Raw genomic sequence first — 62,679 nt, forward strand, 5'->3', positions numbered from 1 at the left:
TATGTAACAGTGTCCTAACCACGTGGTCGGCCCTGAAATCATACACACAAGCAGCACTATACAAAATCAGCAGCGTGATTTATGTATTTATGCATTTATATGTAACAGTGACAAAGAAAAACAGCCATGGGTATGAGAGGGAGGCAGGGGTGTGGTGGGGAGGCATGGGAAGGGTCGGAGGGAAAGAGAGAAAGGGGAGATGATGTAATTATGTCTTACTTTTTAAAAATAAAAATTAATTTTTTAAAGAAGGAAAATTTTGGAAGTTCTGCCTTAATTTCAACCTGAAATTCATTTAAGGATTTTTTTTTTTTTTTTTTGGTGAAACTCAAGTCAACAGCTCAAACAGTAATGATAGACTAGGACACAGCACTTACATGCTAAGGAACATGATACACTAAGTCACAGCACTTACATGCTAAGGAACATGATACACTAGGACACAGCACTTACATGCTAAGGGACATGATACACTAAGACACAGCACTTACATGCTAAGGGACATGATACACTAAGACACAGCACTTACATGCTAAGGGACATGATACACTAAGACACAGCACTTACATGCTAAGGAACATGATACACTAAGACACAGCACTTACATGCTAAGGAACATGATACACTAAGACACAGCACTTACATGCTAAGGGACATGATAAACTAGGACACAGCACTTACATGCTAAGGAACATGATACACTAAGACACAGCACTTACATGCTAAGGGACATGACACACTAGGACACAGCACTTACATGCTAAGGAATACAGGCAGAAAAAAACTTGGCTTTGTCTTCTGTGACTAAGCCAGAGCAGGAAGCCTTGCATGCACAATAGAAACGCTGTCATCTGTAACACGCCTTAATCTCATGTCTGAGCTGAAGCTCGTTGTTCACTGATGTTACATGGTGTGAGGGCATGTGGAATGAATTCCCTATCTGCTGTGTTCCAGAACCAAGGCTATGATGAAACCAGCTACGTGCTGTAATTCCTCAGATTCATTACATGTTTGGTTCTAAACTAATGTTTTAGTCCTTGCACACTCAAAGACTGTTTATTACTGCAAAAATTTTAAAGACCCTTGCATCCACTTTAGAGGGCTGTGGCTTAGCATATGTGAGGTGCTGGTTTCAATCCTAACCCTGCCTCACACTCCTCCTGGTGTGACCTCCCCACCGTGACTATTGGCCAAAAGAAACCTTCCCTTCCTTCCTTCTTCGCGTTGTCGTTGGGATGTATTTTGTCACGCAAACATGAACAGTACATCATGCAGATGTGCTAGCTCTGGGGTGGAGAAGAGCACCTGGAGCTGTGGTCAAAAATCAGCATTCAGGGACCCTCCTCAGCGCTAAGGTCCGTCTTCTCCGGCCCAGAGTGAATCTGTGAATAATTGAATAGCTGAATGTCTTAGTTAAGGTTTCTATTGCCGTGAAGAGACACCACAACCACAGTGACTCTTACAAAGAAAACATTTAATTGAGAGGCTGGCCTTCAGTTTCAGAGGTTCAGTCCACTATGATCATGACAGGGAGCATGGAGGCTGACGGTGCTGGAGCCGACTGACTGGGTGGTATCCTGAGCATAGGGAACCTCAAAGCCCGCCCCCGCTGTGACACATTTCCTCCCACAAGGTCACGCCTCCTAATAATGTCACTCCCTTTGAGGATCATTTTCTTTCAGGCCACCACACTGATTTTTCAGATTCTGACTTCTCTTAAAAACAGTAAAATTACCTGACAGCCTCAGACTGTGATTTCCCCATGACAACATGACCACAAAAGATGATGGCAGCTGCCATCTTCAGAGAGTCTATGTCTTCCTAATTCCCAAGTCCTGTGAGCTCCTTCATGCTCCCCTGACATGAAGGCCAGTGCCGGCTGCCAGTTATCCTAGCCCCTCCCCCGTGTGCGTGTTCTTCCTTCTGACCCTCTGCATGAGTTCACACGACCTCCCAGCCCCTCAGGAGCAATGGCATTTATGAATGTGAGCCCAGGGCAGAGCGGGATGGGAGATGAATAGGAACTCAGGAGCAGTGACGGACACTGCAAGACACGTTTGCCCTTCACTGCTTCTATAACACAACCCAGACCTTAGCACAACTGACGCCATAGTGGAGGTGCCATTCAGGCCTTAGAACCCAGCACGTAAGCAGCAGCAACTTGCCAAAATGAGAACAAAGACCTAACCCACCCAAGTCCATAGTTCTGGGAAGGTCCCTGAATGCACTAACCTTGCCTTTGACTTCTGCAGTTCCACTTTGGCCCGGCTGTTCTTACTAACTGAAGTACGACTTCCTAAAATGTGGTTCTGCTGCGCTTAAAAAGCTTGCCCTGAGAAAGGCTCAGGACTCCACTCAGACCCCACACACACCGTGGAGTCACCGGCCGGGTAATCAAGACTTTCTATTTTTGTTTAAACTCTTGGCCCAGTAGTCTTCTCTGCTGCCTACCTCACATTTCTAAGTCTCAGCCGAGATGAGAAGAGATTGTAGTTACAGAAAGTTGATTTTGTTTCCTTGGGAAAAGCAATTAGGATGTTTTTAAAAATCTTTCTCTGAATCATTCCTTCATAAGAGTTTGTAGAACTGTGAATGACATTAACATAGCAGAGTCCACAGGAACACACGTGTGACTCAGTTTCTCCCACCAGAACTTTCACTTGCCAGCTGATGATACCACAGCAAACTGTGCCTTCAAGACCTTTTCAATGCTGAATTTTTACATATCATAATTGTGAATGTTTGTATATTTGTCTGGTTGTTTTGTGTGTGTGTGTGTGTGTCTGTGTTGAGTGTGTGTGTGTGCGCACGCTCATGTGTGTGTGTGTGTGTGTGTGTGTGTGTGTACTTGTGCAATGGCATGAGGGTGGATCTCGGAGGACAATTTTGTGGGAACTGTCCCCTCTATCCACCCCAACCTGAGCTGAGTTCCAGAGAGTTCTCAGGTTGCCTGTCTTGTGAAGGAAGTGCCTTCAGTGGCTGGACCTTGCTGCCAGCCTAAATTTTCTATTTCTAAAGCCTAAGACATATTTCATTTAATTGCTGATGCTTCTTAGTCAAAAAGGCAGGAGTGGGTGGGAGGAGAGCAGGCATTTTAAAATAAACCTGAGATGGATGAGGTCCTCAAATGTCATCAGGCAGGAGCTGGAGTACACTTGGGGAAAATGTTCCAAAAGCCCCTTAGGGAATAAAGATGAAAATAAACTTCTGGAAAACACTAGAATACCCGATACACCATACACCATTCATTTGGTCTCCTTGCCAGTAGCCATCTAGTGCCAGTACATATGCCCCCAAGTAGCTTTCCTAACATTTGCAGGGAAGCCACGTGTGCTAGACCAGCAAAATCTCTCAATACACCCTAGCTCTCTCAGGCCTAAAAACCCACGCTCACCAGAGCCAGTTTCTGCTGCAAGCAGCCTTCCGCTATTTAAAACAATGTGCTGTGGGAACCAACACTGCAGCTAAGAAAACACCAGACGGACTTGGAGGAGGGAAGCATTTGGCTAATAACAGCATAATGACCTCACCCATGAGAAGGCTGTAACCGTCTGTCTCCATGGGTCTAACACACCCTGCTAACCACATGCACAGAGACAGTGAAATCTGGCAGCATCTCCCTTGAACCAACGGTTGAAACACCGGGTGTGTTGATAAATGAGGCTAGAGAGGTAAGTCTATCCCATAAAGTCAGAGCAAGGGGGGAGTTTTGGAGCTTGTGTGGCCAGCACACAGCTAACATTACCACCTCCCAAACTCAATGAGGTTCTGTCTCAGGAGAGACCGCGTGGTGCTCCCTGGATTGTGTGAGCAGCTGCAATGCAGAGCCTGGCCATCTCATCTTCCTGAAAGCAGTGTTCCTCCCAGAATGCACCAGGCGTTCGTGTGAAAAGGGGAGGCGTTCTGTATCCTGTTTTACCTCTGTGACAGTGTCCAGCCAGGTTTGGCCTCCTGATTGGTGGCCATCGTCGTTCTCATGACTTATTATAATAACATATCAGGCAGAGCTCTATGGGAATACCATCCCTTCCCTTCTCAGTTGCCTAGGCTGAAAATCATCACTATCCACATTTGCCGAACGGAGGCATCTAGGCACAGGGAAGCTGAGTAAGCTGCCTAAGGTCACAGAGGTCAGGAGCATCAGAAGTAGGATGTGAAGTTAGCTGTGCTTCATCATTTTCTACTAAACGTCTTTCAGAAATGACTAGGCCATGCCCTTGGGGATGCTGAGTGTGTAATTCAACTAGGGAGCTGGCACATCTTCTTCCTGGCTGTAGCCGATGGCCTCTTTGATGTCCTTCCTTATAGGGCAGTCACCGGGACTAAAGGACAAGAAAGTGGCTGACATTGTACTTCAACTCCAAATACCCTTCAAGGTAGCACTGCCCAGGTTCTAAATCAAGGTCCTGGGAATCCATGCCTTTGCATAAGTCTCTGGGCTGCACTGATGTAAGCTGGAAATGGATTTGACAGAGAATGTTCTGGACCAAATGTCACCAAAACTTTCAGATAGAAATGGTTTCTTGGTATGGTAATAGAAGAGTCTGGTGAAAACAGAAGGAAACAGAACTTAGTAAAAATCCACTCACACACAGGTGCAAAATATCATCAGGAAAGCAGCTGTGGACTTTGATGCAGCTGAGAATGACCTTAAGCCATTCCATGAAGGGAAATCTGTGTTAAAATTTACGTTTTCCTCAGCTTTTAGCCCTCCACCTAAAGTCACACTCAAACATCATTTTTTGTACACCCTCAGAGGTGTCTTGTGTACGCCCACATGACATCTCGCGTCTTGTGATTCCTCGCTGCATTCCCTCTGGGGATCATGAGTTTGGTACCACTTGAGCCACCTACCAACAGGCATCACCCCCACCTTACAGGTCCCACAGTGCTTTCCAGACAGCACCAGTTCCAATGGACACGGTTTCCTTCACTGTCCACTGTCAGCCTCCTCAGGAACTCTGACTCCACCGTGTTCTGCCACTGCCAGTCAGTGATTCCACCACCAGCACTGACATCATGTCCTCTCACCCAGAGATGGACCTTGTTAAAGCTCAGAACGGAGCTTCAGTGCCAAAATGGCTCCAAGTGCTCTGGAGTTGCCCGCGTGCAGAAGTTGGCTGTGTTTCTGCTACACTCGGTCATGTGTATGTATACCGGCACTGGGTCCCACATCCTCGAGAGATTCCATTAAAACAGCTGTCCTGTTTACATGGAGAATCCTTCTTCCAAGGATGCAGTGAGCCAGTCCTCCAAGAGTTAGGGCTGGGTCACATGTAGGAGAATTAAACAAGCCAGTTACTCTAGCAATGACCTTAAGGAGCTAATTGTGTCTGTTTAGCTTCCTGCTCACTTAGAAGGAACCTTTCCAAGGAATTCTTGCCTCCTCCTAAATGGCCATCCCAGTCAACTTTCAGACGAGTCCAAGTTCATGCAGTAATGTGCACCACAAGGCTCAAACCGACCCAAAAGTAGAGACCCAAATCTAGCCGCAAATACAACTAACAGCTGGAATTTTGCTCAATGCTAAACTGAAAAATAAAGACTGAGCCATAACTGATAATTCCTTCACAGCTGTGGACTTCGGCCTTGTCACCACCCTCCAGGGAATATTGTAGGAAACAAGCAAGTGAGCTTACTATTCGAAAGGCCTGCTGGTTGGCACAGCAGCTTGTGTGTTTATATACGACGGTTGACCTTCTTTGTCAGTTTGGCCAGATTTAGAATCACCATGGAAACACACTTCTGAGCATGGCTGTGGGAGTGTTTCCAGAAAAGTCGAATGAGAAAGGAAGATTCATCATGAATGTCTGAGGCACCATCTCAGGGGTTGGGAGCTAAGAGCCAGTCCCTCCCCCACTTCTGTAGACACAATGTGTCCGGTCACTTCATGTTCTTCCCCACCATGATGGACCGTACCCTTCAAACCTGAGTCAAAATAGACCTTCCTTCCCTCCCTTCTCCAGCTTCTTGCCAGGAACTTTGTTACAAGAGCAAGAGCAGGGACTAACGCAAGGGTGTTATAAATCATTTACTTTGTTCTTTAGAGCAACCAGATTTCGAGTTAGATTTGCAGCCCATGGTGTAGTAGGTTAAGCTGTGTCCTAAAATACGTGTTCAGGCCCCAGTTGCTGGGTCTTGTGACATGGAAATAAAATTTTGTAGAGATTGTCAAACTAAGATGGGGTTTTACTAGACTAGGGTAAACCCTGCAGAGGCTGGTACCCTCTTAAAAGGTGAGGAAAGCAGGGGCAGGTAGACAGCTCGAGACTTCAAAGCACTTCCTGCTCTCTCAGAAGTTCAAGGCACCCATTCTCAGGCAGCTGACAGTGACCTGTAACTTCAGCTTCAGGGGGCCTGACAACCTCTTCTGGCTTCCATGGACACTGCACAAATATGGCATACACTCACATACCCTCATACATATAAATAAAAGTAAATATTTTTAATCAAAAAGACACAGAGATTTAGAGGAGACCCAGAGGGAACAGACCATGTGGAGACAGAATTGGCACCGCTGCAAAACAAGGCTTGCAGAAGACCACTGGGAGCCACCAGGAAGGAAGGAATAGCGGAAGATTCCATAAAACCTTTGGGAGGAGCACAGCTTTGAAATTTTTACATTTAGCCTCCAGGATTCATAACTAAACAAAAGTAACTTCTTATGTTTTGAAGTCAGGCAAATGTATGGTGATGTTACACAGCCTTTCAAGCTAAATCGACTTTGGTATTGACAACGACTTTGGTATTGACAACTGCTTCTGTGATAAACACCATGACCGAGGTAACTTATCAAAAGAATGGATCGTCTGGGGCTCCCAGTTAAAGAGTCCAGCACCATCATGGCAGGGAGCACAGCATTAGGTAGCAGGCACAGCGCTGGAGTAGCAGCTGAGAGCTCACATACCCTTCCACAAACAGAAAGCAGAAAGCACGTTGGGAATGCAGAGCATTTTGAAACCTGAAAGCCAGCCCCCAGAGACACACCTCTTCCACCAAGGCCATGCTTCTTAATCCTTCCCAAACAGTTTCACCCAATACCAGGCTCCACGTAGTCAAACATGTGACTAAGGGAGCCATTATCATTCATACTGCACAGGAGCTACCAACATAAATTTCAAAAGATATTCGAGTGGCTGTGGGTAATTGCAATGGTTGGAAGAATTTCAAAACATAAGAAAAGCATAGAAGACTTTGAAGGATTATTAAAAGAAATACGAATGAATGAAAATGAGGACATGACCACTCTTAGCTAGGATCGAGAAGGCTTTGATTATAGATATGTGATGGAGGAGGGTCATCTGTCTATGTGTTACTTTCATTGATTAATAAAGAAACTGCCTTGGCCCTTTGATAGGACAGAAAATTTGGTAGGTGGAGCAGACAGAACAGAATGCTGGGAAGAAAGGAAGTAAGGCAGATGCCATAGCTCTCCTCTCAGAGATGGACTCAGGCTAAGATCCTTCCTGGCAAGCCACCACCTCGTGGTGCTACACAGATTACTAAATATGGGTTAAAGCAAGATATGAGAATTAGCCAATAAGAGGCTGAAACTAATGGGCCAGGCAGTGTTTAAAAGAATACAGTTTCCATGTAATTATTTCAGGTAAAGCTAGCCAGGTGGCAGGAAGCAGCCCGCTGCTCCCATCACAACAGATATGAGACAGAGAACAGTCAGTTGATGTGGGATTCCTCTCTGTTTGCTGTAAATACCATTGGTTAATAAAGGACTGCTTTGGACCTATAGCAGGGCAGAACTTAGCTAGGCAGGGAAAACTAAACTGAATTCTGGAAGAAAGGGGGCAGAGTAAGGAGAAGCCGTGGAGCTGCTGCTGGAGACAGATAATATAGTTTCTGTGTGGTTATTTCGGGATGAGCAGCCAGGAACCAACAAGCGGCCCTCTTCACAATAGTCAGAGACATCTAGAAGAGTCCAGACTGAACATGGCCAACAGAATAGATGGACCATGAGAGGAATGAGAGTAGGAGAGAAGGAAAAAGGTAGTGAAGAGAGAGAGAAGAGAAGGTAAAGAGGAGACCAGAAGCCAAGAGCACCCAGAGAACCTAAGGAACTATATCCAAAATGGCTGGAATTATATAGGAAGGAGAAGCTGATGGAAGGAAAGTTCAGGGGCTGGAGAGGTTGGGGGTAGGGGTAGGGTGAGAAGTGTTCAGAGAAGTCAGGATTTTAGCAGGAACAGTCTGCTGAGAGCCAGGTGGCCAGAGTTTGCTGTGATATGTTAAATAGGCCCCTCAGTTAGCTATTTGTCCTGAACATCTTTGAGACCTAACAAAGGACCTTAAAGAGTCTGCCAAGGGCCCAAAACAGGAGGAATCAAAGCCCTAGAAAACTCTGGCCTCTTGGTTCTCTTGGCTACATTGTATTATGACCCAAATGTTTACAGAAATATCAGTGTGCTTCTAAGGAGAGCTAAGAAAGAAAAGCATGGTGTTCCTGAACCCTGGAGGAAAAGCCTTGCTAGAAGGCATCAGAAATCTGCATTATGTTCTACTTCTGGGTAGAAAGCAGGGCTTCTAAGTGATAAACCTCACTATTTAACTGAAGATATTTCCAAACAAGGCGTGGGAAGTGTGGCCTGATTTCCATTTGCTGTTTATAGTGAGAAGTGAGAGGGAAGATATAAACAGAGCAAAAACCGTTAAGCAACTTGGTGATTTGGAAAAGTCTCAGCAAAATACAAGATTCGAGAGAACAGGGCAAATGCAGGGCAACAGCACTTCACAGTGGAGACCGAGTGCTGACCCTGGCCAGGGGACCTAGACAACCTCTCCAGTAGAAATCAGAAGCCCAGATGGGTGCAATCTAGACACAGCTTGTAAGGGACTTACTTGGGCCCCATGAATCCCACACAAAGAATCAGCAAGCTCTTAAGAACGTGACATCAGCAGAAACACTAGCCTGGAATGAAAGGGACAGACACAAGACAAAAGGAAGGCTATGGGGCCTCTAAGGTTCCTCATAGCTGCCAACATGTCTGATGTCAAGGAAAAGGGCAGTGACTCCTGCTGAGATCAGTTTGTCCCCTCCCAAAATCTCTGTGTTCAGACACCTCAGAATTCAACTCTATGGGGACTTAGGATCGTTAGTAAGTAAGGTAAAATTCTTAATCCAATATGGTTGCTATCCTTAGAGGAAGATTAGAACACTGACACATAGAACAAAGACCACATGAGAACTTAAGAACAAGGCAGATCTCCACAAACCAAGAATAGGGGCCCTACCCAGACTAGTTCCTGGATCTCAAGAGTTCTAGAATTATGACAAAAATAAGTTTGTTGCTTTAAGATAGCTGGGCAGCCATGTTTGTTATGGTAGCTGGCAGCTTCAAAGGTGGCATAGGGCTGCTGGGACCTCTGTAGGCCCAGGGAGCATAAGATGCCTTTGCAGTCCAGAGGCCAGAGCACAGAGCCGTCGAAAACCATCTGGCCTGAGGAGCAGCAGCACTTGGTCCTGCTGAGCTTTGAACTTGCTTGGGACAAATGATCCTTTTGTGCTTCCCATTCTCCCTCTCAGAATAAGGACATCTCCTTATTTCATCATATTTTGGAAAGCAGGTAATATCTTTTGTTCAGGAATAAATCTTCCATACCCCTAATCTAAATGTCTCAGATGGTGAGGGTTGGAGGTTTTCGAATTAATAATATTTCTGTGAGATGAGAGACTTGGAATTGATAGCAAATGGACTAAGTGTTTAAAATATATTAAAGAGCCTGGAGAGGTGGCCCAGTGGTTAAGAGCACCTGTTAAGAGCACTCACACAGCGGCTCTCAACCATCTGTAACTCCAGTTCCCGGGAATCCAATGCCCCCTTCTGACTTCAGTGAACACCAGGCATGTGTGTGTTCCACATACACACGTGCAGGCGGAACACTCATACACATAAAATAAAATAAATAACTCTTAAAATGATAATAAAATGAAACACATTAAGGATATTGAAGTGGCAGGAATGTGCCATGGCAAATGGGAAAGAGGTGAATTTGGGGGGCCAGAAGGCAGACTGTGCTTGAATTGTAGCCCCCGCCAAATGTGTGCTCCAACCTCTGAATCTGCAACCTATTAATAAAACCTTACTTGAAAGTGGGTCTTCACAAATGGAGTCTCGGTAAAATCAGTCATTACTAAATTATGACAAACTCACTCCAATGACTTGCATCCATACAGGAGAAAGACACCCAGAGATTGAGGAAGAATTTAAGAGGACAGAGGTCATGTGAACACAGAAGCAGAGACAGGAATGATGCAGCTACAAACCAAAGAGTATCAGGGTTCCTGAGAGCTGGCAAAGTGGGAGTCATACCGAAAGGATTCTCCAAAAGCATATGGAAGGAACGCATGCCTGCTGGCATCGCAACTGCAGCCTTTTGGCTTTCAGAACTCCAAAGAAGTTAACTTCTGTTGCTTTAGGCTCTCTGTCTTGTAGAAATCTGTTGGGACACTCCTAGGCAATTGGCATACAGCTCTTAAAATGATATAGAATCATGTGATTGCTCTAAGCTAGGATTAGCCTGTGTGTTTGTCCCACTCTGAGGCAGGGCATTTTTGTGGCTATAAAGAAAGGATCAATTACTTTATTACTTACCTTGAAAGGTAATCTTATAAGGAATCTTAAAGGAATCACAAACCTAAACTTTTATACATGAAAAAAAATCAGCTCTACTTTAAATCTTTAGGATGCGTACCCACTCACCAATAGTTTCTTATATCAGGGGATTGAGGGCAAAAAAAAAAGTACAAGAAATTAATCACCTTTGATGATCAACCAACCCTAACAAGGAAAGTATGTCAGCTAGTAAAAATTGGGCTGCTTTGTAATTTTTCCCCTGACCTTAACAATTTTCTCATTCAACTGTGTGCCTTTCTAGAACTTTAGATTGTCTTCTTGGGTTTTTCACCTCCAAATTTTTTGACAAAAAACATCTCAATCTAACCTTAAGTTATTTTCAAAGTTTTGTTTCAGCCATGATGCACTCAGAAACCTGTGAACACATCTCCCAACATTAAGATTAAAAGAATTCAAGCCAGCCTGCCTCCTGTGACTCAGTTGTTTTTCTTTTTTCATGTTTTTATTCCTTTTTATATTTTTTTTATTTTTCCATTCAATTATTTACACTTCCTTCCCTCCTCCCAATCCCCTCCCACTCCCACACACCCCCTCCTCCCACTTCCACCCTGCTTGAGAGAGGGCAGGGAACCCTGCCCTGTGGGAAGTCCAAAGCCCTCCCCCCTACATCCAGGCCTAGGAAGCTGTGCATCCATATAGACTAGGGTCTCAAAAAGCCAGAACATGCCGTAAAAACAAGTCCCAGTGCCTTTATCAATGCATATGTTTTTCAGTTGTTTTTCTCAAACATTAACCTGAACTTCAATCTATGCAGCTCCTTAAACGAAACTCATAGGCCCTGGCTGTGTAACATTTCCTTATATATTTTTAATCATCAAAACTCTATTAAAACTACCATTATAGGGCTGAAAAAATGGCTCAGAGGTTAAGAGCACTGGCTGTTCTTCCGGAGGTCCTGAGTTCAATTCCCAGCAACCACATGTTGGCTCACAACCATCTGTACTGAGATCTGGTGCCCTCCTCTGGTGTGCGGGCATACATCGAGGCAGAATATTGTATACATAATAAATAAATAAATCTTTAAAAAATTTAATAAAAACTACCATTATAAGTATCAATTAGATAGTACAGTTTAAGAAGAAACCATCTTCATAATAATTGAGAGGTAAAAATGCTCAGTAGAACAGGATGTTTCCTTGAGATAAACACACTCCATTCCAGGCAGTGGGGATCTCCCCACACCCATTGACACCATGCCAGATACCAGGGAGAGATCGCAGCAGCAAACATGTGAAGACACTCCGGAGTCTGGTCTCAGGATCTGTGGTCTTGCCTGTCTGAGATTTACCCATCAGGGATTCTCCTCCTTAAAAGCTGACACTCTGAAGTCAACTGTTCTCTGTTGTTCCTCTGACATGGCCACCAGCATCTTTGTTTTATTTTGTTTTGTTTTTAAATTTATGACCTACAAGGTGAGGAGATTGGAAAGTACTGACCAGCCATTTTATTTTGCTGTTATGGTGTGTGATAGGTGAGGGGAATCGTGCCTCAATAAACATATGTAAGTCAAAAGAGAGCACTGTGGGGGAGTCGGCTGTCACACCGTGGTGGAGGAGTCACTTCTTGCACTGAGATGGATGAGCCAGTTCTCACACAGTGGTGGAGTAGGAAGTTCTCTCCTTGAACCTATACATTGGTTCTGGCATTAAACTAATGTTGCCAGGCTCCAGTGGCAAGTGCTGTTACCCACGGATCCATATTCATGGACCTATTATTTTTTTAATTTTAATAGACAAAGAACATCACATTTTTTTAACTGTATATAAGTTAGATTTGGCTCATGGATTCAGTGAATTGCACTGGGGAAGATTTGGTGCAGCCCATGATGTCTATGGCAGTGGAAGCAAGCATGAGGCAGATGCTGCTCACACAGCAGTGGATGAGGAGGTAGGGCAGATGGAACCAGGGATATGACACCCTAAGGCCCATCCATATGACCTCCTTTTTCCATCCAGATCCTACCTCCTGAAGTTCCCATAGCCTCAAAAAAGGTACAACAAGCCAAGCAACAGGAGTTCAAAACCCGAACCTGTGGGGCCATTCCCGACTGAAGCCAAAGAAGCTTCCATTGGTGATGGTCTGTTTCCTGGCTCTCTTGCCTAGAGTTCCTCTTCAGTGTAAGAACAGCCCACAGGCATCCCACTGAAGTCAGTATGTGCTCATTTGACTCATTAGTCAATTTAATGCAGGTGGAAGTGATGTCCATCATACCCGGGCAGACGCTCTAAGAACTATATACAGTTTGTCACATATTTTCTTCCCTAAAGGGACACATTCCATCAGCCTGGATGCCAGAGTAAGGGAGTAGAAACCACTGCAGGAAACACAAGTTAAACAAAACAGCACTGAAAGCCTGCATCGCTGTAAGTACCTCATGTGGGAGAGCCGTTTGTCACACTAAGTATCCACTTCCCTTCCAAACCTTCTGGTGTAGCACGAATAATAAAAACCCAGACACAGATATTGGGGGTTCAACCTGAAAACCAGAAAAGCAAAGCAGCCAGCCACTAGAGAAGTCTTTCCTCTACCAAGGCTGAGCGACTGCAGACTGAGCCTCTCCCCTCCCATTTTATATTCACTCTAGCACTGGGACTAAAGTGTGAGCCACCACCACTTGTTGTAACTTATAATAGAATAGTCTCACACTGCCCAGAATGGAGTATAATAAAGGTTTCTTTATTTGGGGGATAGAATCATAGGAAAATCAATGATCAGCAATCCTCTGTGTAAGCGGGGAACTAGAACTGAGTCCAGCAGCCAAGAGGACACACATGCTTTTACATCTGCATATATAGTACATGTGACCATGCCCAAAGTGGGCCAGTATCTTAAAGGCTATGGCTGAAGGAGTTCCCACAGCAACCACCTTGGTTTGTTTCTGCATTGATCTTGTGTAATCCAGGGTGGCCTCGAATTCACAGAGACCCATCTGCCTTTGTCTCCCAAATTCTGGGAATAAAGATGTGTACCACCACTGCCTGAGCTCTAATGGCTTAGCTTTGCCCTTCTGATCATTAGGCAAGCTTTATTTATTAAAACATCAATATAATATCACTATATTTCCCCATTTGTCTAAAATAAAAAAGTTGTAACTAATATAAGAAAAATTATATACAATAATTACAATAACTATATACGATATATACAAGCAATAGTATATCAACAATGTCTACTCCATTTGCATTTGACAAATTTAGAGAAAATACACCATATATATCCTATTTTGGTGAGTTCAAAGTCTTATACTTATTTTCTATCATAACTTTCTTTCTGCATCTGGTAAACAAGGAAAACTATAACTATCAAATATTCAACTATCTCAGCAACGCAAGAAGGAAATAATATTAACTGTAAGCAGGAAGTGCAAGCAAGTGACTTCTAAAAAATGTGAGAAAAGGCAGAAACAGCTGGCTGCTTAGAAAGCCACCCAAAGTTCCTCTGCAACATTGGGGCACCCATCTTCAGCCTACAGGTCTAGAATATCTGACAGATTTTTTTCTGTGAAGCAGGATATTTTTGAAGGACTGTCCTACCTTGTCTTGACAATGTTTGGCAGTTACTTTCTTTTGTTTCCTTCTTGTCTAATTAAGACAGCATACTGTCAGCAATTGAGGCAAGGACATGTTTTTGTCCAGTGGCTTACTTTTGCCACAAAGAAAGTAAACTTCATGTGAAGTTCCTTCAGTGTCCATTATCTTCTCTGAAGTAGATTGGTGCTGCAAGGAGCAGACATGTCTCATGATCATAAAAAAGAAGAATGTAGATTATTAAAACATCTTAAACACCATATTCTGTAGATCTCTGAAGGGTTTGAAGATAGCCTATCTAAAATATATCTTTGTTTGACCTTGAAAATATCCCAGATGATTAACTACTAACCTGAATTTTCTTATTATCCTAAGCAGTTGGTAATAATAATTTTCAAGGACTAGAAATTTGCATTCTATTGTTAAATGAGTTGTATAGGTACAATACCTTGAACAAGAGTAGAAATGTATGCACAGTATGTTCTAACAAAATTAATCTCTATAAACAAAATTTGTATACAATATATAAAAGGCCAATCCAATGTTAAGCATTTAAAACTCATAGTAGTTGCTTTTTGAAGAAACTTCTGGAAGCATCACAATCTCTGACTTCATACTCTACTAAAGAGCTATGAAAACAGCCTGCTTTGGCACAAAAACAGACAGGAGAATCAATGGAACCAAATCAAAGACCTAGATATCAATTTACACACCTATGAACACCTTATTTTGAGAAAAAAAAGCAAAAAAAAATATAAAATGAAAAAAAGAAAGCATATTCAACAAATGATGCTGGCATAACTGGATACCAACATGTAGAAGAATGAAAGTAGATTCATATCTATCCCCATGCAGAAAACTCAAGTCCAAATGGATCAAAGACCTCAACATAAAACCAACCACACTGAACCTCATAGAAGAGAAAGTGGGAAGTACACTTGAATACATTGGCACAGGAGACCACTTCCTAAATATAATCCCAATAGCACAGACACTTGTAGTAAGAGGACACTTGTTTGTTCCCAGCAACTCAGACTCTCAAAATAACCACACAGAGACTATATTAATTAAATCACTACTTGAGTTATTAGCTATAGATTCTTATTGGCTATCGTGTACATCTTAATTTAACCCATCTCTATTAAGCTGTATATCGACACGTGGCTGTGACTTACCAGCAAGGTTCTGACTCATCTGTTCCCAGTGGTGGCTATATGGCTTCTCCCTGACTCTACCTTCTTTTCCCCAGCCTTCAGTGTAGTTTTCCCTGCCTAGTTCTACTCTGCCCTATTAACAGGCCAAGGCAGTTTCTTTATTAACCAATAGTATTCACAGCATACAGAGGGGAATCCCACATCAGACACTGAGAGAAACAATTAATAAATGGGACCTCCTGAAACTGAGAAGCTTCTGTAAACCAAAGGACATTATCGATAAGACAAATAGCAGCCTACTGAATGGGAAAAGATCTTTACCAACCCCACATCAGATAGTGAGCTGATCTCCAAAATATATAAAGAACTCAAGAAATTGGTAATCAAAAGAATACATAATCCAATAAAAAATGGGGTTCAGGCCTAAACAGAGAAATCTCAACAGACGAATCTAAAATGGCTGAAAGACACTTAAGGAAATGCTCAACATCCTTAGTCATCAGAGAAATGCAAATCGAAACAACTCTGAGATTCCATCTTACACCTGTAAGAATGGCCAAGATCAAAAACACTGATACTGGAGAGGATGTGGTAGGAGTGAAAACTGGTACAGCCCCTTTGGATATGAGTATGGCGATTTTTCTGAAAATTAGGAAACAAGCTACCTCAAGACCCAGCAATACTTTTGGGTATATACCTAAAGGATGCTTAATCTTACTGCAAGTACATGTGTTCAACTATGATCATAGCAGCCAGAACCTAGAAAGAACTTAAATGCCCCTCATAAGAATGGATAAGGAAAATGTAGTACATTTACCCAATGGAGTACTACACAGCAGAAAAAAATAATGATATCTTGAAATTTGCCAGAAAATGGATGGATCTAGAAAACATCATATTGAGTGAGGTAACCCAGACCCAGAAAGACAAATATCACATGTACCCATTCATAAATGACTTTTAGACATATAGCAAAGAAAAACCAGCCTACAATTCACAATCCCAGAGAATCTAGACAACAAAGAAGACCCTAAGAGAGACATACATGGATCTAATCTACATGGAAAGTATAAAAAGACAAGATCTCCTGAGTAAATGGGAGTATGGGGACCATGGGAGAGGGTAGAAGGGAAAGGGAGAAGAAGAAAGGGAAATGAAGAAAAATAGGAAAAAAGAGGAAAAAAATAGTAGTTGCTTTTCAGAAGTAGATTCAATAATCTACTTTTTTATCTTTTATCTATATCCTCCCTTTTTCTTTTCAGAGTAGATTTAGTAATTTACCCCTTTATCCTATCATTCTAGAACTTTCTTTATGTAATTAACAAAGCCAAACTGTTTGGTCTAACATCTAAAATGTTCCTAGTCCTAGCCAGCCTTTTTTTTATCTTTATGTATTATTTCTTTATTTATGTATTTATTTATTGCTCTTGAAGAGGAATCTTAGAAAAACAGCAGTTAATTGCAATAGTCAAGCAAACTCAAAAAAATACCACATACACGTTCCCATCCCTTTACTTGTTGATGACCTCCTCTGTGCCAAGGCTTTGTGTAAGAGATAGAGAATTATAAATGGCCCCACAGAAGAGACTGGCTGAGAGAGGTTGTCCTTAATAAACACCACAGAGCACAAAGTCAGAAACTTACACAGGATATTGGCAACCAGGACGGAGTGGAGAGAAACAAAATGCTTTAGTGCAGGATCCTCCAATGGAGGATGCAGGCCCAGGTCAGTAGCTGAGCCAGAATCAAGACCTGAGTGCAGCCTCAGAAGGAAGACCCACAGATAATACGTACCAAGGGAAGAGTCAAAGTCACATTGTTAATTATAAATGTTAATTATAAATGGCTCAGGCTTATTACTTGCTAAGGATCTCTTACATTTAAATTAACTGCCATGTGGTCATTGCATTGCTTCATTTTCTACATGTCTTGCTTCCTCAGAAGCTGGCTGGCATCTCCCAGACTCCGCCCTTCTTCAGTATCGCTGCTTGGATTTCCTGCCTGGCTCTATTCTGCCTCACCCTAGGACAAAGCAGTTATTTATCAACCAACGAGAGCAACACATATTCACAGCATATAGAAAGACCATCCCATAGCAGTGCAGAATTATGGGAAAAAGTCACTTCTCACTTTTTCAGTGTTCACATTTGTTCAGTGTTGACATTTTAATCTGTAAGTTACTGTACTTAGAGGCAGGAACGTAAGAGAGGTGATAAGGAATGAGGTTATAAGGTTGTGGCCCTGAAAGCCCAGGAGAGAGGGCCTCAGCGGAAATAAAGTATGACAACAACTGGCTTTGTGACAGTGTGCCCCTCCCTCACAGGCTCCTAATAGGTGTGGTCTTGGTATTCCTCTGGGATCACAGTGCCCCCTGTAGCAATGCCTGCGTCCCCTACCTCACAGGCTCATAGGTGTGATCTATGATATGATGAGAAAAAAATGACTATGCCTGTTTAATTTTATGAATTTTTTTTCCGATTTGTGGTTTGTGGAATCTACAGATCTAGAAACCACGGTTATGGAATGAAACCCTTGGCTGAAATGTATCCTTCAATCTTTCCCCTAAAATAGGGGTTTAGCCCCCCTCAAAGACCAGAGTGGGGCAAGAGGTGGGAAGTGAATGCGCAGCTTCACCCCGACGGTTGAACAGAACACTAGATGTTGGCCTGTGTCAGGTCTCCTGACCAACGTTGACATCCTGGTGGCATCGCATATGCAGTCCTAAAGCCTACTCTGTCAAAGTTCTTCATATAGAGATTGGGCAGGTTTTCTGTGTCTGGCTTCTGGCTCCATCTGTGAGGTGGGTATTGTTGTAGGTTCATTGTCCTCTGCTTGGAAAACTGTAAACGGTTTTAGAAATGACAGTGTCAGAAACAATGAAGGCTTGGATGTCTGCCAGTGACATTCCCAAAACAAAGCCGTTCTCTAAAGACATCATGGACTCCACGCCCTTTCCATTTGTTTTCCTTCAACCTCAATTGTAAGAGTTTGTATATATTACAGTGTTCTGAATTTCTTATAACTGAACAGTAGATCTTTCCAGTCACAAAACTGAGTCAAATCCCTCAGGTTTTATAAGCTAAAATAGCTCTCTTCATATACAAATTACACTTAAACCATAATTCCAGTTTGCCTTAAACAATCTGTCCGTAAGGAAATTCATTTTATCATTTTTCCAAAATATGTCAAATTTAGGATTAGAAAAAAAAATTGAGTTGGTCAAAAGTTTTTTAATGCTCTCTAGCTAAAACTTTCTCTTTAATCTCATTGGATTAATCCCATTGCCTATAACTAATTTCATAAAGATACCTTAAGCAAATGGGAGATGCTAATTCAAATAAGTTAATATTTGAAGTGTCTGAGAAAATTCTTTAACCAACAAAGTCAAATCCTCAGGAGTGCTTTCCACACAGCCTGAACGGTTTCACCTCTCCCAGGTCCCTCAGGACACTATTGCAAAATGTTGCCAGTGCTGTGTACACTGCTAAGACCAGAGAGATGTGAACAGAGGGGGGAGAAACAGAGACTAACACAGCCTCCCCTTCTCCTTCCTCTGCAGAGCGGCTCACACTCCAGGCCTGAGCTGAGGAAAAACATCCCATTGTCTCAGCACCAGGACGTCATATCCTTAAGCCTTCCATTAGGAGCAATAATCCTGATCCCGGACACCTGCGCCCCTTCCCAGCTGTGCGGGCTCTCAGGCAAACTGCCGGACTTCCTCTGCTCCCAGACTTCCCCACTGCAAAACAGAGATAAGTTTTGTTACCTTTCTCTCTCAGTGTTCTGAAAATAAATAAGGCAAATGTTTCTGGGGTCCTTGGAGAGAACTGTCTGAGGCTGTCTGCTAACATTGTAGCTAAGATCTTTGTTTGCTTTGCTTTGGTTTTTATGAGTCTGTTTTCCTGATGACTCTGTCATGCATTCAGAAATCCCAAAATCAGTTATAACTCCTCCTCTAACTTTAATGAAGAAGGCACAGCATCCAAAGCGTTTGTGCTGGACACCTAGAGACTAGAGCAGCACCCCCACCTGCAGGGGAGGCCACAGTTGCTTTCTCGGTTGACTAACACAGGTGTGAAGCGGGGAATCCCTCTACACTGGTTACAGTTGGAGGCCCTGGAGAAAGCGCAAGCCTTCCCAAGCTTTGCTTTTGTCTGACGTAAAACAGAACAGTGAACATTTGTTGAGTGTCCACTACATGGGAGTGGGTTTATGCCATTTATTTGCATTAAATTATTTAAACTCGGAACAATTACCTGATCCTATGATCATTTCTGTATCCATAGCCTCATCTTATGGATAAGGAAGCTGAATTTTAGAGATGTCATGACCCCAATCCCAGGTCTACACAGTTAGGGTGAGAGGAAGCTGAGCTGCAAACTCAAGCTCCCTGGACTTCAAGCCTGTCAGTTTAACCATTACGCTGAACTACCTTTCAATGGGAACATAGTGAGACCTCCAAAGACGTGTCAGAATCAAGAGGCATGAAGCATAGAAAGCCATTAGCATAGGGCAATAAATGTGCAATAAATATAGACAAAATAACTGAAATAGTTAGACACATAAATGAAGAACCAGGACGCAGGACCAGGTCTTCTGGTGTATTATTACCTTAACCCTCGGAGGCAGAGGCAGACAAATCTCTGTGAGTTCCTGATTAGCCAGGGCAACATAGTGAGACCCTGTCTCAATAAACACCACAACGCAAAGTCAAAAATAAGCCCAGCTAAGGTCTGTTTCCCAGGAAGATCTCTTCTTGTTCACCAAGCTTTATTTACCATCGTGGACTTACAGGAGGTGATGCCTGGGGACGAGCAGGCTGTGAACCTCCCTAAACCAGCTCGGGCTCCGTAAACAGCAACCTAAATTACTAATGCGCAGCATTAAGTAGCCAGAACGCTTGGCTATTAACATTCAGGCTGCATCTAGGAGGACAGTTTCCAATCGAGCGTATAAAAAATGCATCTGCTACAAGAGTCCTCCTCTCCTTCAACCCCGACTTTCCAGTCACCCTGGAAATAAACAACTGTGGGGAGTCTCTTTGCAGCCTCTTAAAGTCACACCCCACCCCCACCCCAAGGAACCCCAATCATGGGATCTCTCAGATCGTTTGAAAAAAGAAAAAAATGCATGAGGAGCCAAGAGCTTACGTTCTGGCCAAGTTAGGAGCCTATGAGAACAAGAGCTTAGGGGAGGGCTGTTCTCCATGCGCGCAGCAGAATTAGCTCTCTCCCTCTGGATCTGCTCTGCCTGCAAAGCTCAGCAGCACCGAGGGAGAGAGATCCAGAAATCTGCAACAAAAACGATGACAGCCTGAAATAGCCTCTGGTGCCAACCTCCAAATTCTCATCTGTCACTTCAGACCCTGACTGGCTGACGGGGCAGCAGAATTTCAACTCCAATAAACCTGAATGTGCTTCTAGGCAAAGAAGCCAAGCTAAGGAGGAAGGGATTGAAAGAGTTCCTCTTTGGGCAGCTGTCAGACTTTTCCTTCCTGCTGTGTGCGCAGAGGGGATTCAACATCTGCTGAGAGCCACCAAGGTACTGGATCCAGCCACTTCTCCGCAGGTAAATGTTAATGAATTCCCTACATTGGCCGATTGCATATGTTAGACTGACTTCTGTTATCTGAAAGGGCTGGTTAATGATTTTGATTAAATAATTCAAAGCCATTTACTTATTTTAAAAATCCATTTTGAGTAATTTATAGGGTCAAAAAGAGAATTTTACTTTTCGTAGTCATTTTTCTTTGCCTCCTACAAAATTAATAAACTATAGTTTTAGTGATGACCACACCAGAAATAAATACTTCAAATCAAACAATATGCCTGTTTCTTATGTTTAAACTATCTGCAATTATCCGTCATCGTCGTGTACCTAACAGCAATGTAGGACTGGAAAGCTTTGTTTTTTGGAGAGTTAGGAACTCTCTCTGATAGCATATTCTGCTTCTGCTACTTCTAAGTTATCCCTTTCCTGGTCTCTCTCTCTCTCTCTCTCTCTCTCTCTCTCTCTCTCTCTCTCTCTCTCTCTCTCTCTTTCTCTCTCTCAACAGTTTAGCAGGTTTTTCTCAACTCCTGTTCTCATTAGTTAAGATGTCCACAAGGGGACAGGAAATTTGCCCCACTCCTGATAATGTCTTCGTTAGGCAAACAGATGCAGAGGAGCGTGAAAAGCTAAGAGCAGCCCTGCAGGCTCTCAGACGCTTCTCCGATCTGGCTCTTCTCAGATGCGGCATTTTCCTGGGAGCCTCGCTTGCTCATGCTTGCTCATTCCTCCAGGCCCAGATCTCCTTGCAGGAGAGAGCTGTGCGCTGCTGCTTTTGTCTGCAGAGCAATGCAGTTGACAAGGTGCCCCAAGAAGTCCTGCTACAGTCTCATGTGCACTGCCTTTTGTCTGCAAAGAGGTTCAATATGTCGCTTTGACATTGTATCTGCCACTCCTCTGGGGCAGACCCTGACCTCTCTGATTAGAAATGTGCCCACAGTCCGCACTCCCCCCAAAAAATTATTCTCTCCTTTCTCATGGATACCAGGGGGTGTTTTTAGTCCAAAGCTTGATCCACTAATTCTTTATTATATAAGACCACATAGATGTGATTTATATGCACATTGTCACACTAAAAAGGATTTCTTTGTTTTTCTTCAAGACCTCCTTCTTAGAGAATATTTAAATTTAGGATTATCTAGTGACGTCTAGCAAGGTAGAACTATCTATTTCAATATCTTGTCATTCAATCAACTAATGCTACTTCCTACATCTGGGAAAAGAATATGTGTGTTGTTCAAAGATCGTGCCCCTCTCCCCTTGATTCACAGCTTTTGGACAGTCATCAAGTGGTTAGAATATTGGGGGCTGTCTTCAGTTTAATCTCCGGCGGGCATTATGGTGCAGGTCTATAGTAAAAACAAGAAACAGCCATGACAGAAAGAGGCGTGCCATGCAGAAGCATCTGGGCAACTCCAGATGTTGCCTCTCTCACTCCCTCTTGACTGCTGTGCTTTCCCAGCTGACTTGCAGCCATGCATGAACATGTCTGCTTTGGTTAAGTTTTAGCATGATGTCCAGATATACATTGAGGACATTTTTATCCCTGTCAAGGATGACAAAAACAACTGATCACAAAGCTTGAGGCATGTTGGACTTTCTTATTATCCTGGAACAATCTTCAGGGGGTTAAAAAGGAACCCCCCATAAAGCAGGAGAACCTCTTACAGATCTCATAGGATGCCTCTGTCCCGGCTGCATTTGTATCCATATTCCCACCTAGCCACAACCTTCTTCTTTGTCCTGGACATCAAGTGTTATACAGAACTCTGGAAGAAACCGGCCACTTCAAAGATAGCCAATAAAATTAACATGAGAAAGACACTGGCCTCTGGTTTCATACATGATGATCACATAACTTTGACTTATATAAGACCATATAGATGTGGTTATATATGCACATTGTCACACTAAATAGCTCAGGGACCCTGGACAAGTGACTTTACCTTTTTTGTGCAATAGAACCCTTAGTGATGGCATCGGAATCATAAAAAAGCAATAGATAGTGCTGAGATATGATGTGAGAATTAAGTGGAAAAAAATCTATGCCTGGTATATATTAAATAATCATAGCAACTATGAAAGGATTGGTCTAGCTTTTCCTTCACTACACAAACTCTGGAAAGGGAAGGAACTCTAGGCTTTCCCTTGTATTTACGCACTGTGCTCAAGCAAGTCCTCAGACTCAAGCTAAAGTCTCCAAGTCAGCATGGCAGAGTGGACAGGCTTGGGCTACTCCTGTGTTGCAACCTCAGCTCTCCCTCACATGCTGTGTGGACTTGGCCAGTCACTCCCCACCTCCAGGCCTCAGCTATCCATCTCTTAGGCAAATAATCCCCAGAGGTGAGGTTGTTGTAAGGGTCAAATGAGATTTTTATGAAACACAAGGTGTGTATGGTACCAGCTAGAACACTAAACTCCCCAGAAACGCTACAATTGCCACAAGAAATCTCATGCCCTAAGCTATTTTTGAATGTTTGAATGAGGCTTCTTTCTAGTAGCATTAGAAATTAATAAGGAAATATTCTTTCAGTTATCTTTTCTTTATTCAGAGAAATGTAGAGAAAACCATTTTCAGGGCCTCAACACAGGTGCTTGTTCCTGAGTCTCCATGCTCCCTCAGTTGGCAGCTTCTGAAAGGGCCCAAGTAAAATGGGAGGGGTCGCTTTTCAGGCCAGCTCTTCCGGAGGCAGAGAGGAGCCATGCCTCTCTGCGCCAGCTCTGGTTTAGGGGTCTCCTTGGACAAGGGGGAGGCCCCAACACTTTTCCTTTCAGACTTTTCTTGAAGGCAAGAATAGAGGTTTTGACTTGCTCAGGGGGTGTTTTTTCCTCTCTCTGTTGACATCCAAACAAAAAGGCTTTTTCATGCTGGTTGTTGTTTTTTTGTAAACTTCTCCCCTATGTTTCTAGCACTGAATGTCAGCTGCTTTTTCTGGCTATGTAAAGTAGGAGCTGCCTGTTGTCATAGTGATGAAAGGGTACAGAGAGAGTCCCAAGTCATGACCAGCTCTGTGAAACAGCTCTTGTTAGTCTTAAAATCTTTCAGTGGAGATAAGGTGTCCAGTTCTGGCTCATTTCTTGCCTATTATGCAACCAACTTATGTGCAGCAGTAGCTAAATGTTTCCTTTAAAGATTCAGTGAATAGAAGGTATTAAGAAAGCAACTAAAGCAGCAGCCATCTCCTGTGGGGTGCAAGGGGAAAAAAACGGGGGGAGAAAGGAGAAATAAAAGTCAGCCTCCTCGATGGCACACACTGCGGTTGTTACTCAGCATCAAGCCTGTGTTAAAACCAGCGGCTAAATTCAAACGCCCTGGCTTCCCCTGTTTTTCAAAGGGGGAACCCATCATTGTAAGATGAGCTGAGGCGATGGATGAGAGCTTAGCAAGGATTGGTTTTGTTGTCCTTTTCATGATGAGGTCTAACACTGACAGAGATGGCCCTTTGGAACTTGGAGTCTCCCAGAGAGTAAATTGTAATAATAGCCTCAGAAAAAAAAAATAAAGAACATTACTTGACCAGTAAATTTGTAAAGGAAAAAGAAAGGGAATAATTATCAGTTTAGGGGTTGGTATTTATTTATTTATTCATTGCGTTTTGAAGAATATAAAAGTCTTTTCTTGTCTTAGTACTAAGACAAAAAGTATAAGCCATTTCATCTTCCTGAGACGTTAGGTTTCCTAACATCTTAAGTCAGACAATTACCTAAACAATGCTATTTTTATCTGATGCCTCAAACTACTGATGCATTCAGCGTTGCTTCTCCTGTGAAATGTCCGGGGGTTGGGATGGGGGAGCAAGGAGTTGAACTGGAGCGAGGCTGTGCTCCTCAGGGCCCATGTGTACTGAAACAGTCATTAATCAAACCATCACAGGAATGGAAATTGCATACACAAGCATAGGTGGCCTTGAGGACAAAGCCATCTTCATCTTTCTAACAGTTCTGGCCAACCCAAATATGCAAATGGGCAACGTGTGATAATGTGTACTGCAGATCTCTAACCTATTATTCATGTGCCAATCTTAAACACCATTTCATCTTAGTCCATTTTATCGTCTCACGTATCCTGCCTTGTGTGGAGAATCTCCGTGTGTGTCTTTAACATCCGTGTCTGTGTGAAATGGATCTGCTCTGTCATTGCCTGACAGCAAGCATCCCACATCCTGCAGACTGTGATTCACCTTTGCAAACCTGCTGACGCTGCAAATGCAGCTCCGGGCGCAAGTTCTCACCCTACAGTGATGCCATCCAGAATTTAATTACTTACTGTTCCGCCTCTCCCAGTGCTCTTTAAAGGGCTTATGGAAAACCACTTAAATCTGTAAGTGAAGCTCTAGAATTGTGTGGTTTCCACACTTGCAATAATGAAGTCATGCCCTAAGAATAGTGATTAAATCTCCTTTATTTCTTCCCTTACCTGTTTGGTCAAGGTTGGCTTCCTAGGAATGAAAACAGGGCGTGCTTGAAGTTGCTTCGGATTGGTTTCCTTAATAGTACTTTTTTCTTGTTCTAAATGATGTCATTCAGACCAGGGGCTCTCATGAGAGAGAATGCAGAAACGGCAAATACAATGAGTCATTATTTTTATACAACATGAAAAAAAAAATTCACCCTACCTCTGAACACATATTGCTTGCAATTGTATACTGAGATATATGTTGCACGGTTAAAGTGTGTTTGTTCTAAGAGAATTTGATGGAGCTTGACCTCTACTCAAGTTCAAAAGTGACTTCTTCCTGCTCCCACCCTCCCCTCCTCCCTCATCTGAAGGTTAAAAATAGAGGTTGTGTGTGGCAGGGTGGTTGGGAGGAATAAATGTGAGCAGGAAGGATCATAGCCTATATGACAATTTGAAGAACAAGCAATCAGCCAATCAATCTGGGAAAGAAGAGGGAAGGAGATTTTAATCTTAATTCCCCCCGACAAAGCACTTCACAGCTATATTTGGGGACTCTGTTTGATTCTGGTTGCATGTGCATCTCAACATCTCTGTGGATTTCTGGTCAGATCCAAAGACCCAGCAGCCATGAGCCTCGTCTACCCCAAATGAAGAACCGCATGGGTGTCTGTGGTCTGGGAAAGTCAGAGAATAGCCCTGGACAGGCACACCTTGATGTCAGCTGGTGGCTCAGCAGAAAACTCAAAATAGAAGGGCTTTGTTTGCGTTCTTTGGGTGACTTTAATGCCAAGCTCTAGACCTCCTCCTGGAGACTCATTAATACTTTAAAAGCCCTAAAGCACAGTGTTAACTCTAGATCAGGTAGCAGCACGCTTTGGGCAGGTGAAGTATGACTAAAGGTTTTGCTCTCAGAAAGCAAAGCCTGTGACTCTCACGCAAGAGCAGGAGAGCACTGTTCAAGTCTGACTAGGAAGTGCCTGCAATAGTCATCTCGTTTGCACCTTCTCAGAAAGGAAATTCTCCATAGCTGCCCTAACTACTAAAAATAGTGGCCTACAGGCTTCCTCTGACACAAACAACCTCAACGGAGGATACCTGGCCTTATTTGGAAGTGCGGATGTACATGTTCCAGGAAATAAAACGCTAGCAAGAAGGAGAAAAGGAGAAAGCAGAGAGACTAGTCGAGGCAGGAGTCTCCCTTTTAGGGTTCTGGTAGGTCCTTCTCAGGTCCCTTAACTTAAAACAAAGATGAACAGATCAAAAGGTTGTCAGCCTTCAAGACTAGCCGCTGAAGCCAGTCTTCTCGGTCAGGAAGGAAGGGGCTTAGCTGCTTGATGATTCAAGGCACAATGAGGTTAATTCAGGAAGGAGGAAAAATTACCAGCACTTAAATTTCCACGTAGCATGATGTGACCAGTAGACAAGAGGAATCTCTCAGAGGTATGGGTGACTGTAGTGGCACGCTGGCTTTTAAAGTGTCGAAGAGAAAGGGACAGTAAGGTAAGGGTACTCATAGGGGACATGTGGGTTAGACTACGCAGGTTTAAGTGGTGAGGCAGTCTAGAACTTAAGAAATTTAACTTAATTTCAACGTATATATGCTCTAACTTAATACGATGGTTTAATTAATGTTATAAAAACTGTATGAACTGGAAAGAAATCAATATAAAAGTCTACCCTGCCCCATCCTTACTATAAATCTCTACAAAATGTTGCAGAAACTGAAGTGGAAGCAATTGCAACCAAAAAAAAACGACACACAATGAATTCGTTATTTAATTTGGACAGAGAGCGATGCTCTAGGGTGTGCCAAATTTTAGATACCTTGTCCTCTAGGAAGCAGACACGTGTGGACAGAGATAAAGACCAACCAAAGGGTTTCTTTCAAAGAAATGTCCCATTTTCCTCCCAAAGGCAATGAAGAAGCGCTGTGTGGCTGTCAGAGGCCCAGCATCCTCTCTTTAGTCTCAATGACCCTCCTCACAGCCCAAAGCCAGAAATGCTCCCGCAGAGCCCAACAGCGGTTGACGCACGCACAACCGCTCCAGGGTGCCTTGCAGCCCCGTGTCTCCAGGCTCGTCTGGACTCTATTGGCAGCTGAAGAGTAGGACATTCCAGCTCTACGGCTGGCTTCTCCAAGCGTGGAGCTTGAGTTGCTGCTGAGACTCCTTCCTTTCATGATAAAATCCAATTACAACCTCTCCCATGGTGAAAGCCAATCCTTTAAACACAAAAAGGAGCCAAACAGAGGGTATGTGTGTGTTCTTCTCCATGAGGTGGCTATGCAGACAGGACGCAGGGACCTTGCGAGGGATAATCATCATAACCTATTGCTATCCACTTGCTATCCCTTTGCCCCTCAAAAGGCAAAAAATTTTGATGTGATACCAGGAATATGAGGGAATTTTCTAAAGATCTATTAGTTATGACAAAGCAAATTTTGAGCCAGCATCTAGTCCCTCTGTACGTAATTTTTAATTCAGAAAGATGGCCTTCCAGAGACGAAGAGATGTCCAGCAGCTAAGATCACACGCTGCTCCTCCAGCGATCCTGAGTTCAGCTCCTAACACTCACAGCTGGTGGCTCACAGCCAACTGTAATGCTACTCCAGGAGATCCAACACTCTCCTCTGGTCTCAACTGGTGCTTACAGACCCACAGAAATACACGTAAATAAAAATAAATGAGTTGGACTTTTTTGGGTTTTTTTGTTTTGTTTTGTTTTGTTTTTTGAGACAGAGTTTCCCTGTATAACAGTCCTAGTTGTCGTGGAACTAGCTCTTGTAGACCAGGCAGGGATTCACCTGCTCTGCCTCCCGAGTGCTGGGATTAAAGGCGTGTACCATCACCTCCTAGCCACGTTGGACTATTTTGAAAAGACGCCTTTCCCTGTTGAACTTGGGATAAATCGAATAAGCTATTTAGGCCAAGATCTGTTTCTGACATCCTTAATGCTGTCGCTGTAGCTCAGACTGTGAAGCAGCAGTGTTGTCTGGAGAAGGGGCTCCAGACCTCCTAAAGGCCAGCTGAAATGAGTGGAGACAAGCTTATCTACAGAAATGTGTGTTTTGTACTTGCTTTGGCAGCACATATACTAGAAATGTATATTTTATAAGTACTGTACATAAATATTTATAAACTAGCTAAAATAACGAAATTGTTTATTCCATTCAAATCTCTACTATTACACCTAATCACTGGAATGGGTCTAGTATCCCTGTTTGTGACTTGCAAAGAAAAGGGGTGGCAAATGATGGGATGAAGCCTCCGGCCCACTACTGGGTTTTAAACGAAGACAAATGGAATACGGCATGAGAAGCAGTTACTAAAATAAACATTACCCTGCGTGCTGTAAGAATCTGCTCTACATGCACACACACACACACACACACACACACACACACACACAGGAGAGAGAGAGAGAGAGAGAGAGAGAGAGAGAGAGAGAGAGAGCATAGCTCTAAAGTTAAAGCCGTGTTTCTGTATTGATTCAGCGTGAGCTGCCAACCTACTGAAGTGATATGACAGAATTCACTGAGAAGTAACCTGAGATTCTGAAAAAAAAAACCATAAGAATTGACTTTATTTATGGCATGGAAGCCTGTAATTGGTTTCACACCACCACGCTGGCCAAATAGTCAGGCTATGCTGTCACACTGGAGCCATTTGTAATTCTGGAGCGACCTTTGGCTCAGTGCCCTCCACCAACCTTTCATTCGCCACCAAACAACTCTGAGTTAACTCTCTCCCTGAATCAACGCAACATTCTGTCACATTCAAAAAGAACAAAACCCCAAGTGTCTTCCATTTTTTCCCGCTTGCCCCTAGCTCTAGCACACACAAATACATTTGAAGACCTAACCCTGGAGTCCAGCTTAATCTCTCTGTAAATCTTTCCAATCGTTTCCTAAAACATGGAGAGAATAAAACACTAGAAATTTGTTTAAAGCGAAGAAAACTTTTAGTTTAGACCCTCGGTGCCACCCGTCATCCTTATTCGGTGGCTTCCTGACTGCTTGTGGCAGGGTCGTCGGTATCCACTGTGAGCTGAAGATGTGAAGTGATCCTTTTTACCTAAGTGTTTTGTTATCATTTGAGGTTTTGTTTTTCTGGGCAAGAATGTAAATCCATGAAATCTAGATGTTGTTGTTGGTTTTTGTTTTTGTTTTTGGTTTTTTTTTTTTTTTTTTTGTTTTTTTTGTTTTTTGTTTTTTTTTTTTTTTTTTGTTCCCACAAGGGATAGAACACCAGCCTCTGCTTACACTGTGTTTTGGTTCTTCGTCGTGGTGTTTTTCTCAAACCCTGTGCGTCTGTAGAGTGACTGTTAAGGTCTGAGAATGAGTCACATCGGAGATGTCTAATTCACCCCACTGCCTCCAGCATCACAAGAGCAAGGCTAAGGGCTCCAGAATTCATATGCTAGTACTTGAAGGCAGTAGATGCATATTTTTGTGTTATGTAGCCAGAAATAATTGTCATTTTCCCCCTTGAAAAAGATTCTCCTGTCCACTATTAATCATCCAAATTGCAAATTATATCTACATTCAGCTAATTGGACCCACTCTTCATTATATAAAATGTTATGGGTCCTAGGACAGAGCATAGTGTGAAAAGGGGCTGGAGACAAGTTGAAATTGAATGAGCTAAGTAGCATTGAAGAGGCCCAAGACATGGCGTCCCTTGCTACATGAGATCTGAAAATATGCAAACCCATGACTCCTGTATTTTTACTCAAAGTTGTTACCAATCTAAAACACAAAAAGGAAATGATTCCAGGCAACAAACTCCAATCTGAGAGCCTGAGGAGAATCTCATTGGAAGTTATATACCAAAGTGTGGGAAGCTATGGAGAAGCTACAGGGCTCTTAGGGACAGGGTAGTCAAAACTGAGTTTGTAAATAAAAGGGGAGGAAAGTTGTCTGGATCCAGAGAAAGCCTTCGCGAATGGCCAAGACACTCAAGAAGGAGCATAGCCACCTGAAGGGACTAAAAACTAAATGCCCTTGCCTTCTTCACCCGTGACTCCTCCTTTCAGGGTCCCTGTTGGCTGAATCCAACAGAAACTGGGTCAGAAAATCTGTTGATCCATCCCTGGGAAAGAAGGGTGTGGGTGTGGAGACACACATGGACAGAGACTGTGTCAGATGTAAGGGAGACACCCCTTCCCTGAGTGGGAGGCACACAATGAACAGACACACTGTGGTGAAGTTGTGAAACAGCTGAGAACCAGCTGTGAGCCAGCTGTGCTTTTGCCTCTCTGGGTTCTCTCAAAAGGCAAAAGTAAACCTCGGCCTCTCCCTTTTCCCAAGAAATTCTTCAAACTAAATCTAACCATAAAGCTCCTTAGGATTAGTTGCCTCCACACCTGTGAGTGATGAGCTATGTTATATCACTGGGCAGACAATTAGCATCCTCAGAAAAACCATTGGCCATGACAAGTCTACAAGAGACGCTTCCACCATGTGCTAAGTCTTGGAGGGGCTCCTTGGAATGAGTGCTTTTATTCGTAGCTTACACAAAAGACAAAACCTTCTCAGAGCACACCACAGTTCCCAAAGAGGCCCAGTACCATGAGAATCAGGCTACTTGGAACTGTATTTAGGTATTATTTGCTATTTTTCTTAATCCTGAAAGAGAGCTCTCTCTGAATTATTCCTGGTTCATTCACACAGTTGAAAGCACTTGAAATCCCTCTCAGCTAGAACTGAACAACTGACTTATTAACGAAACGGACAATTCCCACTGAAGCCAGCGGCTTTATTTTATACTCATAGAGTTTAACTAATGAGAGAAATTCAAAGAAAAGCAGTCAGATGAGAAGGCCAGAACCAGGCATCCAAAGGAGAAAAGCTTGGTGGTGGTGGAAGGGGGAACTAAAGGGAGAAAGAGGATAGGGTATTTGACCATGGCAGGAGCCAGCCTTCAGGCAAGAATGGCCTTGCGTTTAGCAGCATGAAGCACATTGCCTGTTTTATTAAGCCCCTATAATATCACAAGTGTGAGGAGGCTGCTGAGAAGCACATGTGAGTTCCATGAAGCTGGGAGTTTGTGCAATGTGTGGAGCCTTTTTGTTAAGATAAAGGAGTCACCATCAGGTTCCGAACTTTGTGTGGCCCCTGTGCAAACCAGGGATCTGAAACTGGAGGTTCATGGTTTTGTGATCTGTCTCTTAGGTAGCTAGCTAGATAATAGGTAGATAGATAGATAGATAGATAGATAGATAGATAGATAGATGATAGATGGATAGATAGATGATAGATGGATAGATAGATAGATAGATAGATGATAGATGGATGGATAGATAGATAGATGATAGATGGATAGATAGATGATAGATGGATAGATAGATAGATAGATGATAGATGGATGGATGGATAGATAGATAGATAGATAGATAGATAGATAGATAGATAGATAGATTATAGGAGAGATGATAGATAGATGTGATATATAGATGGTTGAATGGATAGATGATACATGGATGGATGGATAGATAAATGATAAATACATAGGTAATGATAGATAGATGATAGATAGATAGATGATAGATAGATAGATAGATGATAGATAGATAGATAGATAGATAGATCTCAGAAATATGCAAAAATACTATTGAGCAGTAAATAACAAAAAATGAAAAAAGCCTGCATTCACAGAGAAAGGGGAAACAGGGCGGAGGCCGTAACCAGAATTGAGAAAGGTTAATATGACCAAAATTACTTCCCTAATTACACTATGAGGCAGAGCGAGATGAAGCCATTCTAAAGGCAAATTCTCAAGGGAAAACAACACCGAGAAGGGCTTTGTGAGTCTGGGCCTGTGGAGGTGGGGATGAGACACAGGGGATGAGTGTGTGGTAGCAAATGAGGGCCTCTGAGGGATGAGGAGGAGGTGTTCACAGGCCCTGGAAAGCCCGCAGGATCCTCTGAACATAATTAAAGTAATCCCTCAATAACAGGCCCCAGAAGACAGGGACTGCCCTAATTTCTTCTGAGAGACGGGGGCTGGGGGGCCTTCGGGGATGTCCTTGAGAAGCACCCATTGGGGTGACCAGATGGGAACAGTGGCAAAAGTGCATGTTGGCAAAGTGAGGTACTGGGCAAGTTCTCCTTGGTGGGCGATGCTGAGGGCTGGAGGTGCGAGGTCACAGGAGGAGCGCCTGAGTGTCACACAGGGAGAGTGCTCACCACATTACCTGGCATGAGGCATTAGCTACTATTAATGTCGGTGGAAAGAAGGTACTTTTTCAATAAAATTATACTTCGGGAAACACAATGAATACTAAGAGACACAGCTTCCATTTCTGTTATCTATTACTGAATGCCGATATATTGTCCCAAAACGGAAGCCCTTGTATAACATCGAAAGGTTTTGTGGGTCAGGGATCTCGTCTCACCAAGTGAAGGACTGTCATTCACAGGTCCGTATGCATTGTCAAGGACACGTGGAAAGCTGAAATTATTGACTGGTAAACGACGTTCGATGATATAATAACAGCCTAGGACAATTGGCTCAGGGCTCCCAAAACAAATGTTCTGAGAGGGAAATATTAAATTTTTGTGACCCGAATCCAGAAGTCTGGACCATCACTTCTACCTTAAGCACTCAGTCAAACAAGTCACTGAGGACAGCCCAGATTCGGGGACAGAAACAAGACTACATTCAGTAAGAAGAGCAACAAAGACCTTAGCGCCTACACAGAGAAATGGAAGACGTAGTCACTTGGAATACACCTCGGGTCTGTGGAGCTTTGCTTCTTAGTAGGATATTTCTTTCTTCTGCCAAGTGTTTCATCTGGATATTTGTCATGGTGACACAGACTGGCTGGCCAATAGGGGCATTGGATTTGAAATTCTAAATTGCTGGTTTCTGCAGAAAGGCCTTACCTAGAGCATGAGTCTAGCTGGCATCGTCTAAAGTTTCAGCTGAAGTTGCCCATCTGGTAAGAACCATCCTGTTCCTAACAGAAGGAAAAGGCTTCTCCTTCTTTTCCACCGCCCCACATCTTCAGCATTGCTGGGCTTATGACAGTAAATACTGGTGTGAAGGAAGGAAAGAGCTGGAGAGCGCTAAGGGACAAAATGATTCCAAATCTGTAAGTTGTTAGCGATCAGAACTGTTAAGTCATTTTCTGCCTTGGAGTGTTTCAAGAAATTGAAAGGGTGTCCATTGTCACTGGTGTTGGGAATCCCTGGTTGCTGGATGCTCTCATTTGAGTCTCCTGGGAAAACCCCTCCATCCCTGTCGTGTAGATGAAGTAACGACCTAGCCCAGGTCTCTGGGCCGTGGGAGACAGTTCCAGTCTGAAGCTCAGATTCCACTTCCCGGCCAGCCCTTCCTTCCAAACGTGCTGCGTTGAGCCAGCTTGTAGATTTGGAGAAGAGTTCCCATTATCTCATGTCAGGACACAAAGTATAATTCCACATATGCAAAATTGTATCTCTGTCTGCATCTCTCGTGTCTAGAGCCTCATCTGCTCTTTCTGAAAACAAAGTCTGCATTTGTAGAAACAACACACTAAATCTGACTGTCTCAAAATAAATGATTTTTTTCATGTATCCCGGAATAAATGGTACTCATCGTCCTGAGCGAGGACGTCATGGTTTTCGTTTTCAGAGGACTTTGCGAGCGTCAGCAAATCGAGGCTCCGCCGTCTTTGGCATGGCGGTTGTTCTCACAGTGTCTCATTTCCTCCCACAGGCCTCACTTCTCTACACAAACCCGTGCATTCCAGTGAGAGCCTACAGACCATGAAATCGTCCCCATCCCCGTGCGACAAACACAGTGACCCTGACGAGGCAGCAGGACCAGACACTTATCCCAAGACAAAGAACACACTAGACCTGTCTCCTGCTTTTTAATATGGGATAAGCAAATATTTACCAATGGTCCAATAGTGTGTCCTCTTGGGTCGGTTCCACATCACATTAAACATAAAATTTGGAAGTAAAGATAAAGGAAAATGCATTTCCCAATGACTCTTAACAATTAGCATTCACTAAGAAAATCAAGTATTTTTTGGATACCATCAATCATAGATATATCTTACGTATTCCCCCTAAATTTACTATTTAGTTTTTTTTTTAACTTTTGTTCTTAGTTCCATATACAAAATGCTTTTTTCTTTTTAATTTTTATCCTTTGGGAATTTTACATATGAGTACTTTATTTATATCCTTTCCTCCCCTCCTCTTCCTCTCCAGTTTCCCGTTCCCATAGTAAAATATTTATGTTTGATACAATAGTCAAAATATGTTTTAGAGAAAAGAGCATCTGGGGGTTGCGAAATGTGTAGGGTTTTACCTCTGGTTTCGTGAGATGGAGCATTACAGTTGGAGCAGAGCTGGAGGTTCCCTGCGGCCTGTGTCTTTTCTCGTCGTAAGTGAAAACATATGACAGATCAGGTTTTCTAGGAACAAGACAAGGTAAGAACCGAAATAGGTTTCTGTCCAGATATGGGAGACTAGTAAAATGACAAAAATGACAGTCCCTTCTAGAGTGGACAATAGCCAGCTAGCATTTGTGAAACCATCTGGTAGTCGTCCCAAAGGAAACCCCCAAGAATCTGACACTGTCTCCTTGATTCACAGATCCAGACAACATGACGCCTGCGCTTTTCTTCCTGTACATCTTGGGGACTGCAGCTGCGATCCCGGTAAACATCCTTCCTTTCTGTGTTATAGCTCTCCCTACTGACTCTGCATTTGGAAAAAACTGTTCTTGACTTGAGGTGCTGAAGCAGGAAGATCCATCTCAGGCCCCAGCTGAGCCTAAAAAGACCCAGTTCCAAGCAAAGACACCCCCACCAAAATGATCCTTCTAGGATGGCTTTGGATTCTTTGTAATTCCAATTACATTTCCATGAAGTAAATTCATAAGTAAAAGAAAAAAATCAAGATAACACACTTTAAAAACATTTTACCAAACAATAAGGTAAAATAACTATGCAGCTGAAAATGTTGAGTATCATCTTATTAGACAGAGTATACCCAAACAGTAGTGAGGGAGAATAAATTGTAGATCTGTGAAAAAACAAAGAATTTAACATGTATTGCATAACCATTCTCATCCATTATTTTCTTCAAGATCAAAAGCATGCTGTCTGATTTCTGAGACTGAGACTCTCTTTTGATACTCTGCAATAATAAAAACAGGACTCAGTGTAGTAGAATCGTGGATGCTATGGTAATCGATGGCTGCTACCTCAACTCTAGGTTGTCCAAGACAGTATGCTCCAAGTAGGCGTGACCAGGGTGTCTTCTACTTCATGGTCAGGCACACTCTCCCCAGCACCATCTACAAGTAATAAAAACCACTATATGCAAAAAGCCACGTCAGAGGTTTTGGCACTATTGGAAGCTTTGCTTTTAAAGCCTGGTGATCATTTCTGATGTCATCTTTCATTAAACCACTTGCGCCATCTGTTTTTCTTCATCCAAGGAAGAACCAACCTCCTCTAGACAACATTGCGCCCTCTGCTCTAGACTAAGATTCTGTCCTTCCTTTTAGATGAATGGGAGCTGCTTCCAGACAGCCAAAGCAAACTCCATGTCTCCCTGATCAAGCAGTTCATAGAAAGAAAGGGTTTATGATGAACACTAACAATGATGCTGTAAATTAGCTCACGGGAGCAGCCCAGTTGACATTACACACTGTACTCTGAAGTTAGAAAAGAGGGATGAATTAGCACAGAATTCCCACAAAACGGTTGCTTTTTCCTGAAAATATGCTTTCCCTTCGGAATGGCCATACTTTCAACTTTATAAACAGACACCCAGAGTCTTTGAGCCAAACATTTGAAGACACTCCCACATGTAGACACAAGCCAGATGTTTCCTTTCCAGGGTAATTTATCATAAGCAGACCCAGCCAGACGCTGAAAAGCTAACTATCTTCTCAAAAGACTGGTCAGTGTAAAATGCTGCAGCGTTTTCCAACCCTGGTTGAATTTTTCAGCAACTAATAGTTTCTGTGTGGTCGAGAGATTCCAAGCGGACTCTCAAGAGGGCAGGAGAAATAAACACAGACGGTGAAATGGTGAAATAGATTTCAATTACCAGAAAGAATCTGAGCTGCCACACTAGTGTGCGCTCCATGGAGGTAAGAGGAGCAAGAAGGTACAGGAGAGAGGCAGGGAAGGAGAACAGGCATCCAGCAACAGGCCCAACCTCCCCCTCCATTGCCTCTCCATGACACCCTGGGGAAGAAGAGACTTGCCAAAGCAGGTTCCACTTCTCCTTCTCCTCTTTGCTTCAGCTTCTTCCAAATCATTTTCAGTGTCAGTCCTCTTAGTTGAGAAGGAGGTGAGATGCGAAATAGCAAGCAGATCGTAACAGATCCTGCAGCCACCTCTCTTTCTTTACCGACACTGTCAGCACTAACGGGCCTGCTGGTGGGTGAGAAGACACTGACCATAGAGCCTGGGCTCTATACTTATGTCCCCTGCATACCCACAGGATCTCCATAAAAACAAGTACCTGCTTCTGACAATGACAGTTCACATGTTTTCATCTCGGAACATTACTGTCAGGAAGGCTAGTTTTCACGTGGGAGCTCTGAAATTTACAAAATAGTTTACGTTCGTCCACTCAAGTCTCTGTGTTTCTGCTCGCTTTGCCAGAGGAGGTGGAAGGAGAGTAGACAACAACTCGTCAAGCCCAGTAGGTATCAAAGAGCAATCAAGGCTTGAAGGGAGACCTCCCTCCAACTCTAGTTACCCAACTTCACTTCCGAGCGCCACTGCCCAGCTCTTCGTTGATGTCTCTCATCTTGTACGAAGCCATTGCTCTTGCTGAAGTTAGACTCCTCAGTGGCTGCTCCCTACCAGGCTCCATGTCCTGCTTCACACAATCTTTGAATTGGTTCTAAATTAAACAGCTTATTTAGTCAAAGCTATCCTGGTGGCTTTTAGTAAAAAGCCAATGGGACCAAGCAAATAAATATTTAGCAAAAATTTTATAATCTTTTCTATTAATTTTCCATGAGAACCTAAAAGCAGCCAAGGTGCTGCTCAGTGCTATATACTGGGGTTAATTTTGTTTTTCTCCAACTTTATGTCAAATAACACTTTCCAAGATCATAAAGTATGTATGTTTCTGTCAAGGTTAAAAATCCCAAGTCAAGAATAATCATTACTGAAGTATCTTCAGTTTTATTTTCAGCCAGTCTTTGCATAATAGCCTTTCATAAATTTGACTCTAATTCTTCAATGTAACAATAGATCGCAGGCATTTGCTGGCGGCCTAGGCAAGTCTAGAGACCTCCATTTATTCCTGTCACCAGCAAAGACTCCAGCAGGGCAATACTGACAAAAATAACTCATGTATTTTAAGCTGGCATCTGTCTGTTAGTGGCACAAAGTCTTTGTCTTTTTCAGACAAATGCAAGGTTTCTCTCTGGTCATCTCAACCCAACTACCGCAGCATTGGTGACACCCGATGATGCCATAGCCCCCAGTGCCGGGGTTGAAGCTGCAGCAGACATAGAAAACTATGCCAACGATAAGGTAAAAGTCATCACCATAATGCTGTCATCTCCATAGTTCTCCAGAGGATTTCATATAAAATCATGCTTAAAGTTTAATATATTCGTTTCTCAGTTTAACTTTGTAAGTACAATAATTACATGAACTGTCTCTAAACACTGGAAGTTATGGGGATTAATGAGTGTACTTACTCCCTGTAGTCAAGTGCTATATAAAATATTTCATTTTACAAAATTTAAATTCAGGATAAACCTGTGCTTTAGAAGGGGAAGAATGGCGTAAATATGTTTAGATGATAATGCTTGGAGAAAGGAGGAAGACTACTCAATGTTAACTTTGTAGCAGTAAATATGAATACCATGTCATTTGTTTCAAGAATAAACTTCTGTTCTTTTAAGGCTGAACAGCCATCAGCACTGAAGTCAGAAGAGGAGAACCATGAACAGTCAACAGAACAGGACAAAGCCTACAGCCAAGAGGAGGATCTCAAGGATATGGAGGACGGGGGTGGCGATTTAAGCGTGAATTTGGATTATTCACCCACGGAAGGAGCAATCCATGCACAAGACAGTACAAGTGAGCCTCCTCGACAGGAGAAGCTCCCAGAGAGCACCGATTTCCCCGTGGTTGCGTCTACTTCCTCTGTGGATTCCAAACTACAGGCAAATGTCACAAAGGGGGAGGGAAGCCCAGAGCAATCTGAAGGGGATGTGAACCAGCAACTGAACAAGAACAACCAGAATAACCAAGACTTAATGGACGAAGAAAGTCCAGAAGAAGATCCAGGTGCTCCTGATGAAGAAGAGGAAGAAGAGGAGGAGGAGCCAGAAGATGTTGGTGCTCCCAGTGATAACCAGGAAAGGGAAAAAGAACCTCCTGAGGAGCAGCCTATCAGCAAGCAGGAGGGTGACAGTGACCAATCTGATGATCCCTTAGAAGAGTCCAGTCAACCAACTCAACTAAGCAAGACGGAGAATAGGTTTGAGCAAGGAAACCAAGGGCAAGAAGGTAACTCCAATGCAGAAGGGGAAGACAAGACAGCAAGCAGCATGAAGCACATTCAGCATACAGAGTGGCAGGGCCAAGAAGGAAAAACTGTCCTTGAAGCTACTGGTAGCCAAAAGGATGTGGATGAAAAGACAGTTTCCGTAGAACCTACCGACAGTGTTGCCATCCTGGCTTGGAGTCACGGAGCCAGTTATGATGGCAGCAAGGATGACTCTAAGCATGGTACAAGTGATGACTATTTCATCCCAAGCCAGGAGCTCCTAGAGGCTGGGAAAACGGATCCCCTTTCCTATTACCTCAAACGTGCTGAGCAAGCCACAGATGAGAATGAGAAAGTAGGTAAAAGTGACGCTGGAGACAACCAAAGGGTGAGACTGTTTACCATGATGCTTATCCAATCAGTTAGCCAGGAAATAGCCACCACCACTCTGTACGCTCTCACGCCCTGCTGTGTGTGCTTCACACAGAACATTCCTAAGATACAGGGCAGGCTGAGCATCCCCCGTGGGAAGGGACGGACCAAAAACACTGCAGTTTTGTTCAGGCCCTGCGACATGTGCATATACATAATGAGATATCTTGAAAATAGAATCCATGTTTAAGCCCCAAATTTATTTGTTTTACAAACACTCTCTATGTGTTTATAGCTTAAGCATAATGTCATACAATATTTTGGATGTGACTGTATTTTAACTGTAACCTGTCACATGAGCCCATGTGTTAAATCTCTGCTGTTGGTGCCACGTCAGTGCTCAGACAGTAGCTGGATTTCAGAGAATCTCATATTTCAAGATTTCAGATTATGAATGCTCACCTTGTGCAATTATGTATTTGTCTGTCTGTCCATCACCAAAGTGAGAGCATGCTCTGTTTGAGCCCCTCTTAGAAGCAGACCTTTGATTTGAGTGACAGGTATTTGAGAAGTACAAGAAACAATGAAAGAGAAATTTAAATATTACGTAGGAAAGGAAAAGAAACTTTAAAAATTAATTAAATTTGTTTTTAAAAAACTCCCAAGGATCATTCCATTTGGGAGTAAGGAGCTGGGACATTTATTTTGTCTGGGATTTGCTAAAGGTAATAAATTCCAGTTTGCTCTTTGAATCAGTCAAGTACATTTCTGTGGCTTAGGGGGCTTAGAAATGCAGACAGTCGAATTGAAAATCCCTGCAGCTAACTGGAAAATTCTGACAGACCTGATTAAGGGAGCCATAGGCAGCTGCAATTCTGCTGTCTTCAAAACTGGGGTCACATTGGTCCTGCTGAACCACTGTGTCCATCAAAATGCCTCCAGCATAAGCGGAACCTGCAACATTTGTTGAATTAACCATAAAAGTTAAAGTACTGCTTTATAAAGCAAACACATGCCCTATGAAAATATGGAAATTGCAGCAGGGAGAAAAAGGGAATTCTATTTTCAATTGGCTGTTGAATCACTTGGGACTTCCAGGCAAATTCCCAGCACACTGCCTGCCGCTCCCCACCCCCAGGAGGAATTGACCCCATCTGCCTCCTCCAAAAGGAACTGACCCCATTTGGAGTGGCAGGCAATATTAAATCCCAAGATCTTTCCTGCCATTCTAAGGTAGAAAGTTTCTTACACCTCAAACCTGCTAAGAAAGTGTTATCAACACGTCCACAGAGGTCACTGATGGACTTCCGTCCTCGAGAAAGAATCCCAAGACAATGTTGTAGGGACAGTGTTTTGGACCCAACTCCAAAGTGGTAATCTTTCCTCACATGGAATGATTCTTGCTCTCCAAGGGTTACTGTCTGTCTCCCTCTGCAGCTGCAGGGGTTTCCCTACTGAGAGCAGAGCATGCACAGCTCAGTGACTGTATGCACAGCTCAGTGACTGTATGCACAGCTCAGTGACTGTATGTACAGCTCAGTGACTGTATGCACAGCTCAGTGACTGTATACACAGCTCAGTGACTGTGTGCACAGCTCAGTGACTGTATGCACAGCTCAGTGACTGGCTGTATGCACAGCTCAGTGACTGTATGTACAGCTCAGTGACTGTATGTACAGCTCAGTGACTGTATGTACAGCTCAGTGACTGTATACACAGCTCAGTGACTGTGTGCACAGCTCAGTGACTGTATGCACAGCTCAGCGACTGTATACACAGCTCAGTGACTGGCTGTATGCACAGCTCAGTGACTGTATGCACAGCTCAGTGACTGTATGTACAGCTCAGTGACTGTATGCACAGCTCAGTGACTATATACACAGCTCAGTGACTGTGTGCACAGCTCAGTGACTGTATGCACAGCTCAGCGACTGTATACACAGCTCAGTGACTGGCTGTATGCACAGCTCAGTGACTGTATGCACAGCTCAGTGACTGTATACACAGCTCAGCGACTGTAGGCATAGCTCAGTGACTGTATGTATAGTAAGACAGAGGCAAATCACTGATCTCTTGATTGCACTAAAATTCTGTTTTGTTTTCAAAGGCCAAGAAAGCAGAGAGCTCACCAAATGTTGAACCTTCAGATGAGGGCAACTCGAGGGGGCACAGTGCTGGTGAGTGGATGCTTTGCAAGCTGCAACAGGTCCAGAGAGGGATGGAGTCTGTCATTTGGGTTAGCATCCTTTTCCGTTCTGATCCAGAAATCCATGTCCCCAATCTCCCCCAAGGAAATACTCTATTAAGTGTTGGTATTTCTTTAACGTGTTTGATAAATTGTGGGCTGGTGGGCTTGCAAACTAAAGGTTCTGCTGAGCTTTTACACAAAGCTATCTTTATCCAACATCACTTTCAGTTCTGAGAAAGCCTGATTCTGTCGCTTGCTCTTAAATCTATCCTACTCCAACCGCAAACATCTTTAATTTCAACAAAGTTAAATTCTCCTGGCTTAACTTCTGGCCTCTTTGTAGACTGTTTTTCATGCACTTCAGATTCTGACTGTCGGCCAAGGAGAGCCATTGTCCTCTTCCATCTCCGACACAGCCTGCTGCAAGGAGACATCCGAAGCCCCATGCACACGTCTGAGGGCAGAGTCCATCCACATGTTAACATGGGTTCATATGCTTTCCAGCTTCTTCCTCCTGCCTTTGCTTTTTCAGGATCTGGGTTTTCTCTCTAATGAGTGAAAGGAGAAGCTAAGCATCTGGATGACTTTGTGTTTAATATACAACTTTTTTGTGTTTACACTCCCTTTCCACTCTTTCCTGTTAGATTCCTGCAGGAACTTCCAGTGTAAAAGGGGACACACTTGCGAAGCAGATCAGCAGGGGAAACCCCACTGTGTTTGCCAAGACCCAGAGACCTGCCCTCCTTCAAAACTCCTCGACCAAGTAAGTATTCTGCACAAAAGTCCTCAAGATAGAAATACTTTGCAGTTTCATCTATTTTAAGTGGGTGCACAGTTTATCTAATATTTGATGTAATATTGAGTCGAACATACCAGAGAAATCAAAGTATTTTGATCATGCCATGAAAAAGATTAATACTAGGGCTGAGGAGATAGCCCAACAGGTAAAACCTTCTGTGCAGGCCTAAGGATGGGAGTTCAGATCCAGCACCCGCATAAATGCTAGGTGGGAGTGGCAGAGTCCTTGTAACTCCAGGATTCTCAGAAGGCAGAGGTGGGGACTGCTGGAGCAAGCTGACTAGCAAGACTACAGATAAACTCTGGGTTCAGCTGAGAAATACCACCTCAGCAATAGTTGGGGAGAGATAAGCAAAGACCTCTGACATCAGCTCAAGCCTCCCACACACATACACCCATACATGTCTAGGCATAGTGGGTGCACACACAGAAACACAGACTGTAGTGTGAACACTACACCCATAGCACATAAAACATTGAAAATTTAAAAGATAGTGAGCAGGCAAAGTTTTAAATTCATTCTGTCCTGGGGACAGTCACAATTACAGTCCTATGGAGATCTATCTGGAGTTAAATTATCATCATGGGTTTACCTTGGTGCCAAACCAGAAAATTGGTTTTTTGTTTTGTTTTGTTTTGTTTTTGAGACAGGCTTTCTCTGTGTAGCTTTGGTGCCTGTCCTGGAACTCACTCTGTAGACCAGGCTGGCCTTGAACTCACAGAAATCTGCCTGCCTCTGCCTCCCAAGTGCTGGGATTAAAGGCGCGCACCACCACCGCCAGGTCAAAAATTGGTATTTTAGTAGACTCTGTTTGAACACATTACTGGCACAACACAGCTACCAGAGAGACACTCTGTGAGTTCCGGGGATGTGTTCTCTGGCGAGTACTCCACTCCATCACTTCTCCGTGTTTCCCTTGCCTAGGTTTGTGGCACTGACAACCAGACCTATGCCAGCTCCTGTCATCTGTTTGCTACCAAGTGCCAGCTGGAAGGGACCAAAAAGGGGCACCAACTACAGCTGGACTACTTTGGAGCGTGCAAATGTAAGACACTGACCGCTGCTCAAAACATTATTTCTGAGTGGGCTTGGGGTCATTTTTGTGCCTCTCTGAATTTTATATATTATACAAACAAAAAGTTTATATAGTCATGAAGTCAGTCTGAAACTAAGCCAGCTGAGGAATTCCCAGGCCTTATTCGCAGGAGGCTCTGACTCCATGGGGCTGTGCTGGAGACAAAGTTTTGCTTTGCTTTTTGTTTTTGTTTTTTTTTTTTTTAAGAAACCTAGACAATTACAAGTCTCCCCACTGAGTTCAGAGGCACCATTGTAATATAGACATGAAAGACAGGGGCTTTATTACCTTCCTCCCAATTTGACTTCAGTCTTTGCCAAGAATTTTATTGCAGAAGATTCTTCCAGCAGTTGTAATGTCAGGATTTTCTTGGTTGTGTTGGGCTCCCATTGCAGATAAGCAGTTCCACACTTGTTCAGACCCACTCGTGTTTCTGCTTCTCCTCTATTTCTACACACACACAAGTATTATCGTTTGACATGATCTGTCCACTGATGTGGACAAAAGTCACCCATGTGCATTCTGGGCAGAAGCCCGTGAAGGCTGCTATGTCACTGTGTTCTCTCGGTTTGTCCCCACACTCAGAAGCTTTGTGCTGAAGCAGTAGCCACAGTGTTGAGGCCCAGGGAGACAGTGATGAGCTGAGCCCTTTTGGCAGTCGGTGTCTGATGTGGGACCACCTGGAGACAAGCGTAGGGTTCTCCACGTCCAGATTTGTCTTGTGGTTTGCAGCTGCAGAGGGAGCTCCGCTCAGCCTTTTCCTCTGCAGCTAATCAACAACCCACTTGCCCTCCAATTTCGAATTTCTGGTCCCTGGATTTACAGGACTAGTTCTCAGCTCTTTACTGCAAGTCAGAATTATTCTGGGATCTCTTAAGATATCCTGATGCCCAGAACCCACTATAAGATCATCAAGACTTTCTTTCCATAGAAACTGTCCTCTGCTGGGTATAGTAATGTGAGTGTATCATCTTGGCACTTGCGAGAGTGAGGCAGAAGAATCCAAAAAAATATCCAAGAACTTTTGGAATTTTATTAGTATGTTGTAAAGACGTACTAGGAGATTCTACCATGCTACGGGGATAAAGCCCACCGTAAGGAGGAAGCAGGTGTTGAGCTTCCTATGACGAAGACTTGTCCTTTGAAGTATGCTCACATCATGTTCTCTGCTCCTCCTAGCTATTCCTGCTTGTACAGACTTTGAAGTGGCTCAGTTTCCCCTGCGGATGAGAGACTGGCTCAAAAATATCCTGATGCAGCTCTATGAACCGAATCCCAAACATGAAGGTTATCTAAATGAAAAGCAGAGAAGCAAAGTAAGTTCCACACTCTGCTAGCTGGCCGTCTGCCTGCGTGCCAGAGAGGGGTGGTGTGGTGAGATCACACTGGCTTGCATGGCAGCAGAGTCTTCCCACTCCCTTTCTGCATCTGCTTAACCTGAATGCATCAACATTCAACATTCTGCAGTGGTCACCATCCGTGCCACAACTTCCATACAGCCAAACCATCCACCTTTTACTCACGGGGCAGTAGCCTGGAAAGTGATCCTTAGGCTGCATCTACAGAAAGCTATGATCAAGCAAAGTTAACTATTGCAGCATTTATGTGATCAGCTTTCCATGCTTGTAACAAATACCTCAGACAACACAACTTAAAGAAGGAAGTTCTCTTGGTTCACAAGTTTTAAAAGTTCTAGTCTGTGACTGATGTTGACTGTGTTGCTTTGGGCCTGTGTTGAGGTAGTAAATTGTGTCAGGGAGTATTCACTTCATAGTGGACCAAGGAACAAAGCAAAAAAGAAGAGATGCTGGGCTCCCCACATATCTCCTTCAAGGGCATGCTCCCATATGACCAGGAAACTTCCAACTAGGCTCTACTTCTGAATGGTTCCACCATATCCCATGAGTGTCATGGACTGGGGACCAAGCCTCTAACTCATGGGCCTTTGGGAGACATTGTATCTGTGATAAAGCAGGCTCAACATGTTTAAATCTAATATTTTCACCTTCATAGACCAGGCACAGATTCTGCTATAAGGGAAATTAATTGCTCATAATACCAGCAACACATTAAGGTTTAAAAGTGCAGAACATTAATTCCAAAAGTTTCAAGAGAAGATTCTTTCATCAGGTAGTTAGTGAATTGACCCACATTCTAGAGATACTGTGATGGACACATCAAACTTCCACCTAAAAGCATTATAGATTGAAGGCAAGGAGACAGATTACTATACAAAACTCAGTTCATGTATGTGAACTGTCTGGCAATAAACTGAACGTTTATTTTACTGAGTTTTTTTTTTTTAAACCAAAAAAGAAACAGGAAGGGAAGGAGGGGGAGGGAGGGAGGGAGGGAGGAAGGGAGGGAGAGAAGGGGGAGGGAGGGAGGGAAGGAAGGAGGGAGAAAGAAAGAGAAGGGGAGGGAGGGAGAAAAGAAGGGAAGGGAAGGGAAGGGAAGGGAAGGGAAGGGAAGGGAAGGGAAGGGAAGGGAAGGGAAGGGAAGGGAAGGGAGGCTGCTGTGCTAATAAGAATCCATTTCATCTGAGTCAGGCTTCACATCCCGGGGAAGGTTTTCCTCTGTCATATAGTTACTCTTCAAGTGAGATTTAACAAGTGATGATTCTGAGACACTTTCCTGATACTTCTACCTTCTTAATCTCAGGTCAAGAAAATTTACCTGGACGAGAAGAGGCTCTTGGCTGGAGACCATCCCATCGAACTTCTCTTGAGGGACTTTAAGAAAAACTACCACATGTATGTGTATCCTGTGCACTGGCAGTTTAATGAGCTGGACCAGCATCCTGCAGACAGGTAGCAATCCTTCCCCTCCCACCCAGGACACTTCCTGGTAATGATATCTATGTGGCATAGAATGCCAGAAACCATTGGGAATGTTTCCAGCTTCATTTTCAAACACTAAATACAAACCATTGTGGTTAGGAATCTAATTAAAAATCACTTAGAAAATAACGGAAGACAGAACCAGCACAGCTTCTGAATTACCATACTGAGTTTCCTTATTAAGTCTCTGTGTTGCCCACAGAGATGCCTTCTATTCTCATTCTGTAACTAAATCCATAAGGTAATCTCATTGGCTCAACTTGGGTCAAGTACCACCTCTGGGACAATTCCAAGCTGGCCGGTGAGTGAGAGCCAGCTCGCACAAGCCCGGCTTCCAGGTGCTCATATAGAGACTGGGGTTAGATGATGCACAATTCCCAGCAAAGAGGCGTCTCGGGCACCATGACGTGTTCTTGCTCACAGCTTTTCACTGTCTACGACTGAGTCACTTGGCGTACACAGTGACCTTGTAGAAGGAAATGCCCTTGGTGTTCAAGACTTGGTGTTCACGTCATCACAAGCAAGTCAGACAGTTAACAGGCTGTCATTGTCCTCTTGCAGAATCCTGACGCATTCTGAACTTGCTCCTCTGCGAGCTTCCCTGGTGCCCATGGAGCACTGCATAACACGCTTCTTTGAGGAGTGTGACCCCAACAAGGACAAGCACATCACCTTAAAGGAATGGGGCCACTGCTTTGGGATTAAAGAAGGTAAATTCGTTATCAAGAACAATAACTACTTCCTCAGATAAATGCTGAGTCTTGTGACTTAACAGCAAGATACTACTGCAGCAGTGTGTGTGTGTGTGTGTGTGTGTGTGTGTGTGTGTGTGTGTGTGTGTTTATAGTGAGTACCGGGACAGACAGGACTACATAGAAAAACCTTGTCTCAAAACAATAACAATAATAACAATGTAAACAAAGCCTAAGTAACAACACTGAGGTTGACTTCTAACCTCCATGCACACATATGCATGTACACACACACACACACACACACACACACACATCAGATGCTTTATGGATACAACTAAAAATACATACAGATGAGCATACATTTAAGCAGCAAGAAAAGACAGACAGTCCAAGGTCAGACTTCCTCCTCAGAGGTTGTATTGTGACTTCCACCTTAAAATTCTTCTTCATGCCCATGTACAATGGGCTGGAATTAACAAGATCCGAGAGTGTCACAACTGAGTTCTTTCACGCTCTGCAGAAGACCCTGGTGCTCTCAACATGCCTCTGTGAATAAAGCCGGTGATGAGCCCATTTCTCTGAGCAGCTCCTCTCCTGCGTGAGCTGCTACGCGACATAGCAAATCACCCCCGGATTAACAGTTGAACATCTCAGTTTGCCGGGGTTGGGAGTCTGGGAATCACTTTCCTGGGCGGTTCTGGCTTAGGGTCATGTGACCAACCTGGTAGCTGGTGCAGAGGTTATTTGCAGGACCTGCTTCTAGTCACCTGTTTGTAAGTGGCTTCAAGATCCCACCATATGGTGCCACCTACCCTTAGTAACCCAAGGCTGAAGTCCACATCCTTCTGACATGTTCTGGTGGTCTCACAGAACAACCCCGCTCTCGTGGGGAACATGGGCCAAGCGGATCATGGGAAACCATTTTGGAAGCTGTACTATATTAGTACTGACAAAAAAAATGAACAAGCTATTAGACCCAGACTGATATAAAAACAGTCAATTTCCTTTCTAATATCTATTCTCCAAGCAGAGTATTTATACAAGTTCAAATATGTCCCCCAAATGGTTAAACCTGTCTTTTCAATTCCCTGCTGAAAAGACGGAGCATTCCCAAGTGCAGCTGGAGCCCACCGTTATCAACATGAGGAGCTCAGCTGGGCCAGAACATTTTCCTTTGTCCTCTTACGGGACTTGGGACTTTAAAGACCTGGTAAAAAGGCAAATTTGAATTAAGGTCATTCATTTACTTAAGGAAAAAGAGGTTTTCTTCTCTGTTTCCTTTACAAAAATGCCTGGCAGTTCTCCTAGAGTCCGCCTGCCCAGGCTCTGCGCTGGGAGGAGCAAGAAAGGTCAGAGCCCAGTGGCTTGCAAAGATACTAATGGCCCTGTTTGTCCCTGTGGTCTGGCTGGCGTTACACTATTTTGAAGCTGGGAAAGAATTATCACATACTAAGCCAATAAGGCAGTCATTAAATGTTCCGTTAGAATAAGCAAACAAGTTATCACTTTGGGAAACCGCGGGGCAAGGCAAAGGAAGAATGCCATGTCTATAAATGCACTTTCTCCCTGTGAACACTAGTAAGAGCACAGGAGGAGACAGACTTTACCAGCATTTCCCAGAATTTCAACTGCTTATGATCTAAACTAGCTATGCTTAAAGGGCACAGCCCTGCCGTTAGCCAGCTGTGGGTGTGCCGCTTGCCCTCGTCACTCTCTTCTTTGGCGGTAACAAAGAAGCTCAGAAAAGTGGTGGGAGGGTCCTCGTGATGTTGACACCATGTGCCTAAGTCAGGGTTTCAGTTAATATGATCAACACCATGACCAAAAGCAACGTGGGGAGAAAAAGGTCTATTTTATCTTACAACTCTCGGGCCACAGTCATCACTGAGGGGACTCAGGGCAGGAGCGTGGAGTCAGGAGCTGATGCAGAGGCCATGGGGCGGGTGCTGCTTACTGGCTTGCTCCCATCATTTTCTCAGCCTGCTTTCTTATAGAACCCAGGACTAGCTGGCCAGGAGTAGGGGTCCACACTCACAGTGGGCTGGGTCCCCACAGGCTTGTGTACAGGCTAATCTGATGGGAGCATTTTCTCAGCTGAGGTTCCTTCTCAGATGGTTCCACCCTGTGTCAGACTGACAAAAGCCCAACCAATGCACCATCTAGGGCATCTATTCACATCATTCTTAGGGGGAAAAAAAAACCCTTCCAAGTGAAACTAATGGGGTAAGTCAGCCCACACAGGGTCTCCTGAGCCCTTTAAAGACCTAGGGATGTTGGGGTGTCATCAACGGAGAGTCCTGTGGTTACGCGACAGGGCGAGTAAAGAATATCTGAGGATGCTGTGGTAAATCCAAGAGCAGATAAGAACCCGACTCAGAAGTGGTTGTGGGGAAATAAGTAATGCAGTCAAGACACCTTAAAATAGAAACATACACTCATGGGGCAGGTTTGAGGCATAAGCGGGCAATGCCTGGTAACAGCAAAAGGAAGTAAATAGGCCCAGATCGAGGGAGCAGACAGCTGAGGGAATCGGGAGAAATTCTGCTGTGTCCCTGTTCCTGTCTTGGGCCAGGCAAGGTAGCTCGAGGCACTTTTCCTCTGAGGCAGGAAACACGACAGGAGCAGATTTGGGGTGATGACAACTTCCACTTGGACACACTGAATTGTTAACACTGACAAGACAAATATGATCCTAGAGCAAGATATGAGTCATAATTGCAATAGAGCATGGAAGAGAGCTATGGCTATAATTCAGTAGCAGAATTCTTACCTCAAATATATATGGGCCTGAGTTTATCCCCAGCAGAGAAAAAGAGAGATCTGGACACATAGGAATTAATCAACACTGAGGAAGGGATTATTATGCCAACAAAATTTGATTAAGTTATGGGGCAAAGGTCTATGATTGAACACCAAGGCATCACACATGTAGATAACATGTACTGGAGAAAGGGTTCTTCAGTCCCCCCTAAAGGAAGGAGTGAAGGAAAGTCCATGTCAAAGAATGTGCTCCTAAGGGAGGGAACTATGCAGACTGTAAGGAAGACCAAAGGCAGAAGACAGTCACGGGTCCATTGATGTAGAGATAGGGGTGTCCAGGCAGTCCTGGAAAGGTTACCTGATCCAGAGCAGTCTTGTGGTCAGCAGAGGAGGCTGTGTCGTCTGCCATCCAAACCTGATCTGCGCCAAGCCTAGATGCCTACCCTTAGTGTCCTTCCTACACAGCGCTTCTTACCTGCTCCTCCCATTGCCTGCCCTTGGTGGTTCTCAGCAGTACAAAGAATTCCAGAAACACTGCCTAGGCATTCACGTGATAGCTGTCCACCCCAGGGACTCTGACTCCAGAAGCCAGAGAAGAAGCCTAGAGACTGCTTCAAACGTTCAAACTATGTGAGGACCACTACCCTGCCGTCTGTGGATGGTTTCACACATCCACAACTCTTGCCTGCCTTTCTCTTTCCAGGTGACTTTCTAAGAGTGCATCTATTTATTTATTTATTTACTTATCCATTCATTTACTTGTTTATTTTTACAGAAGACATAGATGAAAACCTCCTGTTTTGAATGAAGATTTGAACGACTCGTAACTTCCCATCAGCCTCTTCTGCTTTAACCACTTCTGAATTCATGCAGCCATGACAGTATAGATTCATATTTAGCAAAATGTTTGTTTGCATGTAAGAAAATGCAATGATAGTAACTGCTTGGTGGTGACATACGCATGTGCCGGCTTTAACATTGCCTTAGGAAATATGACTTTAACATTAAGTAGGGTCAATGTCTACAAAGGGCTGCGCTGTCTGGGAACAGTTTAACTCACAGTAATGTCACTCGGCATCTACTTTTATGATTGGCAATTATAAAACATGAAAAATCTGTTTGCATTGTCCATACACCTTATGCATGTTAAGGACGGGGGAATTTGCTCTTTTGTGGTTAACGTGCCTCATGTTCAGTATCTTAATGTCTAATAAAGAATCTTTAAGCCCTCAAATGTCTGCACAAGTTGATTTCCTGTTATTTAATTATACAATAAACAACCCAGGGCTTCTGTTAAACAGTGCTTGCTTCCTGCTCGAAATAAAAAAAGCGCATTTAAAGACAAGACTGAGATGTTTTCCATAGCTAACAAATTGCAACAAACTAATCATGAGTGTCCTTTGTCCTTATGTAAGTTCCAGTGGGGGTGTTGAATTCAACTGCTTTTTAGCCGAGTGCAGTCTAACACGTGGGTGACTCTACATGGCTGTAGGCAGCCAGTTCCCACTCCTGTGCAGTAGCACTTCTGCGTGGGGAGAAAGGGGCAGATGATGAGCCGTGGGGTACCATGACGGCCGGTGCCCTTAGCAGCACTCCTACGGCCTGACTGTGTCTTAGAAAGTTTTTGGGGGCTTTTCTGTAACGCTAAAAACTGGGGCACAAAAGTAAAAATGATACCACACTGTTTTCCAGCGTCTGAAGGGAGGCACCAAAAGTTTCTGGCAGCCATTGTGTTCCCCTTTATAATAGCTGAAGAAACGGAAGGTTATGTGGTTCTCTATTGAAATATAAGCTATCAATACAATTATCTTCAATTGTTTTTATTTTTATGAGGTCAATAAGTCTCTTGCGCTTTAACCAAAACCACATTAAACCATATCCATTCTAGATAATTAAGTGCAATTTGACCAACCAAAATCTAATTGTTTATTTTTATAAAATAGGAAGTTAATTTAGAAATTATTCTAAACTTCAGAATATGTTTATATATACCAAAATGTCCTAGTTAGAAACCAATTTTTAGAAGCTAAGTTTTAGAAACCACATTTTATAATTGCACTAGCAGGTGTCAATTAGACCTGCATTTTATTTTACTCTCAGGCAACTTTGTAAAAAATACTTTAAAATAAGGAAAACTGATTTTAATATTAAGGATGCTATCTAAACATTTACTAAAAATTATTGAAAATAATTTTCATTTCAAAATGAAAATACTAAGAATGGAGATGTTCGAATCTAAGGGTCTAAGGATCCCAGGAGACAGATCACAGAACTACTTTCATGTTCTTAGTGGTCAGTTCCTAATGACGAGTTGGTTGCGATAGAGAATCGCTCTGGTTCCTCCAATGCAATGAAGTTGTCTTCTCAGAATCAGTCTTTAAGCCAATCTCGGTAATTGTGATCGTCTAGAAACCGGAGTCCAGGTCTGAAGCCAACTGCTCAGTTTAGCCTTGAGTGTGTGAGTCATATTGCCCGTGATCATGTAGGCATTAACACCACAGCTTAAATACTAGCCAGGTGGAGGGATGTCACACCACTTCCTGGATCTGCTGCTCTGAGGACCATTGGAAGTACAGGTAATTAAAGCAATATAATTTATACTGCTCAAAGTAAGTGGGACAGTCTTAGGTTGGGAAGTTCAATGATTTTTACTATGTCCACTTATCAAAATAAGAGAGAATTTTTAGAATGTGAATCTAGAAAATTCACAAAGGAAAAATATGAAACAGAAAAATTAAAAGAAATCTGTGCTCAGGCAAAGTGATAGAAACTCAGCCAGCGCTAAGTTTCAGTATATTGCAGTAGCTGACAGATGAAATCTGCCCCAAATGTTGGGAACACGTCTTCATGAAAATATGCTGCTGGAGACCATAGGACAATGACGTAGTTTAAAATGCAAGCGTGACCTCACTAACATGAAGGTTCGCCCGCAGGGCAGAGCAGATCATGCTGAGTTGCTTTACTGAATTATTCATTGTGCTTATTACTATCAACCCATTATGACTTGCAAATTTTTCTCATAGAGTTTCCTTTCTAAAGAACTGCAATTATCAATGACAGCATCCAGGGTATGTGGACTGGTCAGTCTCCTGCAGGCAGGAGCTTTACTCTGTAAAAACATTCTCTCCATTTAACCAGTGATGATCACTGCCCCACTATAACATTAAAGACAAGAGATCTATGCACAGAGATCGCAATCTTGAGTCACTTCAAAGGCAGAATGGCTGGGTGTAGGCAGAACCGTGAGGCGTAAGGAAGGAGTGGGGGGTCTGACAGGTATAAAGGCACTTGAAGCTTTATAAAGGTTTTTCAAGCTTTAAAAAAGAATGTGAATCTGGATGCAAGATTTAGCCTGACCACTGACAGCATGTCTACTTAAACTGTCTGTTCGCCGTGGAAACAGGACGTCCCTCACTTCAGACTCTCCCTTCAGAATGAAGGTTTTCCTCCTGGCCGCCCTGCTGAGCGCTGCCACTGCTCAGCCCATCCCTGTGAGTACTTCCTCAGCTGCTCTCTCATTCAGCACTGAGGCTTCATAATTGTGGGCTAGGAAGCATCCCATATCTTCACAGAAGAGGAAAGAGGAGTCTGTGAGTGCAACAGGATCAGGAACCTTCCTGGGTGTAAGGGTCTGGTGTCACAGGCTGCTTCTGGAGCCCTTAGCTAGATGGTGACCCTGGGCAAGGAACTAACTCATGTTTTCCCTGTCAGCTGAGTTTGCACAACCCCGGAGTGTATAAATGACTAAAAGTGGTTCCAAAACACGTGCAGCCCCACTTTGTAATGGAAAGCGCTTTGTAAACTCGGCAATATAAACCAAGTACTCTACAGGGAGCCAGGTTGAGCCTCGTTTATAGCACTGCCCTGCAGCATCCAGGGTTCTCTTAAAAGGCTCCTCTCAGAGATGCCCGACACCATGACTGTAGCCTGATGGACTTGGTTTTACAGAGAGGAAGATTTAAGACGACCCACACTGGTTCTAAGATAATATTAAAAACTTAGGTCTGAAATACACAGTTCAGGAGTGCAGCAGCTCATGAAAATATTATCCATGGATGTCTTTACTGTACCATCTTGGAAAAAAGATTTTAATAACAACCTATGCCTGTGTGCAGCACGCCTGGATAAGCAGCCTGTTTGTTACATTAGGTCACAGTCGATTCTTGCAACATCAACAAGAATTGCTGGTGTAGTGTGTTCTTGGTAGTGCTAAGGTCCAAACCCAGGGTATTCCACACCAAGGCAAATGCTCTTCCATCTAGGTACATCCCCAGCCCAGACAAGCATTACTTTCTAAAGCTCCAAACGAGGCGCACTGCTTGTCTCTGTATGGGCACTATGCCGGTGAGACTGTTGCAGCGTATGTATTTCACTGGTTTTAGTATGTGCTTTCTTCACCCATTAGTGTCTCTGAAAATGAGTATGTGTTTCAGTCACGGTGTGACGATGCATCGCGTCCATTTGCTCTGCAGGTGATCCATGAAATAATGACACATTTTATGACAGCATCTTAGAACACACAGAACACAGTGATTGCACACCACCAGCAGCTTGACCTTTTGTTGTGCACTGACTACAGCCATGCTTCCCACATCTGTCATAGACCGTGCCCAGCGCCGGTGAAGCATGAAGCCAGCTCCGTGCACATTGGCAACAAGGGGGCTTTCAAAGGAATGGGAGACCATTCAAAGGTTGTGGGGAGGTTACAAGATTTGACACTCAAACTCCCTTCCTTTGAACGTCTCCATCCTGAAAACAAATCTAGAGCAGCAATGATGCTAACTAAACCATTGCAGGGCATGCAGTGGATGACCCAGGAAAGGAAATAAAAACATGTTTTGGATGTAACTTTAAAGCTGAGAAGCGCTTGGCATTCTAAATCACTGGACAAGAGTAATTCAGCATTTCCCTATTAAATATATAATGTATTTCAGAGGTGAAGATACATGACTGACAGGTATGATGCTCGCAGGCTTTTTTGTTGTTCTCTTATAAAATAAAATGCCTTCTTGGATAAGATGTCGTCGCCAGCCACTTTACCTTGTTGCTTTTCTTGTTTCCAAGCTTGGCCAATCTGGAGGAAGCTCCAGTGAACAGGTAGGCTTGTCCTTCCAAACGGATGCTCATCGTTTAAAAGCTGTCGTTTGCAATCAGAGCCATTCACACTGCGTTTCCTTTCACAGAGATTCAACTTTTTCCCACCACAAATCCCGCCCTTCTTTCCTCAGTTTCCCTTCCCCCAGGCTCCTCCTCTGGTAAGCAGGGTGTGGGAAGTCTCAAGAGTATCATTTGGGGTGGTGGCTATCAAACGTTCCTGACCCAGACATAGGACACGTTAAAAGGAAAGCTGTCGGCTGTTCACAGTCTTCCCCCAGCACGGCTTGTAGCGGGAGTTCCGTGGCCCACCACACCCAGTCCACGGGTGCTCATGCTGATGGCGCTGACCACAAAGGGCCTCGGCTTTGTGAACAGCAGCCTCGGTGACAGCATTCTTGTGCTGTTACTAAATCACGTTGTTGCTCGCTTTTCTTAAAAAGAAAAGTTTTCTCAGGTTTCTATAACTTTTTCTTAAAAGTCAAAGCAAAACATTACTTTGACCTTCTTACTGACACCCTCAGTGTCTCTAAATAGTTGGGATTTTATAATCATCTCAGTGATGGCTGGAGAAATACTAAGTGCATGACGGGTACTTTTGATACATGCTCCCAGACACAAAGGCAACACTGGTAGGCTGCCAATCAACACTTCCCAAAGACAGGTCCTGAGCAACAAAAAGAAATCCCCAGTCTGTGAAGTGGAAGCTCCCCCGCCAGCAGAGGGCGCCTGGATTCAAAAACAAGCAGAGTGGCCTCTGGTAGAGAAATTGATGGGTTTGCAAGAACCATCAACAGAACCTTAGACACTGTGATTAATTAATCAAAATAATTATAGCTCCTAAAAGGAAAATAGTATATCAAATCCAGAGTTCCGTAAGGACAGTAGCCTTATTTATTGGCACCCTGGGCCCAGAGGCCTAAGACTCTCAGCACACACCGGAAGGCTAAAACAACGCTGCGCGAATAAAGAACAGAAAACAGCAGAGGAAACCGGGCCTGGCTTGGCCCACTCACAGTTCACCTCTTTTTTTCTTTTTATAGAATCCAATTCTGTTTCCCTTCCCTCTTAATCCGAATCAGGTAAATATATTTAAAACTTCCTTTAATGGGCTGGAGAAATGGCTCAGCCATTAAGAGCACCAACTGCTCTTCCAGAGGACCCCGGTTCAATTCCCAGCACCCACATGACAGCTCACAACTGTCTGAAAATCCAGTTCCAGGGGATCTGACACCTTCATTCACACCAATGCACATAAAATAAAGATAAATAAATCTTTAAAAAAAAAATTTAAAAAAAAAACTTCCTTTAAGAAGAGCATGTTGTTGCTCGCTTTTCCTAAAAAGAAAAGTTTCCTCAGGTTTCTATAACTTTTCTCAAAAGTCAAAGCAAAACATTACTTTGACCTTCTTGCTGACACCCTCAGTGTCTCTAAATAGTTGGGATTTTATAATCATCTCAGTGATGGCTGGAGAAATACTAAGTGCATGACGGGTACTTTTGATACATGCTCCCAGACACAAAGGCAACACTGGTAGGCTGCCAATCAACACTTCCCAAAGACAGGTCCTGAGCAACAAAAAGAAATCCCCAGTCTGTGAAGTGGAAGCTCCCCCGCCAGCAGAGGGCGCCTGGATTCAAAAACAAGCAGAGTGGCCTCTGGTAGAGAAATTGATGGGTTTGCAAGAACCATCAACAGAACCTTAGACACCGTGTTTAATTCATCAAAATAATTATAGCTCCTAAAAGGAAAATAGTATATCAAATCCAGAGTTCCGTAAGGACAGTAGCCTTATTTATTGGCACCCTGGGCCCAGAGGCCTAAGACTCTCAGCACACACCGGAAGGCTAAAACAACGCTGCGCGAATAAAGAACAGAAAACAGCAGAGGAAACCGGGCCTGGCTTGGCCCACTCACAGTTCACCTCTTTTTTTTCTTTTTGTAGATTCCAATTCCGATTCCCTTCCCTTTTGATCCGAATCAGGTAAATATATTTAAAACTTCCTTTAAGAAGATATTTAATTGACTAATTAAAACTTGTTTTGTTTGATTTAAAGAATGTGATGTACAATCCCACATATCCCTGAAGGCTGAAGTGCCTAAGCCAAGCTGTGACCACATGGACGGAACATGGGGCCAGCAGCACTAACTGGAGAACAGCCTGAGGCGGCAGATGCACTAGCTCTCTAAGCCTCTGGAGGGGATGGGGCAGGGAGGGTTCTAACGCTCTTCTCACCTGTAGGCTGCTGCGCTTACACTCACAGGGATGCGACCTTACTGAAACATAACATGTCCTAGCACTCTAGTTAAGGGTAAGGGGTTAGAAGAGTACAAAAGGTGTGTTGATTTAGCTTGTATCTTTAACAAGGTTTTCCTGAAGTAGTGATAGTTATTTGTAAGATGATAGATTCAGCTACGAACAGAAAAAAAAAATCTGTGTCTTTATTATGCCATGGTAATTCAATCTTTAAACACTATTGAACTTGTGAGGAATAGCCATTGGCTGTAATTCAATCTTTAAACACTACTGAACTTGTGAGAAATAACCATTGGCTGTAATTCAATCTTTAAACACTATTGAACTTGTGAGAAATAGCCATTGGCTGTAATTCAATCTTTAAACACTATTGAACTTGTGAGGAATAGCCATTGGCTGTAATTCAATCTTTAAACACTATTGAACTTGAGAAGAATAGCCATTGGCTGTTTTTCATGGAGCTTCCCCTAAGTATAATGCAATGCACACGCATGAGAAATCCTGACCTCCCTTCCATGCTGAGTCCACAAAGCAAACTGTGGAGTGCCCATTCCCAGAGATGGTTTGAAAAAGGGTTCAGGAGGGTTTGTAAACTCTCAGTGGTAAGGATTTAATGATAGAATTTTAGAAATGCTAAGGGCTTTAAAAACATGTTTCCATTTACCAGGCTAACTTGAAGTTGTAACTCAAAGTTGAAATGCTAAATTATAATTCTTGGATTGTTTTGTTTCTTCTATTCAAGGTTCTGACACCTAATCAACTTCTATCGGTAAGTATATTTTGCTCTGTTGATCTATAGGGAACCTAAGAATGTAGCACCTAATACCAAACAAAATGAGCCATTTGTTCTGAAAGCCACTGGGCTCGTTCAGTTCATCCGACACAAGGTAAGGACACCTGTTTAACCCAAATGAACCAGGCATATGGAAGAACTCTTTCCTTCAGTTCAATTCACTGCACTATAGTGACAAGACCATGCCTTCTACGATTGACACATTTGATGAGCGAGGATGCAGGAGAGAGGGACAGAACAAAGCGTTTTAGATTAGATTCCATTACTAATGAGTTGCCACAAACATATGCCATGTGGCCCGTTCCCACATGTAAACCCCTGCAGAGGCCTGTTTGATTTTGAGGCAGTGTCTCTCTACATGGCCTGGAACTCACCATGTAGACCAGGCTGGCCTCAAATTCACAGCGATTCACCAGCCTCTGCTTCTGCCTCCGTGGTGCTGGTATTAAAGGTGTGTACCACCATGTCGGGTCCAAAAGATGTTTTTTAATCAACTGCACATGACTAAACTGATAAATGAACTGTTTAGTGGTTAGTAAGTACCTTAGATCAGAACATGTTGGAGGAATGCTTTGAATATAATCACAAAAGAAAAAACTAAGAAGTTCCATTTCTCTATCTAAACACACACATTTCTGAAATAGGAGCACACTTCACAATAAGAAAATGCATGTTATTCCTTTAGAAGCTATTAATAAAACATTTTCATAGTTAGTAGTATCTTAGAAACAGACATGCAGTATTCTTTTAAAGGTCAGAAAGCTGGGCCAGAATAGTTTGTGTGAGAGATAAAGTAGAAACTGGTTGAAGTCATCCTGAAGATCGCTTAAACATACAGGGAAGCCTACAGTCAATTCAGTTCAGGCAACTGGTACTCTTCCCACAGCGCACCCTGTTTAAACATCACAGCCCATTCCCAGAGAGCAAATTGATAAACACCAAGCACACTTGCTAAGTGTGCTTCAGGGAGCCTTCTGAGTGATTACCGGTGATTATGAATTCATCAGGGCTCCCTCCCAGGCAAGCCTGGCCACAGAAGCACGAGCAGCCCGGGGTGGGAAGTGGGTCTTGATCTCACTTGCAGAGCTGTATCAGCTTCGTGGATTTGCTGTCCTCCAGCATGGAAAATACAGACCCTGCCAGACTTCTGAGGATATCCTCTCCTCAGAGAATCTGATTCGTTCAAGTTACCAGAGGCCTTCTTAAAACATCTAACCAATACTTACAGAACTGCCTTACCTAGCCCACCGGTGACAGTGTCTACTTAGACCCCCTACCCCACCACACACACTTTTCCTCTGTCACTCTCCCAAGTCCCCTGTCTCCCATCTCCCCCTTTCTTGCCCTCTTCCAACACTCACTACCCAGAGTGCTGTTCATGCATAAGAACCACGGAAGCTGGCCAGTGTCCACTCAGTTGGCTTCACTATTCCTACAGGCTCTGGGGCGGGCGGCTTAAAGAGGGGTTCACCACTTCCACCAAGTCAGTTTCTTGAACAAGCTGCTGAGTTTTAAGCAGCCCATTTCCAGCGAAACAGCTGTGCAAGCAAACCCTCAAGACAAAACACACATTCATAGCTGTGCCGAAGGAGATCATTCAGCAGATGCTCATATCCACGACAAAACCGTCACTTGCTTAGAGTGGACCAGAGCTTCTTCAACTTTCTAACTTTGAAATACAGTAGATACAATTAGAAGGTGGAGAGAAGTATCTATGTAAATTGAATAAATTTAAATATCTTCATTTGAAAATCTTGAATAAAATATAATTTTCAAGGAAGCATTTACGTACAAAACACTTTACCTAATGTGTAGACAATGGCAAATAGAGATCAGAGGGCAAACCCACTGACAGTCCTCTGATTTTCTCCTTTGCAGCTAATCACTTCGATTTTGAACCAACTGCAGGTAAATCTGTTTTTCATAAACCACAAACTGACTAAGGAACTGATGCTGGTGTTTAACTCTTTTCTTTCCTTATTTTCAGGGCTTCCTTGGGGTAAGATTCTATTTCTAATTATACTAAGTGACATCCAATGTCAGGTAAGAGAGACTCTCTTGTAAGCTGCAAAAGCATAAGACAGAATCAGCCTGAGTCAGCTACAACCCACGGGCTTTATGAACTCCGTTCCCAGACCTTTAGATCAGAGTTCCTGCATCTCCATCAGTGAGTATCCTGACAGATACACAAGAGGGTTTCACAAATTTAAGGTTATAGAAATCAACACAACATTAAGTCACGAACTTTCAAATAATTGTACTTTACCTTGAACTTCTGTCTAATGGGCAACTCAGAGTAACCAAATGAGAAAAGTCTTTTGTAAAATGACCAAAGGTAGCTATGTCCTGTCCTCAAGGCAATTTTCAACCCCAATTTTGAGTGGGGGGGAATTGGCTTTTCACCCACTAGCCTTTCCTGTAGTGAGTTTTGCTGCCCTGGGGTATTAGTATTTTCTTTACCACTGTGAGGCCCTCCCTCTATCAGGCCACCACTCCCCATGTGGAGTAATGTGGGAGAAATAAGCTGCTACATATTTCAGGAAGATCACAGGTTTGCAGCATGTACTGATGATCAAAGCGCAGGATTTTCTATGCCAATCCCCCAATCACATAACTATTAACACATCAACCAAATAACCACGAAACGGGAGAGGCTGGTGGAGGTAGAGGAGGAACTCTAACGATGTCTCGCATATTAACTATAACTGTGCTGGCTATTTCAACAGAAATAATTCTCGGTTACAGCCGAAGTCACACATGGTGAGTAAAATCCCCAGAAGCCGCCCATGACCTCGTATGTAGTTTACTGTAAGGGTTTTATCACCACAGACAATGTCTGTGTGAGTAAATGAATGCCATGAAAAAGGCAAGAATTCAGAAGACCAACTAAACTGCGAAGCGTGTGTTTCTCAAAGGATGTAGTTGAACTGCGGGCTGGGGTGTGGCTCAGTGGGAAGAGTTCTTGCCTGGCATGTGTAAGGCCCTGGTCCCACCCGCAATAAAATATAAATGTATTTGGAAAAGCTCCAGAAATGTCTTAGAATATGTATCACAGAAGTTCTGGATATATTAAAACTAATCATTTTAAACCCAAGATGTCTTGAGAAATAGCTGGAGTTTTCAAATTCCTTCTTTATCTACCACACTTTTAACTTTCAAGACAACTATGACATTAAGTAAAATTAGGATAAATATTTATGTCTGAAATGTTTTCAAAAACTCAAGAGTGCCTGTGTCAGGCAAGTACTTTGGCCCACAGCTGTGCACAATTTCATTGGTTGAATCTGAATTCAATTTGACCAGACATAGCCTTTAAAAAGCACACACTACGTGGCTCACGTAGGCCCAGCTGTTGTAACAGATTTACACTACTACACACAGTCAGTCCACAGGACTAACTGCCTCCTTCAGGAGCAACTCGGGGTCAGAACCTGGGTGGAGAACACCCGCTGATAAAGAGCACACTCTGGGAGACTGGGATCGAATCTCAGCGCCGCCCTTTGGGGGAGAAACTCTTGAGCAATCTCCAAACGCCAGCTGCTTCATCTGTAAAATACCTGAGGACGGAGCGATACTCAGCACTATCTAGCATCCCTACTGATGCTACTAAGGTCTCCTAGAGAGAAAAACTCCTCACACCAAATGCAGGCTCGTAACCGTGAGCAGACATGAGCAAGAACAGGGGGACCACCAGTGACCTCAGACATGAGCAAGAGCGGGGACCGCCAGTGACCTCAGACATGAGCAAGAATGGGGGACCACCAGTGACCTCAGACATGAGCAAGAGCAGGGACCACCAGTGACCTCAGACATGAGCAAGAGCGGGGACCACCAGTGACCTCAGACATGAGCAAGAATGGGGGGGCACCAGTGACCTCAAACATGAGCAAGAGCGGGGACCACCAGTGACCTCAGACATGAGCAAGAATTGGGGGGGTCACCAGTGACCTCAGACATGAGCAAGAGCGGGGACCACCAGTGACCTCAGACATGAGCAAGAACAGGGGGACCACCAGTGACTGTGGGCAGACATGGGCAAGAACGGGGACCACCAGTGACCACAAGCAGACACTCCTGACAGGAAGGCCGGAAGCCAGTGGTTTAAATGTTTTCTCTATTGCAGGTGGTGCTGGGTATTGTCCAGGTTACCTGTTCTGTTATCTGCAGCTTGGAACAGTCTTACCATCCTGAATACTCTGAAAAAAGTTCTGTGAAACTTCAAACAGCACAGGGAAATCTATTATCTACAGACCATCGGCTCTAAATAAAATTCTCACTAAAACATCTGTGTGGCTTTCAGTGCACATGTTTTGTGGCTGCTCAAAGCTTCTCGAGAGCCTTAGAAAGGAGCTCAGTCTTGGTGCTGGGAAATGGTGCTCTCTCCAAGCCGGCTTCATCTAGTGCCTCCTGAGCATCCATCCTCATCGGGTACAAGTGCCCGTGACACACCCAAGGGCCAGGTGTTTCTGGACTTCTAAAAATAGTGTGTAAAGTTCACCTTGAAATCAAGGTCTCAGAGCTCCTCAGCAGACTTCAGCGGGCTGCTAAGGCTGCGATCAACTCAGCCCAGCTCGTCTACCATGCAGGGTCCTGACATATACCCCACCCCCTTTGTCCTTCCCTCTGGCTGGAGTGACCCTTATTCTCAAATCTCAAGAAGACAAAACTACCACACCCCCTTTCCCTGTGCCCGAGTCTTCAGAGGTTCTCTGGAATCCAAATGGAATCCAGCAAGCATGGGCCTCTCGTTCAGGCTAACTGAACGTGCCAGAGGACAGCCCTGGCCAGCGGGTGACACCTGGTTCACTGGGGTGAGATGGTATTACTTCCCCTTCTTCTTTCCGAGGGACCCCAACAACACATTCTCTCCTCCATCAGGGATGGTAATATTAACAGGCACCTCTCAAAAAAGCTCCTTCAATCCTTAATATTATCCACAAAGCCACTGGAACTCACAAAGGCTCCCTGCTGGCCCGAACGACTCCCTTCTATGTCTATTCTTTGTCAGAAGCAGTCACTGTGAAATGACAGCCCTAGGAATCACTTATTTACCTGGGCTTA

At 43.6% G+C, this 62,679-nt stretch overlaps 1 protein-coding gene across 2 annotated transcripts; it reads left to right on the forward strand.

Annotated features, from left to right (window-relative positions):
* The first annotated feature begins 20,450 nt into the window (after window positions 1-20,450).
* Window positions 20,451-50,707, forward strand: Sparcl1 (SPARC like 1). 2 transcript variants are annotated; one of them, XM_038334706.1, is made up of 11 exons: window positions 20,451-20,895; window positions 34,863-34,927; window positions 37,649-37,777; window positions 38,155-39,099; window positions 41,224-41,293; window positions 41,949-42,067; window positions 43,028-43,148; window positions 44,358-44,494; window positions 45,840-45,988; window positions 46,580-46,728; window positions 50,249-50,707. In XM_038334706.1, the coding sequence occupies exons 2-11, from the start codon at window positions 34,874-34,876 to the stop codon at window positions 50,275-50,277; spliced, it is 1,902 nt and encodes a 633-aa protein (XP_038190634.1). In that variant the 5' UTR covers window positions 20,451-20,895; window positions 34,863-34,873; the 3' UTR covers window positions 50,278-50,707. The 2 variants fall into 2 exon arrangements, with proteins under 2 accessions (XP_038190634.1, XP_038190624.1); XM_038334696.1 differs by having other exon boundaries at window positions 20,452-20,895; window positions 38,155-39,132.
* Window positions 50,708-62,679: the final 11,972 nt, after the last annotated feature.

Source organism: Arvicola amphibius, chromosome 1 (genome assembly GCF_903992535.2).
Source record: "Arvicola amphibius chromosome 1, mArvAmp1.2, whole genome shotgun sequence".
Classification (NCBI taxonomy): Eukaryota; Metazoa; Chordata; class Mammalia; order Rodentia; family Cricetidae; genus Arvicola; species Arvicola amphibius.

Coding starts and splice junctions, on each gene's coding strand:
- Sparcl1 (XM_038334696.1), top strand. CDS start 34,874: ATGACGCCTGCGCTTTTCTTCCTGTACATCTTGGGGACTGCAGCTGCG. Junction 45,989..46,579: donor GACCAGCATCCTGCAGACAG/GTAGCAATCCTT, acceptor GTCCTCTTGCAG/AATCCTGACGCATTCTGAAC. Junction 46,729..50,248: donor CTGCTTTGGGATTAAAGAAG/GTAAATTCGTTA, acceptor TTATTTTTACAG/AAGACATAGATGAAAACCTC.